The sequence below is a fragment of the Lolium perenne genome, chromosome 7 (assembly GCF_019359855.2).
Source record: "Lolium perenne isolate Kyuss_39 chromosome 7, Kyuss_2.0, whole genome shotgun sequence".
NCBI classification, from domain to species: domain Eukaryota; kingdom Viridiplantae; phylum Streptophyta; class Magnoliopsida; order Poales; family Poaceae; genus Lolium; species Lolium perenne.
The window spans coordinates 67,486,528-67,558,616 of NC_067250.2; the positions used below are offsets into that span (position 1 = coordinate 67,486,528).

General features: G+C 44.1%; 2 protein-coding genes across 2 annotated transcripts; both read left to right on the forward strand.

Annotated features, from left to right (window-relative positions):
- The first annotated feature begins 45,425 nt into the window (after window positions 1-45,425).
- Window positions 45,426-47,353, forward strand: LOC127315961 (probable serine/threonine-protein kinase PBL16). Its single transcript, XM_051346391.1, has 4 exons — window positions 45,426-45,803; window positions 45,907-46,042; window positions 46,287-46,426; window positions 46,655-47,353. Exons 1-4 carry the CDS (start codon window positions 45,426-45,428, stop codon window positions 47,351-47,353), a joined length of 1,353 nt encoding a protein of 450 aa, XP_051202351.1.
- Window positions 47,354-68,853: 21,500 nt separating this feature from the next.
- LOC127317200 (UDP-glycosyltransferase CGT-like) lies at window positions 68,854-70,412 on the forward strand. Its single transcript, XM_051347723.2, has one exon. The coding sequence runs from the start codon at window positions 68,899-68,901 to the stop codon at window positions 70,333-70,335; it is 1,437 nt and encodes a 478-aa protein (XP_051203683.1). The 5' UTR covers window positions 68,854-68,898; the 3' UTR covers window positions 70,336-70,412.
- The last annotated feature ends 1,677 nt before the right edge of the window (window positions 70,413-72,089 follow it).

The following is a 72,089-nucleotide window of genomic DNA, read 5'->3' on the forward strand; positions in this document are numbered from 1 at the left end:
CAACATTTGGAGAATAGCGAGAGTGAAGTTTTTAGGAAAGAAAGAGATGAGCTTGAGGAAATTTTCCTTCGCCAACCTATTCTTAAGCACGATTTATCGGTGGAAGATTTGGGTACAACACCGCCACCAAAGGAAGATCCTGTCTTTGAATTAAAACCTTTGCCTGATAATCTTAAGTATGCTCATATTGATGATAAGAAAATATATCCTGTTATTATTAGTTCTACGCTTACAGAATTTGAAGAAGAAAGACTATTGGAAATATTGAAGAAACACCGAGGTGCTATTGGTTACACTCTTGATGATTTGACGGGGATTTCTCCCTCTATATGCCAACACGCCATTAATATGGAAGAAGATGCGAAGCCTGTTGTTGAACCTCAGCGTCGTCTAATTCCTAAGATGAAGGATGTGGTAAGAAATGAGGTATTACGACTTCTTGAAGCTGGTATTATATATCCTATTGCTGATAGTAGATGGGTTAGTCCTGTGCATTGTGTTCCTAAGAAAGGAGGAATGACTGTTGTGCCTAATGATAATGATGAGCTCATACCTCAAAGAGTAATTGTAGGTTATAGAATGTGCATTGACTTTCGTAAAGTTAATAAAGTTACTAAGAAAGATCATTATCCTTTGCCTTTTATTGATCAAATGTTAGAAAGGTTATCCAAAAATACTCATTTTTGCTTTCTTGATGGTTATTCTGGATTTTCACCAATTGCTGTTAAAGCTAAGGATCAAGAGAAAACCACTTTCACTTGTCCCTATGGAACCTATGCTTATAGACGTATGCCTTTTGGTTTATGTAATGCTCCTGCTACTTTTCAAAGATGCATGTCTGCTATTTTTCATGGTTTTTGCGAGAGTATTGTAGAGGTATTCATGGATGATTTTTCTGTCTATGGGAATTCTTTTGATAATTGTTTGCGGAACCTTGATAAAGTTTTGCAGAGATGTGAAGAAACTAACCTTGTTCTTAATTGGGAGAAATGCCACTTTATGGTTAATGAAGGAATTGTATTGGGACATAAAATTTCCGAGAGAGGTATTGAAGTTGATAGAGCTAAAGTTGAAGCAATTGAGAAGATGCCCTATCCTAGGGATGTTAAAGGTATTCGTAGTGTTCTTGGTCATGCTGGGTTTTATAGGAGGTTTGTTAAAGATTTCTCCAAGATTTCAAAGCCTCTTACTAATCTTCTTCAAAAAGATGTACCTTTTGTTTTTGATGACGATTGTAAGGAAGCTTTTGAAACTCTAAAGAAAGCCCTAACAACTGCTCCTATAGTTGAACCTCCTGATTGGAATTTACCATTTGAAATTATGTGTGATGCTAGTGATTTTGCTGTAGGCACTGTTCTTGGACAGCGAGTAGATAAAAAATTGAATGTTATTCATTATGCTAGTAAAACTCTTGATGCTGCTCAAAGAAATTATGCTACTACTGAAAAAGAATTGTTAGCTGTAGTCTTTGCTTGTGATAAGTTTAGATCTTATATTGTTGATTCAAAAGTTACTATTCATACTGATCATGCTGCAATCAGATACCTTATGCAAAAGAAAGATGCTAAGCCAAGGCTTATTAGATGGGTACTTCTGTTGAAAGAATTTGATTTATATATTGTAGATAGGAAAGGTGCTGATAATCCTATTACTGATAATTTGTCTAGATTGGAAAATATTTCTTATGATCCTGTTCCTGTTAATGATAGTTTTCCAAATGAACAATTGGCTGTAATAAAGGTGAGCTCGCGAGACAGTACTTGGTATGCTGATTATGCTAACTTTATTGTTTCCAAGTACTTGCCTCCAACCTTTTCAGCTCAGCAAAGGAGGAAATTCTTTTATGACTTGAGGCATTATTTCTGGGATGACCCACACTTATATAAAGAAGGAGTGGATGGTATTTTGCGAAGATGTGTTCCCGAATATGAACAACAGGAAATATTGAGTAAATGTCATGGGAGTGCTTATGGTCTCACGCCGGAGAAAGAACCGCGCAAAAGGTTCTACAATCAGGTTTTTATTGGCCAACTCTCTTCAAAGATGCAAGGAAGTTTATTTTATCTTGTGATGAATGCCAAAGGGTTGGTAATATCTCCAGACGCAATGAAATGCCTATGAATTATACTCTTGTTATTGAACCATTCGATTGTTGGGGATTTGACTTCATGGGACCCTTTCCCTCTTCAGAAGGTAACACTCATATACTTGTTGCTGTTGATTATGTTACTAAATGGGTGGAAGCCATACCTACAAAAAGTGCTGATGGTGAGACCTCTTTAAGAATGCTCTTAGATATTATTTTTCCTCGATTTGGAGTTCCTAGATATATTATGACTGATGGAGGTTCTCATTTTATTCATGGTGGTTTTAGAAAAACTCTTGCTAAATATGGCATTAATCATAGAATTGCTTCTGCCTATCATCCTCAAACTAGTGGGCAAGTAGAACTATCAAATAGAGAAATTAAATCTATCTTGCAAAAGACTGTTAATAAAATTAGGAAGAATTGGGCTAGTAAATTGAAGGATGCTTTATGGGCTTATAGAACTGCTTATAAAAACCCCATGGGAATGTCACCTTATAAAATGGTTTATGGAAAAGCTTGTCATTTACCTTTAGAATTAGAGCACAAAGCTTATTGGGCTGTTAGAGAATTAAATAAAGATCCTAAACTTGCCGGTAATAAGAGGTTGTTGCAATTGAGTTCTTTAGATGAATGGAGAAGTGAAGCTTATGAAAATGCTAAACTCTTTAAAGAGAAAGTTAAAAAATGGCATGATAGAAGGATTATCAAAAGAGAATTTAATATTGGGGATAAAGTCCTATTGTATCGGTCTCGTCTCAGATTCTTTGCAGGGAAATTACTCTCGAAATGGGAAGGACCATATGTTGTTGAGGAGGTGTATCGTTCAGGAGCAATTAAAATTAGCTCTCTCCAAGGCAATGCCACGCAAGTGGTGAATGGACAAAGACTCAAGCATTATATCTCAGGTGATTCTTATAATGTTGATGTTGATATTATTCAAGTGGAAACACCGGAGGCTTTTATCAAAGGACAAATTGACAGTCCGGCAGAACTCGACTTTGAATAGGTAACAGTACTGGTAATGAAAAGTACGCAATTTACTTTCCGGACAATATTTTCGCTGTTTTTGGAAAATATGAAAAATTACGAGTTCGAAACGGAGTGGAAAGGACGCACGAGGGCGTGCCACCACAGGCCGGCGCGGCCTGACCTGGGCCCGCGCCGCCCTATGGTGGCACCGCCTCGTCGCCCCTTTCCGACTCTGGTTCGACCTGGTACTTTCCGTTTGTGATAAAAATTTATTCTATATAATCCCCCAGACCCCTGGAGGTCCGTATATCGTTTTCTCGACGTGTTTTGTTTCGAGCTATTTCTGCCAGGATCTATTTTCAATCTAGGAGCACCATGGTCTCCAACAACAAGGACAAGGAGCCTTCGGAGAAATATATCCAAGACCCCGAGTTGAAGGAAGAAGGCAAGGAGGATGAAGAGGAATTCGAGGAAGTTCCGCGAGTACGCCCGTGCGCCACCATTGCAAGTATCGGAGTGGTGTCAAACCCGTTCAACGTCAAGAAGAGTGCACGGATTAGCACTGGAGGAGGAGTTCCACGTCATTACCTAGCTCCAAAGACATCTCCTCCAGGCATCTACAACCCCTTCCGCAATTTAATTTACAATAGTCAAATTGAAAGGACTCCCAAGGCAGCATTGCCTAGCAATTGGGATATAGATCGTTCTAACACTGCAGGAAGGACGAAGCCTGAAGCTGAAGAGTGGGGAAATAACTCCAAGAGTTGGGACTCGCCGTCAGATATAGTTCTTAACCGCGTCGAGCATAATTCAGAGATGATCCGCAATCTCATGTACAAGATTGATGAGCTTCAGGAGCTTGTTGAGAAGCTTGTCAAGAATTCATCACCACCATCGCCAAAGGAGTAATTCATCATCGGTATTGGCATCCCCTTGGTTTGTTCCAATCTTGGGGGAGTGCCGCGGTATCACATCATCACTATCTTTTACTTTTTACTATCAAGTAGTGTCATATCATGAGTAGGGAAGTTATCATATAAGATGGGTTGCAGTGTGGAAGTATCTCTCCTTTAGTTGGTTGTCTATGTATCCCTTGGTGTGAGTTATCGTTATGGAATATTAATGAGAAGTCTTATCATTTACATATTGCACATCCTATTTTAGTTTGCAATTATATTATATGATTGATCTTGATTTTAGTATTGGTAGCACTTTGGGAGCATCGAATAAATCTGTTTGGTTTTGGCAAACTTAGCATTGGTCAGTAGCAACAACACTTTGAAGTTTAAGTAGAAAAGAGAAATACATGTAGTTGTTTCATTGTCTTTCTTCCTTGATTAGCTCATAGCTTATTATTCTGAAGCTAAAATTGTTTGTGCTTACAAGGAAGATGCATGATTATGTCTATCACATGTATATTTGTTTGTTTCCATCAACTCTTATGCTTGCTAATTAACCTTGCTAGCCAAAGACCTGTACTGAGAGGGAATACTTCTCGTGCATCCAAACCTGAACCCAAACCTATGCCATTTGTGTCCACCATATCTACCTATTACATGGTATTGTCTGCCATTCCAAGTAAATACTTCATGTGCTACCTTTAAACAATTCAAAATTTATTACTTCTTATTTGTGTCAATGTTTTATAGCTCATGAGGAAGTATGTGGTGTTTTATCTTTCAGTCTTGTTAGGCAACTTCCATTAATGGACTAGTGGCTTCATCCACTTATCCTATAATTTTGCAAAAAGAGCTGGCAACGGGGTTCCCAGCCCCAATTAATCAACTTTCATTAATAATTCTCTTCACATGTTTTGCTCTGATTCATCAGTAAGCAACTTAATTTTGCAATAGACACTCCTCCATGGTATGAGATTGTTGGAAGGCACCCGAGGATTCGGTTAGCCATGGCTTGTGTAAGCAAAGGTTGGGGGGAGTGTCATCCTTAAATAAACTAAAGTACATGTGTGAACAAAAGAGAAGAGGGATGATCTACCTTGCTGGTAGAGATGACGTCCTTCATGGGAGCCGCTCTTTGGAAGTCTGTTTGGAAAGGGGGTTAGAGTACCCGCTACCAGTCGTTGACAACAACAAACACCTCTCAAATTACTATTTTCATTCTCTTTATATGACTTCAAAACTGGAAAAGCTCTAGCACATGATTTAATCCCTGCTTCCCTCTGCAAAGGGCCTATCTTTTACTTTATGTTGAGTCAGTAAACCTATGTCCCTCCATCTTATGCAAGCATTTGAGTTGTTGTGATCAAACTATCTATATTGTGATTTACTTCATCACGTCTTTTACTCTTCTTTGTTTAGTACAAGTTTTATCTGAATGAATATAACTTTGTAAGCTATCAATGATCATTATGATTGAGTATGCAAGTTTACCATAAGCTTTAATATGAGAGCATTTCTCAATAGATAAGTATAACCTGTTAATTGTTCTCTGACCAAGAACGAAGTTTGCCATCACCAACTATGATTTCTTATGCACCTTTATTTGTGATTACCTTATACTTGTTTCAAGTTGAGTTATATGAGGAATTTGTTTACTAGAATGATTTGTGTGAATGAATATGATGCTTCTTGTCCGTATTCTATTTATCGACTCTTCACTCCATAAACATGTGGTCCTGTTTACCGAGTTCAGTTTCGCTTGGGGACAAGCGAAGTCTAAGCTTGGGGGGAGTTGATACGTCCAATTTGCATCACTATTTTATATCATAATTTGCTGTTATTCATTGATATATTTCATATTGGGACACAATACTTATGTTATTTCATCTATTTTGCATGTTTCATCATTATTGGAGGATCAAGCACCGGAGTCAGGATTCTGCTGGAAAAAGCACCGTCAGAATACAATATTTCGGAAGATCAACTGTGGAAGGAAATTATACCAAAAATCCTATTTTTCAAGATGACGAAGGAAGCCAGAAGGGGGAGCCAGCTGGACCCAAGGTGGGCCCAGACCATAGGGCGGCGCGGCCCATGGCACAGCGCGCCACCTGGTGGTGAGGGGGGCCCACAGCCCCTCTCGCCTCCTTTTCTTCGCGAAACCCTTTGTCCCGAAGACCTAAGCCACAGAGGATACCTCACGAAGAGTTACAGCCGCCTCTGCGGGGCGGAGAACACCAGAGAGAAAAGAGCTCTCCGGCGGCTGGAATCCGCCGGGGAAATTCCCTCCCGAGAGGGGGAAATCGACGCCATCGTCACCGTCATCGAGCTGGACATCATCTCCACCACCATCACCATCATCTTCGTCATCATCACCACCATCTCCACTGCAGCACCTCGTCACCGCTGTAGCAATTTGGGTTTGATCTTGATTGTTTGATAGGGGAAACTCTCCCGGTATTGATTCCTACTTGTTGTTGATGCTATTGAGTGAAACCATTGAACCAAGGTTTATGTTCAGATTGTTATTCATTATCATATCACCTCTGATCACGTTCCATATGATGTCTCGTGAGTAGTTCGTTTAGTTCTTGAGGACATGGGTGAAGTCTAAATGTTAGTAGTGAAGTATGTTGGGTAATATTCAATGTTATGATATTTAAGTTGTGGTGTTATTCTTCTAGTGGTGTCATGTGAACGTCGACTACATGACACTTCACCTTTATGGGCCTAGGGGAATGCATCTTGTACTCGTTTGCTAATTGCGGGGTTGCCGGAGTGACAGAAACCTAAGCCCCCATTGGTATATCGATGCAGGAGGGATAGCAGGATCTCAGAGTTTAAGGCTGTGGTTAGATTTATTCTTAATTACCTTCTTGTAGTTGCGGATGCTTGCAGGGGGTATAATCACAAGTATGTATTAGTCCTAGGAAGGGCGGTACATTAGCATAGGTTCACCCACACAACACTTATCAAAACAATGAAGATTAATCAGCTATATGAAGCGAAAGCACTAGACTAAAATCCCGTGTGTCCTCAAGAACGTTTGGTCATTATAAGTAAACAAACCGGCTTGTCCTTTGTGCTAAAAAGGATTGGGCCACTCGCAGCAATTGCTACTCTCGCACTTTACTTACTCGTACTTTATTCATCTGTTACATTAAAACCCCCTGAATACTTGTTTGTGAGCATCTACAGTGATTCCTACATCGAAACTGCTTGTCAACACCTTCTGCTCCTCGTTGGGTTCGACACTCTTACTTATCGAAGATACTACGATACACCCCCTATACTTGTGGGTCATCAGGATGTACGGTGACCGGTGCCATCCCGACTTCATTAATGGCATGCATTATTTTCTCAACGTGGCTGGGGCAAATAGGCAGTCGAATGGTTTCATCTATTGTCCATGTAGTACTGTAAGAATACGATGGATTACTCTACCTCAAAGACCATTCACGTCCACCTGATGCAGAACGGTTTCATGCCCAGCTATAATTGTTGGACCAAGCACGGAGAAAGAGGGGTTATATTGGAAGACAACGAAGAAGAAGAGGATAGTGAAAACTATCCTATGTTCACTGAAGACGGTGATAGTAAAATGGGGGAAGATGAAGCTGAAGAAGAGCCCATTTTTTATGAGCCGATTTTTGATGACCCCGATGACGATTTAGGTCGGGCCATTCTTGATGCGAAGATAAGCTGCGGAAGTGAAAAGGAGAGGTTGAAGTTGGAGAAAATGTTAGAGGATCACAAGACACTGTTGTACCCAAATTGCAAAGATGGCCAGAAAAAGCTGGGTACCACGCTGGAATTGCTGCAATGGAAGGCAGAGAATGGTACTTCTGACAAGGGGTTTGAAAATTTGCTGAAAATAATAAAGAAGATGCTTCCAGGGGAGAACGTATTGCCCTCTAGTACGTACGAAGCAAAGAAGGTTGTCTGCCCTCTAGGATTAGAGGTGCAGAAGATACATGCATGCATCAATGACTGCATCCTCTACCGCGGGGAGTACGAGAATTTGAATGCATGCCCGGTATGTAGTGCATTGAGGTATAAGATCAGGCGAGATGACCCTGGCGATGTTGAGGGCGAGTCCAACCCCAGGAAGAGGGTTCCTGTGAAGGTGATGTGGTATGCTCCTATAATACCATGGTTGAAACATTTGTTCCAAAATAAAGAGCATGCCAAGTTGTTGCGATGGCACAAAGAGGACCGTAAGAAAGATGTGATGCTGAGACACCCCGCTGACGGGTCGCAGTGGAGAAAAATCGACAGAGAGTTCAAGTCATTTTCAGATGACGCAAGGAACTTAAGATTTGGTCTAAGTACAGATGGCTTTAATCCTTTCGGTGAGCAGAGCTCCAGTCATAGCACCTGGCCAGTGACTCTATGTATCTATAACCTTCCTCCTTGGTTGTGCATGAAGCGGAAGTTCATTATGATGCCAGTGCTCATCCAGGGCCCGAGGCAACCCGGCAACGACATTGATGTGTACCTGAGGCCATTGGTTGAAGAACTTTTACAGTTGTGGCGTGGAGAAGGTGTACCTGTGTGGGATGAGCACGAACAAAAGGAATTTAACCTAAGGGCGTTGTTGTTTGTAACCATCAATGATTGGCCTGCTCTTAGTAACATTTCAGGGCAGTCAAACAAGGGATACAATGCATGCACACACTGTTTAGGTGAGACTGACACTATATATTTGGGAAACAAGAATGTGTACCTGGGGCATCGTCGATTTCTTCCAAAACAACATCACGTAAGAAAGAGAGGAAAGCATTTCGGAGGTGAGGCAGATAACCGAACGAAGCCTACCCGCCTTACTGGGGAAGTTATATATGATATGGTCAAGGATTTAAAAGTGATCTTTGGAAAGGGTCCCGGCGGACAATCTGTTCCGCATGATGTTGACGGACACGTACCCATGTGGAAGAAGAAGTCGATATTTTGGGAGCTACCCTACTGGAAATTCTTAGAGGTTCACTCTGCAATCGACGTGATGCACGTGGCGAAAAATCTTTGCGTGAACCTGCTAAACATCTTGGGCGTGTATGGGAAGACAAAAGATACACCGGATGCACGGCAGGAACAACAAAATATCCACGAAGGAAACAACCTGAATCCAGAGAAGTATCAAGGTCCTGCCAGCTACGCTCTTACGAAAGAGGAGAAGGAGATCTTTTTTGAAGTCCTGAGTAGCATCAAGGTCCCGTCTGGCTTCTCGTCGAATATAAAGGGAATAATAAACATGTCAGAGAAAAAGTTTCAAAACCTAAAGTCTCATGACTGCCACGTGATTATGACACAATTACTTCCGGTTGCATTGAGGGGGCTTCTGCCGGAAAATGTTCGAGTACCCATTGTGAAGCTATGTGCGTTCCTCAATGCAATTTCTCAGAAGGTGATCAATCCACTTACTCTACAAAATTTACAGAAGGATGTGGTCCAATGTCTAGTCAGCTTCGAGTTGGTGTTCCCACCATCCTTCTTCAATATTATGACACATCTCCTAGTTCACCTGGTCGAAGAGATTGGCGTTCTCAGTCCTGTATTTCTACACAACATGTTCCCCTTTGAGAGATTCATGGGAGTCTTAATGACAAGGTATTAACTTGTCAATGTCTACAAGTAGTAGACTAGGGTTTCGTTGGATGTAGAGGGCAAGTAGATCTCGAAGGTTTCAGCCGAAAAGTACTCGACGAAATAGAAACTAGGGTTTGCTCAACAATGATTCGATGCCTTTCTTGGTCCTCGACTCCCCCTTATATATGAGGCGGAGCCGAGGGATTCGTATTGTACAAGTTACAGAGTCCGGGAAGGTTTCTAACTCATCCCGCAAGACTACAAATAACACTTCCTATTACAACTCTAGCTTTCCTTAATAATATCTTTGGGCTTCCGAGTCTTCTTATTCTTCGGGTAGTGGGCCTTTAGTAAATCCCGGGTACTATCTTTGGCAGGCCCATTGGGGATGCCTATGTCAGTAGCCCCCGAGATTTTGCTTGAATCGTAGAGTCAAGGAAAATCTCCACTGTTTATTTTTACTCGACAACTTTAGCTTGTCTATATTTCTTCACATGAATTTCTATATTGTACAGGGATAATGGTAGTTGGGGCTAGTTCATCTGACGGATCAGGTACTAGTTAACTGCTCTAGTGGCAATCCGCAAAAACCTACTTCAAGATCACGTCCCTGGACATGATCTCGGGATACTGGTGTAAACTTCGACAGGTGCCGCTTAAGGTCTTACCATTCTGTCGAGTCCCAGTCAAATTTATCGGGTACCTAACGCGTCCGTTAGGATTTTTCTTCGTATCTGTTGATACGGATAAAAGTAGCAAACCGCCGTCAGAGACGGTGCCACGCCGCACAGAACGGATCTGGGGTCTTACCTTCGCAGTGTTTTGCGGCATTCAGAATTTATTCGCAACTTTTGGCGTTCTGAGAATATATTGTCGAGTGCTTATTCGGCTGTTGGAATAGCACATTTTATCGAGTCAAAAGATGACTTATACTGCTTTCCCGATGGGAGTATATGTAGAGTTATCTTTATAACTCGAAATATGCTCCTTCTTCCTTACTTTACTTTCTTTCTTTCTCTTTTCTTTTTTTTTCCTCTCTTTTCTTTTTTTTTCTCTCTCTTTTCTTTTTCTCTCTCTCTCTTTTATAATTTCATCGGGCACGCGAACAGCGTTCCCGATGGGAGTAGCCCCCGAGGCTACATCCAAGGACTTGTGCTTGGTTGTAGGCTCAACATTTTAGTGCACCATGTCGCTGTATTGTCATTCCTTCTCGAAATTTTCTTCTTTTTATCTCTCGGGTGCACGAACAGCGCTCCCGATGGGAGTAGCCCCCGAGGCTATGAACAAAAGCTTTGCGTTTGATCATAGGCTCCAAAAATTCTATATTGTCATACTCGAATTTTACTTTTTCAAAATAGCCCCCGAGCATTTGGGCAAAAACTTGTATTTGATCAAAGGCTCCCGAAGTATTCAATAACTTTTCTTGTCGCCATTCTTCTTTCATCTTTCTCGTCGCAATTTCCTCTTTGCCTTGTGGGTCCTCTTTTTCTACCACGTTGACACGTCGTGCAAGTGGGGGACACACGTCCTCCGCTTTTTTTGGCGCACGTACCGTAACTCCTCCAATGTTAAAATACTTTTTTACCCTTGTTTCTACGTGGCTATCATCTGCTTCACACTTTTTCCATCCAACGGTCCATCGTTTCGCTGCACCTCTATATAAGATCTCCTTCTTCTTCCTCGAACACTTCCGCTCGCGCCGTTCTTGTGCTCTCCTCTACAAAGCCTCATGCGCTCCACAATTCCCAAAGCTCATCTTTGCCAAGCTGTACTCCTGCGCCATTGTTGATGCCACCGCGTCGTTTGACCAGGCACAGCACTCCGGAATCCTCAATGGCTGCCCTGGATCTGGGAACCGCGGAGTGGGAAAGGTCCAAGATTTCCGCCCAGGACGCCAATCTCTTGAAGAAGCTGGGAATCACTAAGAAGCCCAAAGCGCCGTGCTTCCCCAGTGAAGAAAGCTACCCAACCCCTCCAATGGGGTATCGGGTAAGTTTTGTCGACCACCTCATCCGTGGTCTTTCCGCCCCCATTCATCCTTTTCTCCGCGGACTGCTCTTCATTTACGGTCTGCAACTTCACCATCTGACGCCCAATTCCATCTTTCATATTTCTATTTTTATCACCCTCTGCGAAGCCTTCCTTGGCGTCCAGCCTAACTGGGCGCTATGGAAGCGTATTTTCTTCTGTCGCCGCAATGACTCTCCAAATGTCGCCTATAATATAGGCGGCGTTGTAATCTCCGTTCGCCCCACCGTTGATTACTTCGACGTCAAACTCCCTGACTCAGTTCAAGGGTGGCGCAAGAAGTGGTTGTACATTCAGGAGGAGAACCATGGATGTGCTGAAGACAACATCCCTCCTTTTGATGGTGCCGAGAAAATTCTTCGCCGCCGCTCCTGGGACGCAGAGGCTACCGAAGAAGAAAAAACAGCGACAGAAGCTCTGATGACTCGCATCCATGAGTTGCAAAATACTCGCGGCAGAGAATTATCAGGTATCCAAATCACGGCATATTTTCTTAGAACCAGAGTGCAGCCGCTTCAAGCTCGCAAATACCCTCTCTGGAAATATGCTGGCGACAAGGACGCAGATCGGTTGTCGGCGGATTTGGAGGTCAAGGATTTAGAAAAACTTGTCCGAAAAATATCGTCTCTCAGCAAAAAAGATCATGTCCCTTCTTCTTGTCGTGTAAAACCATTCAGCGCCACCAATCCACTTCCCAAGGTAAACTTTGTTGCCTGATGTGCTATTTCTTTGCTATCTTCCCCCTTTTTTTTATTCCCCTATTTTTTTAACACCTTTCCCTGCTTTTTATATAGAACCATCCAAATCTCGTCTCGCTTCCTCCCCTTCCTGAAGGTGGAGAAGTCGAGGAAAGGGTCATTGTCACCGACGACAACCAAGATGCTCCCTCTTTTGTGAATGAACCCGTGGATTCTATAAAATCTGCGGGATCTTCTGAAAAGGAAGCTGCCTCCGAAGGCACTACATCGGCACAATCTCCTCCCCCTACTGTTTCTCCAAGGCACAAAAGGAAGAGGAATAGTGTCGAAGATTCCGGCACCTCCAAAGCCGAAGAAGTTGGTCCTTCACTTGAAAAGGCAACTTATGATCCATACCTTGGATCCCTCATCAGCTCGTAAGTCATATCTATTTTCTCTTATTTGTGTGTTCGAAGATTTTTGCCTATCTTGCTTTTTATGCTGTCGTCTTTTAATCGCAGTGATGATGAGGAAGAAATACCAACTCTTGATGTGGCTGCTCGAACGAGTACGTCACATACTTTAGTTGTTTCGCAGTGATGATGAGGAAGAAATACCAACTCTTGATGTGGCTGCTCGAACGAGTACGTCACATACTTTAGTTGTTTCGGAGACGCCAGTTGAAGGAGAGGAATCCTCGCCTCCTCAACTAAACATTGGTGCTCCCACTCCACCTTCAAGCCCTCTTGTTCCTTCACCAAAAAGGACAAGGGTAGAAACGATCGTGGAGCCTACCCTCCAATTGGGTAGCTCCTCCAATCCTCTCTTGGATGATGTAAGTTCTTAATTTGCTTGTTAGATACGTCTCAAACGTATCTATAATTTCTTATGTTCCATGCTACATTTATGATGATACTCACATGTTTTATACACATTATATGTCATTATTATGCATTTTCCGGCACTAACCTATTAACGAGATGCCGAAGAGCCAGTTGCTGTTTTCTGCTGTTTTTGGTTTCAGAAATCCTAGTAAGGAAATATTCTCGGAATCAGACGAAATCAAAGCCCAGGTTCCTATTTTTGGACGAAGCTTCCAGAACACCTGAGGGGAAAGGAAGTGGGGCCACGAGGCGCCGCCACAACAGGGCGGCGCAGCCTAGGATTTGGCCGCGCGGCCCTGGCATGTGGGGCCCTCGTTTGGCCCCCCGCGTTGCCCTTCCGCCTACTTAAAGCCTTCGTCGAGAAACCCCCAGTACCGAGAGCCACGATACGAGAAAACATACTGAGACGCCGCCGCCGCCAATCCCATCTCGGGGGATTCTGGAGATCACCTCCGGCACCCTGCCGGAGAGGGGAATCATCTCCTGGAGGACTCTACACCGCCATGGTCACCTCCGGATTGATGAGTGAGTAGTTCACCCCTGGACTATGGGTCCATAGCTGTAGCTAGATGGTCGTCTTCTCCCCATTGTGCTTCATTGTCTGATCTTGTGAGCTGTCTATCATGATCAAGATCATCTATCTGTAATGCTACATGTGTGTTTGTTGGGATCCGATGAATAGAGAATACTATGTTATGTTGATTATCAATCTATCTATGTGTTGTTTATGATCTTGCATGCTCTCCGTTGCTAGTAGAGGCTCTGGCCAAGTCATTGCTTGTAACTCCAAGAGGGAGTATTTATGCTCGATAGTGGGTTCATGTCTCCGTGAATCTGGGGGAGTGACAGCAACCTCTAAGATTATGGATGTGCTGTTGCCACTAGGGATAAAACATTGATGCTATGTTCGAGGATATAGTTATTGATTACATTACGCACCATACTTAATGCAATTGTCTGTTGTTTACAACTTAATACCGGAAGGGGTTCGGATGATAACCTGAAAGTGGACTTTTTAGGCATAGATGCATGCTGGATAGCGGTCTATGTACTTTGTCGTAATGCCCAATTAAATCTCACAATACTCATCATGTCATGTATGTGCATTGTCATGCCCTCTCTATTTGTCAATTGCCCAACTGTAATTTGTTTACCCAATATGCTATTTCTTATGGGAGAGACACCTCTAGTGAACTGTGGACCCCGGTCCATTCTTTTACATCGAATACAATCTACTGCAATACTGTTTTACTGTTCTCTGCAAACAATCATCATCCACACTATACATCTAATCCTTTGTTACAGCAAGCCGGTGAGATTGACAACCTCACTGTTTCGTTGGGGCAAAGTACTTTGGTTGTGTTGTGCAGGTTCCACGTTGGCGCCGGAATCCCTGGTGTTGCGCCGCACTACACTCCGTCACCAACAACCTTCAACGTGCTTCTTGACTCCTACTGGTTCGATTAAACCTTGGTTTCTTACTGAGGGAAAACTTGCTGCTGTACACATCATACCTTCCTCTTGGGGTTCCCAACGGACGAGTGCTTTACCGTCACAAGGAAGCTACGACTCTCACGTCAACAGCTCTTTTTTCTGGCGCCGTTGCCGGGGAGATCAAGACACGCTGCAAGGGGAGTCTCCACAATCCAATCTCTTTACTTTGTTTTTGTCTTGCTTTATTTTATTTACTACCTTGTTTGTTGCATTATATCAAAATACAAAAAAATTAGTTGCTAGTTTTACTTTATTTACTATCTTGTTCTCCATATTAAAAACACAAAAAAATTAGTTACTTGTTTTACTTTACTTAATATCATGCATGTTTTTATTTCACTAGTTAAGCATAATGGAAAACAACAAAAATATGAGAGATCTTTATGAACTTTATCTTGAATTAGGACATGATGTGTTTGAAGAGAGAATTAAAAAACCCATGGAACTTTATATGCATTCTAATGGGAATGTTATTACTATGAATGCTTTGAACACCATTGTTGCTAATGCTATGAAAAATTCTAAGCTTGGGGAAGCTGGCTCTGATGAGCATGATCTTTTTAGTCCCCCAAGAATTGAGGAGAAAATTTTCTTTATTGATTACCATATGCCTCCTATATATGATGATAGCCACTTTGTTGAATTTGCTCCCACTACAACTAATAAAATTGATTATGCTTATGTGGAGAGTAATAATTTTATGCATGAGACTCATGATAAGAATGCTTTATGTGATAGTTATATTGTTGAGTTTGCTCATGATACTACTGAAAGTTATTATGAGAGAGGAAAATATGGTTTTAGAAATTTTCATGTTACTAAAATGCCTCTCTATATGCTGAAATTTTTGAAGCTACACTTGTTTTATCTTCCTATGCTTGTCACTTTGCTCTTCATGAACTTGTTTATTTACAAGATTCCTATGCATAGGAAGCATGTTAGACTTAAATGTGTTTTGAATTTGCCTCTTGATGCTCTCTTTTGCTTCAAATACTATTTCTTGCGAGTGCATCATTAAAACTGCTAAGCCCATCTTAATGGCTATAAAGAAAGCACTTCTTGGGAGATAACCCATGTGTTTATTTTGCTACAGTACTTTTGTTTTATATTTGAGTCTTGGAAGTTGTTTACTACTGTAGCAACCTCTCCTTATCTTAGTTTTATTGTATTGTTGTGCCAAGTAAAGTCTCTAATAAAAGTATGATACTAGATTTGGATTACTGCGCAGAAACAGTTTTCTTTGCTGTCACGAATCTGGGGCTAATTCTCTGTAGGAAACTCAGAAAATTATGCCAATTTACGTGAGTGATCCTCAGATATGTACGCAACTTTCATTAGTTTTAAGTTTTTTCATTTGAGCAAGTCTGGTGCCTGTTAGAAATTCGTCTTTACGAACTGTTCTGTTTTGACAGATTCTGCCTTTAATTTTGCATTGCCTGTTTTGTCATGCTTGATGGATTTATTTATTCCATTGACTTTCAGTAGCTTTGTGCAATGTCCAGAAGTATAAAGAATGATTGTGTCACCTCTGAATATGTGAATTTTAATTGTGCACTAACCCTCTAATGAGTTGCTTTAAGTTTGGTGTGGAGGAAGTTTTCAAGGATCAAGAGAGGAGGATGATATACACCATGATCAAGAAGAGTGAAAGCTCTAAGCTTGGGGATGCCCCGGTGGTTCACCCCAGAATATATCAAGAAGACTCAAGCGTCTAAGCTTGGGGATGCCCAAGGCATCCCCTTCTTCATCGACAACATTATCAGGTTCCTCCCCTGAAACTATATTTTTATTCCGTCACATCTTATGTACTTTGCTTGGAGCGTCTGTTTGTTTTTGTTTTTGTTTTGTTTAAATAAAATGGATCCCACAATTCATTGTATGGGAGAGAGACACGCTCCGCTGTAGCATATGGACAAGTATGTCCTTAGGCTTTACTCATAGTATTCATGGCGAAGTTTCTTCTTCGTTAAATTGTTATATGGTTGGAATTGGAAAATGATATATGTGGTAATTGGTATAACACCTTGAATAATGTGATACTTGGCAATTGTTGTGCTCATGTTTAAGCTCTTGCATCATATACTTTGCACCTATTAATGAAGAAATACATAGAGCATGCTAAAATCTGATTTGCATGTTTGGTTTCTCTAAGGTCTAGATAATTTCTAGTATTGAGTTTGAACAACAAGGAAGACGGTATAGAGTCTTATAATGTTTACAATATGTCTTTTATGTGAGTTTTGCTGTACCGCTTCATCCTTGTGTTTGTTTCAAATAACCTTGCTAGCCTAAACCTTGTATCGAGAGGGAATACTTCTCATGCATCCAAAATCCTTGAGCCAATCACTATGCCATTTGTGTCCACCATACCTACCTACCACATGGTATTTCTCCGCCATTCCAAAGTATATTGCTTGAGTGCTACCTTTAAAATTTCCATTCTTTACCTTTACAATATATAGCTCATGGGACAAATAGCTTAAAAACTATTGTGGTATTGAATATGTACTTATGCACTTTATCTCTTATTAAGTTGCTTGTTGTGCGATAACCATGTTTCTGGGGACGCCATCAATTACTCTTTGTTGAATATCATGTGAGTTGCTATGCATGTCCGTCTTGTCTGAAGTAAGAGAGATCTACCACCTTATGATTAAGCATGCATATTGTTAGAGAAGAACATTGGGCCTCTAACTAAAGCCATGAACCATGGTGGAAGTTTCAGTTTTGGACATATATCCTCAATCTCATATGAGAACATTAATTGTTGCTACATGCTTATGCATTAAAGAGGAGTCCATTATCTGTTGTCTATGTTGTCCCGGTATGGATGTCTAAGTTGAGAATAACCAAAAGCGAGAAATCCAATGCGAGCTTTCTCCTTAGACCTTTGTACAGGCGGCATAGAGGTACCCCATTGTGACACTTGGTTAAAACATGTGTATTGCGATGATCCGGTAGTCGAAGCTAATTAGGACAAGGTGCGGGCACTATTAGTATACTATGCATGAGGCTTGCAACTTGTAGGAGATAACTTACATAACTCATATGCCTTATTACTACCGTTGACAAAATTGTTTCTTGTTTTCAAAATAAAAGCTCTAGCACAAATATAGCAATCGATGCTTTCCTCTTTGAAGGACCATTCTTTTACTTTTATGTTGAGTCAGTTCACCTATCTCTTTCCACCTTAAGAAGCAAACACTTGTGTGAACTGTGCATTGATTCCTACATACTTGCATATTGCACTTGTTATATTACTCTATGTTGACAATATCCATGAGATATACATGTTACAAGTTGAAAGCAACCGCTGAAACTTTATCTTCCTTTGTGTTGCTTCAATACCTTTACTTTGAATTATTGCTTTATGAGTTAACTCTTATGCAAGACTTACTGATGCTTGTCTTTAAGTACTATTGATGAAAAGTCTTTGCTTTATGATTCAGTTGTTTACTCATGTCATTTACCATTGTTTTGATCGCTGCATTCATTACATGTGCTTACAATAGTATGATCAAGATTATGTTGGTAGCATTGTCACTAAGAAATTATCTTTGTTATCGTTTACCTACTCGGGACGAGTAGGAACTAAGCTTGGGGATGCTTGATACGTCTCAAACGTATCTATAATTTCTTATGTTCCATGCTACATTTATGATGATACTCACATGTTTTATACACATTATATGTCATTATTATGCATTTTCCGGCACTAACCTATTAACGAGATGCCGAAGAGCCAGTTGCTGTTTTCTGCTGTTTTTGGTTTCAGAAATCCTAGTAAAGAAATATTCTCGGAATCGGACGAAATCAAAGCCCAGGTTCCTATTTTTGGACGAAGCTTCCAGAACACCTGAGGGGAAAGGAAGTGGGGCCACGAGGCGCCGCCACAACAGGGCGGCGCGGCCTAGGGCTTGTCCGCGCGGCCCTGGCGTGTGGGGCCCTCGTGTGGCCCCCCGCGTTGCCCTTCCACCTACTTAAAGCCTTCGTCGAGAAACCCCCAGTACCGAGAGCCACGATACGAGAAAACATACTGAGACGCCGCCGCCGCCAATCCCATCTCGGGGGATTCTTGAGATCACCTCCAGCACCCTGCCGGAGAGGGGAATCATCTCCCGGAGGACTCTACACCGCCATGGTCACCTCCGGATTGATGAGTGAGTAGTTCACCCCTGGACTATGGGTCCATAGCTATAGCTAGATGGTCGTCTTCTCCCCATTGTGCTTCATTGTCTGATCTTGTGAGCTGCCTATCATGATCAAGATCATCTATCTGTAATGCTACATGTGTGTTTGTTGGGATCCGATGAATAGAGAATACTATGTTTTGTTGATTATCAATCTATCTATGTGTTGTTTATGATCTTGCATGCTCTCCGTTGCTAGTAGAGGCTCTGGCCAAGTCATTGCTTGTAACTCCAAGAGGGAGTATTTATGCTCGATAGTGGGTTCATGTCTCCGTGAATCTGGGGGAGTGACAGCAACCTCTAAGATTATGGATGTGCTGTTGCCACTAGGGATAAAACATTGATGCTATGTTCGAGGATATAGTTATTGATTACATTACGCACCATACTTAATGCAATTGTCTGTTGTTTACAACTTAATACCGGAAGGGGTTCGGATGATAACCTGAAAGTGGACTTTTTAGGCATAGATGCATGCTGGATAGCGGTCTATGTACTTTGTCGTAATGCCCAATTAAATCTCACAATACTCATCATGTCATGTATGTGCATTGTCATGCCCTCTCTATTTGTCAATTGCCCAACTGTAATTTGTTTACCCAATATGCTATTTCTTATGGGAGAGACACCTCTAGTGAACTGTGGACCCCGGTCCATTCTTTTACATCGAATACAATCTCTTTGCAATCTTGTTTCTTGTTCTCTGCAAACAATCATCATCCACACTATACATCTAATCCTTTGTTACAGCAAGCCGGTGAGATTGACAACCTCACTGTTTCGTTGGGGCAAAGTACTTTGGTTGTGTTGTGCAGGTTCCACGTTGGCGCCGGAATCCCTGGTGTTGCGCCGCACTACACTCCGTCACCAACAACCTTCAACGTGCTTCTTGACTCCTACTGGTTCGATTAAACCTTGGTTTCTTACTGAGGGAAAACTTGCTGCTGTACACATCATACCTTCCTCTTGGGGTTCCCAACGGACGAGTGCTTTACCGTCACAAGGAAGCTACGACTCTCACGTCAACAACTATCAATATTTCCTCTTGTTTCCTTCTTTATGCCTTCATATTTTTCCCATACCGACGTTTTCTTTCTTTGTCCTTCTTTGACAGCCTATGGTCAAAGAGCTTGTTCGTATCGGTGCCCAATTTGTTGGGTACCGTGAATATGCCAGCAAGACTGAAGGTAATAACTTTTTCAATGCCCCTGCTTATGACTTCTTGCTCCTGGTTTGTTGCAATTTTGACGATTCTTGACTATTGTGGCAGAGAAACTTGCAGAAGCCAACAAGCTTGTCGACACTCTTGCTCAGAAACTGGAGCAAAGTGAAACGGCTCGCAAGAAGGCTGAACTTGATGCTAGCCAAGCTAAAGCAGAAGCTGAGAAGGCCACGGCAAAAGCTGCTGGTGTCGAAGATCTGCAAAAAAGACTTGATGACGCCGAAACTGCTTTGAATGAACACAAGGCTGCCCAGGCTGCTCGTGAAAAGGCGATCATCAAGCGCTTGAACGCACAGAATCGGCGCTTTGTCGGTAATTTTGTCGATCCCTCTTATCTTTTCTTTGTTAAGCTTGATTTTCCTTTCTTGTTGTCGACCAACGCATATTTTCTGCGGCAGGCAAAACAAACCAAGAATTTGAGCTTGAAGATCCCGATACTGATCCTCTCCTTGACGCACTCTCTTTCCTGGAGTTTCATGGAACCGAAGTTCGCGAAGGCATAGAGCATGCTGACGCGGGATTATCAAAGTTGTTCCCCTACTTCTTCCCAAGGAAAGAGGAGCCTAAAACTTTCCTTGCTCTTGCCAAGGACTTCAATCCGCCAGAAGATCTTGGACTGAAGATGCGCCAGGAGAACATGAAGGTTGCTGTCGAAAGCACTGTTGCCTTGGTCGCGGACAGCCAACAAACTGTTGACTGGATGAAAGTTGGCGACACCGAACAGATAGAACAAACGAAATGGCGTTCTTTGATCAAGGCAGCCAAGCCCAACACGAAGAAAATCCTGGCCTATCTCGGGATCAAGCCATCTTCAACTCCTAGCTCATCAAGGCCGGAGGTCTAGTTGAATGCCTCTTCTTTTTCTTTCTTTGCTTTTGATGATGTCGCCAAAGTAGCTATTGGCGACACTTATCCCGTTATTTCCACTGTAATGCCTTGTAAATATTCTGAAAGATCAATGAAACTCTATCTTGCTTGTTGATTGATGTCAACTTTTTTTTGTTAAATTTCAGTTGGTATTTGATAACTATACTCCGACTCCTGCTCCTTCCGATGTTTTGCCTTCTCCCTCTCGCTCAAGAAAAGTTCTTGCTAATACTGAACCTGTCGAAGATTCCTTGTGTATGGGTTTGCCACAAGAATTGGAAGAACTTCGGCAGCAACTTCAGTATGCGAAGAAACAAACACTTGTGATGATGGAACAGTCTCGCAGGCCTTCTGAAACCGAAAAAATTGCGCTTCGGCAAGCTCAAGAGGCCATGGCTGCTAAGGAAATCGCCGTTTCTGAGGCTGAGAAGGCGACTACCCGAGAAAATTTTATGCTCGAGTTAATGAATGAAGCCAGCGCGGATATGTCGGGTATGCTTATCGCATCTTTTTTATAGTACCACGACACCTTCTGTCTTCTTGCTGCGTCTCTTAAGAACTTCTGCACCATTGCTTGATAGGTTCCTTTCTTGATGCTGCTGCCGAAGAAGAGAGGGTAAATACTAGGACGAACCTCCTTGTTAACCTTTCCCTTGACCATGGTTCTCTGTTCTGGGCTACCCCAGAAAGGACCCGACAGATTGTCAGATTTCAAGATCGCACCTCTCAAACTCGCGACTTCCTTGACTTCTGTACCAGGACCCTGTCTATGGTTTATAACTCCATGTTTCCTCGGAACGTTCAGCCACAAACTCTTCCCGAGCTGATGGGGAGATTTAAGGATCCACACAAGATTCATGGTTTTGTAAAAGCTCAACTAGTAGCTGGCGCCAGGTTTGCCCTTATCATGCTTCAGATCTGCCATTCGAAGCTTGATCTGACCCAAGTCATTGCAAAAGTTCATGAGAAGGTAAAGCGTCGAAGAGTTGGTGTCGACAGAATTAACACGAAGGTTTCGCCTGTAGCCAAAGAAATGATTGAAGATCTTCTTCGGATGGATGCCGACTTTTTTGCAGACGGTCATTATGCTGACTTCCTTGGCGCTGCTCCCGAAGAAGGCAGAATTACCCTTGATAACATATTGAATCATGACTAACTTTTTTTTCTTTGGTAGACAATTCTTCTTTGTAAGTCATGATTGTGACTATATTGTGAAGCAACATCATATGTCTATATTTATCTAGCCCCCGAGTGTTTCGGTGTCTAATTTCTGTATTTGTGTATTGCGAGGTTTGGAACCAAGGCATTTATTCAATATGTAGTTTTGGCGAGTGTCAGCCCCCGAGCTTTTTTGTCGAGTACTATCTTGTATTTTTATTGTCTCGCGAGGTATTTAATACCAAGGCGAAACTATTTCTTTTCGAGGAACTGTATTGAAAATCGTCTGGCCTAGGCCCTTGAGCATGTCGATGAAAAAGATCTATATTGTCAATATCTTCACTATATTGCAGCACCGCGAGCCCGCCTCATTAAAAACCTTTCCCGGCCCCACTCGGTGCCCCGAAAAAGGAAAAGAGTGCGTCTGAAAGCTCGCGGGCGTTTCAGTACATTGTATTTTTACAAGGACTATATTTCGACTCTAGGCGTAGAACCGCCTGAGTTGCGCCACGTTCCAGGGGTTTTGCTCCTCCACCCCTGTCTTCTTGTCCTTTATCTTGTATGCTCCTCCTCCGATTACTTCTGTGATGATGTAAGGTCCAAGCCATGGTGACTCGAGCTTTTCATGACTTTTTTGCGTGAGCCGAAGGACTAAGTCTCCCACCTGAAAGGATCTTGGCCGTAGACGTCGACTATGGTAATTCTTCAAGTCCTGTTGATATTTGGCTACTCGAGAGAGTACTTCATCTCTAGCCTCGTCAAGTGCGTCGACGTCATCCTCTAATGCTTTTCTCGACACCTCTTCGTCATATTCCACGACTCGTGGAGAATCGTGTTCTATCTCAATTGGCAGTACTGCTTCCGCTCCATGGACCAAGAAGAACGGAGTTTCTTGTGTCGCTGTATTTGGTGTTGTTCGTATGCTCCACAACACACTGGGCAGCTCCTCTGGCCAGGTGTGTCGAGCTTTCTCCAATGGTGCTAACAAGCGTTTCTTGATGCCATTGCATATGATGCCATTGGCTTTCTCGACTTGACCATTGGTTTGCGGGTGCGCAACCGATGCAAAGTAGCTTGATACCCACTTCCTCGCAATAATCCTTGAATTCATGGGACGTAAAATTACTGCCATTGTCTGTGACGATGCTGTGCGGCACCCCAAATCTGAAGACGATACTTTTTATGAATTTGACGGCGGAAGCTCCATCCGGTGAATTTATCGGCTTTGCTTCTATCCACTTCGTGAATTTGTCGACAGCCACGAGCATATACTCCTTTCCTCCTGGCCAGGACTTGTGTAGTTTACCCACCATATCGAGTCCCCATTGAGCAAAGGGCCAAGACAATGGTATTGGCATCAGTTCTGCTGCCGGAGAATGAGGTTTTGCGGCAAATCTCTGGCACGCATCACAGGTTCGTACTATCTCTTTTGCATCTTCTATTGCTGTCAACCAATAAAATCCAGCTCGAAAGACTTTGGCAGCAATAGCTCGGCTGCTCGCGTGGTGACCGCAAATTCCCTCGTGTACATCTTTCAGGATCATCCTTCCTTCTTCGGGTGTGACGCACCTTTGTAGTACTCCCGAAATACTTCGTTTGTATAGCTCCCCTTTGACCACAGTAAAAGCTTTCGATCGTCTAATAACTCGCCTTGCTTCCACTGGATCGTCGGGTATTTCCTTCTTCAGGATGTATGATATGTACGCCTGCATCCATGGTATCTGTATCATCATGACCAGGTCCTGATCTTCTTCTTCTTCTTCCTCTAGTACTTCTTTGGTAGCCCCCGAGGGTTTTTTCTCCTTCTTTTTTGGTTTTGTCGACTTCGTAGATCTCTCTACTATCTCTTCCCAAAATACACCTGGCGAAACTGCGAGGCATTGCGACCCGATGTTTGCGAGAACGTCAGCTTCGTCATTGCTCAATCTACTGATGTGATTTACTTCGCATCCATCGAACGACTTCTCGAGCTCGTTGTAGACTTCCTTGTATGCTATCATACTGTCGTTGACTGCGTCGCATTGATTCATGACTTGCTGAGCTACCAACTGCGAGTCGCCAAAGATTTTTAGTCGAGTTGCACCGCAAGCTTTCGCCATCTTCATCCCGTGTATGAGGGCTTCGTATTCTGCCTCATTGTTAGACGCGTTTGGGAACGTCATCCTCAGAACGTACTTCAACTTGTCGCCTTCCGGTGATATTAATATCACGCCTGCGCTAGCTCCTTCCAATCTTTTGGACCTGTCGAAGTTCATGGTCCAAGTTCTCGATAAATCCGGTGGTCCTGTATTTTGCAGCTCCATCCACTCTGCGATGAAGTCTGGTAGAATCTGCGATTTTATTGCTTTCCTCTTTTCATATGTGATGTCCCGAGGGGAAAGTTCTATTCCCCAAAGGGAGACACGACCCGTAGCTTCTGGATTGTTGAGTATATTTGACAAGGGAGCTTCATTGACCACTATGATCGGGTGTGCCGAAAAATAGTGCCGCAATTTCCTTGCTGTTGTGAACACTCCATATGCTAACTTTTGATACTGAGGGTATCTCTGTTTTGAAGGCGATAAAACTTCGCTGACGAAGTATACTGGCCTCTGTACTCCGTGGAGTTTTCCTTCTTCCTCTCTTTCAACGACAAGTACTGTGCTTACCACCTGAGGTGTGGCCGCAATATATAACAACAGAGGTTCCTTCTCTTTCGGTGCCACCAATATTGGAGGTGTCGAAATTTTGCGCTTGAGGTCCTCAAAGGCTCTGTCCGCTTCTTCGTTCCATTGGAACTTCTCCCCCTGCTTGATCAAGGCGTAAAATGGTAACGCCTTTTCTCCTAACCTGGCGACGAATCTGCTTAAAGCTGCGACTCGTCCGGTTAACTGCTGTACTTCTTTCAACTTTGTTGGCTTCCTCATCGTTACGATGGCCTGTATTTTTTCGGGGTTTGCTTCAATCCCTCTTGCTGAAACTAAGAACCCGAGAAGTTCTCCTGCAGGGACGCCAAAAGAGCACTTTGTCGGGTTCAGCTTGAGACAGAACTTATCGAGGTTGTCGAAAGTTTTCTTCAAATCCTCAATTAGCGTGTCACCTTTTTTGGATGTTATGACGACATCGTCGATGTATACTTGTACATTTTTCCCGATCTGTGTTGCTAAGCACTTCTGCATCATCCGCTGATATGTTGCTCCCGCGTTTTTCAAACCGAAGGGCATTGTTCGATAGCAGAACACGCCGTAGGGAGTGATGAACGCTGTTTTCACCTCATCATCTTCTTTCAATCTGATCTGGTTATAACCAGAATAGGCATCCAGAAAGGAAAGACGTTCACATCCTGCCGTGGAGTCGATAATTTGATCGATCCTTGGGAGGAGAAAGTGATCCTTTGGACAATGTTTATTAAGACACGTGAAGTCGATGCACATGCGAAGGACTTTCGTGTTTTTCTTCGGCACCAACACTGGGTTGGCTACCCATGTGGCCTCTGTATGTATTTATTTGATGAAACCTGCCTCTCTGAGTCTGTTAATTTCTGACAGCATAGCCTTGCGGTTTGGTTCCGAAAAACGCCGCAGAGGTTGTTTGATTGGTTTCGCGATTGGGTCCAAGTGTAGGTGGTGCTCGGCAAGTTCCCTGGGTACTCCTGGCATGTCAGCTGGACACCATGCGAAGATTTTCCAGTGCTCACGGAGGAACTCGACGAGCGCGCTTTCCTATGCGAGGTCCATGTTATTTGCAATGGACGTCGTTTTCTTCGGATCTGTCGGGTGAATCTGTACTTCCTTGGAATCCTTTGATGTGTTAAAGGTTGACTCCTTGCTAGGCCTCCCCACATCTGGTAGTACGTCGTAGTCTGTCGTGAGCTTTGACTCCATATATTCTGCTTGCATCCCGAAGGTTTCTGAGAGCCGATGAAAATCCTTATCACATTTATCGGCAAGCGCAAAACTTCCTTTAATTGTGATTGGCCCCTTAGGTCCAGGCATCCTCCACAACAGGTATGTGTAATGTTGTACTGCCATAAACCTAGCGTATGTTGGGCGCCCCAACAGAGCGTGGTATTGTGATGTGAAATCCACGACTTCAAACTCCAGCCTTTCAATCCTATAATTCTCTCGGGTGCCAAACTGAACGTCGAGATTGATCCTCCCCAATGGGTAACTTGGCTTCTCTGGTGTGATGCCATGAAAACGCGTATCCGTTGGTTTGAGGTTTGCCAAGGATATGTTCATCTTCCTTAGTGTATCTGCATACATAAGGTTTAGACTGCTTCCTCCGTCGATGAAAACTCGAGATACGTCGAATCCTGCGATCACTGCTGGCAAAATAAGTGTTGATTGCCCTGGTCGAGGAACTTGCTGCGGGTGATCCGCAATTGTGAAACCAATATCTTGTCCCGACCAATTGAGATACTCGACTGTTGGTGGAGGCATCTTCTCTACCATGAACACCTGCCGCGACATTACTTTCTGAGCTCTATTGGATGGTCTGCCTTTCTGAATCATCGAGACCGCTCCATGGGAGTTGGGATCGACATATGGTGGTGGTGCTGGTGCTGCCGCTATTCTAAGCTGGTGTCGATTTTCTTCCGTAATTGCGGGAGGAGGTGGTAGGTGGATCTCACTCCTAGGTCCTTGGGGATTTCGACTTGCTGCCTGAGCATGGGCTTGCGCGGCAACCCTCATCATCGCTTGAAAATTCCGACAATCTTTCTGTAAATGTCCTGACTGCCTTACCCCATTGCTGTCGACAAAGAAGTGCATCTGACATGGACCGTTCATCATATCCTCGGGGGTCACGAAGGGCCTCTGAAACCTAGGTCCATTGTTTGGCCTGTTATTTCGCGAATCATCTCTGTTGTCACCTCGCTGCTCGTTGCTTCGTTGATAGTTATCTCTATTGTTTCCTCCAGCGCCTGATCGAAACCCAGCCGAAATTTGGCCAGGTGGATCATAACTCGAAAATCGAGAGAATCGTCGCCTGCCCTGATAATTTCGACTGCGGTCCTCCTCTGGTGACCTGTGTCGCTTGTTGTGTACAGCATCTTCGCCATCTGCCCATTTGTTTGCTATCTCCATTAATGCTGATACTGTTTTTGGGTTAGTTCTTCCCAAATCCTCCACGAAATCTCCTCGTCGGACTCCTGCAACAAACGCATCTATGGCTCTCTCGTCAGATATGTTTTCTGCCGAGTTTTTTGATGATGTTCCACCTTTGGATGTACTTCCTCATTGATTCATCATGTTTTTGTCGACACGATCTCAACTCCTCGAGTGTCGCAGGCTTTTTGCAAGTAGACCGGAAATTCTTGATGAATATGTCCTCGAAATCTGTCCAGCTATCGATGGAACCTACAGGAAGCTTCTTTATCCAAGATCTTGCGGCTCCACTCAAGTGCACCTGAATGCTTTGCATTGCCGTTGCCCTTGTGCCGCCAATTAATTTCACTGTCTCGAGGTAATCTACCAGCCAATCCTCAGGATCCTGCAATCCGTCGAATTTCTTGAAATTATCGGGTAGCTTAAACCCTGAGGGCACCCGAGTTTTTCGGACCCTTCTAGTAAAACATGGTAGCCCACACATATCCTCTTCGGCTATGTCTGGAGAGTGTCGATGTTCCCTTCTATGTTGTCGTGCCCTGTCTACCCTTGCCTGAGTTTCTGCGTCCCTTGCTTCGCCTGTTCTTTCGGGAGCTGCTGCTGCAACCGCAGGTCGTGGACTATTTTGCCTTGCTGATCCTTCGGGAGGCGTCGATGCGAACGCTGTTCCCATGGCTCCAACACCTGCCATGGCCATGTTATACAATGCTTCCCTTGGATCTCCAGGAGGTGGCCTAGATGCGGGGATAAAGGCTTGTGTCGCCATATACCCAGCTTCCGGTGTTTTGGGAATGATGTTTCCTCTCGTATCTATCCACATAAAGGACATGTCGAGGTTTTGAACTAGATTCTCTCTTTCTGCTTCAGGTATGTTTTGCAACCTTGACCTTGCCCTGTTCCGAGCTTCTCTGTGGCTATCTCCCGAAGTTCCTGAATGTCGACTGAGGTCTGCCCTTCGCTTGCTTGACGCGGAAGCTGCCTCCTTTCTTCTGTTCAGATCAGCTGTTTGTTTTTCCAATTCCCTTCCAGCTCGAGCGAGTCTATATTGGTGTGCCTGCAATTCCTCAACCGTGGCGGTTGTCGCCATTGGTTCTGAACCATCCATAGCTCTTGCGGCTCTGTCCCATGCTGCTTGTGGCAATTGAACTCTCATACGTGGTGTAGGCCCGACGTATTTGTTGTCTAATCCTCGCCTTAAGTCAGAGGGATCGACGTATGGATTTCCCAGATCGTCGAAAGCCTCCGACGTTTCATCCTGATCACGACTTGCTTCTCCAATGGCGTAGATTTGATGATATTTTGAATTCTGCGCCTTGCTGGATTCGGTGACACCATCATAGAGATTGGTGAAGACCTTTCCAATGGTGATAGATTTGTCGATGAAATCGAAGCTGTCAACGCTTTCGGAATCGCTGCTTATATAGGAGTCCGCAGACGACTCGAAAGACATGTCGCTGAAGCTCTTGGCGAGTTTTTCGCTTGCCTTGGTGCTGACGAAGCGTGGCGAAGATGTTCCTTCGTCGCCTGACTCGACCGATGATGCCAAGCTTGAAGATTCAGTATGTTCCACAGAAAACCTCGGGAAGGTCAGAATTTCGAGACGATAACTTCCTTCCTTCCCGACGCGAAAGTGGAACCTTCCGAACGTCATCTCCATGGGCTCCTCCAGATATGTATATGCATCCAAACGGGAGGGCGGGTGAGGTACAAAATCAACGAGACCAGTTTCGATCTGTTTACCTTTGTCCATGATGTTGCTTGCTGCCGATGAAGTCGACGATCCTGAACGTGCCATCGAGATCAGCTCCTTGTCGCCTCTAAATCCCACAGACGGCGCCAATTGACAAGGTATTAACTTGTCAATGTCTACAAGTAGTAGACTAGGGTTTCGTTGGATGTAGAGGGCAAGTAGATCTCGAAGGTTTCAGCCGAAAAGTACTCGACGAAATAGAAACTAGGGTTTGCTCAACAATGATACGATGCCTTTCTTGGTCCTCGACTCCCCCTTATATATGAGGCGGAGCCGAGGGATTCGTATTGTACAAGTTACAGAGTCCGGGAAGGTTTCTAACTCATCCCGCAAGACTACAAATAACACTTCCTATTACAACTCTAGCTTTCCTTAATAATATCTTTGGGCTTCCGAGTCTTGTTATTCTTCGGGTAGTGGGCCTTCAGTAAATCCCGGGTACTATCTTTGGCAGGCCCATTGGGGATGCCTATGTCACTTAAAGAAGTACGTTCACAACCGTGCTAGGCCAGAAGGAAGCATCTCCAAGGGCTATGGAACAGAGGAGGTCATTGAGTTTTGTGTTGACTTTATTCCTGACCTTAAGCCGATCGGTGTTCCTGAATCACGCTATGAGGGGAGACTGCGTGGAAAAGGCACGCTAGGAAAGAAAGCAACGTGTATGGACGGACATTCTTTCACTCAAGCACACTACACAGTTCTACATAACTCCATCTTGGTGGCTCCGTACAAAGAGGAACACAAGGATATCTTACGCTCTAAATACCCGGAGCAACGTGAAGATTGGATTGATGGAGAACACATGAAGACTTTCGGCGGTTGGTTGCAAACACGTCTCATGAATGTCACCGATGACGAGCAGCTGTACTTGTTGGCCAAGCAACCATCTTCTACTATATCGACTTTTCAAGGGTACGAGATTAATGGGAACACATTTTACACTTTCGCCCAAGACAAAAAGAGCACCAACCAAAACAGTGGTGTCCGCTTTGATGCAGAAGATGGCAATGGGAACAAGGTCACATATTATGGGTACATAGAGGAGATATGGGAACTTGACTATGGACCTAATTTCAAGGTCCCTTTGTTCCGGTGCAAATGGTTCAACCTGAAAGACGGGGTACAGGTAGACCCGCAGTACGGAATGACTACAGTGGATTTCAAGAATCTAGGGTACGACACCGAACCATTCGTCCTAGCCAGTGAAGTGGCTCAGGTTTTTTATGTGAAGGACATGTCTAGCAAACCAAAAAAAAAAAGAAAGGCAAGAGGACACATCATACAATGAGCCAAAGCGGCACATAGTTCTTTCAGGAAAAAGAAACATCGTGGGAGTAGAGGACAAGACAGACATGTCAGAAGATTATAATAAGTTTGATGATATTCCACCCTTCAAGGTAAAAAATGACCCAAGCATCATCTTAAACAATGAAGATTGTCCATGGTTGCGTCGCAGTCAGAAGAAAGGTAAACAGACGAAGAAAACTCAGAAGACTAGCTAGATAGGGATCATAACTTGTGTATCTCAATATGAAAATCACTTTTGTGTAATGATGTTACTGTATGTAAGATATTAACAATGGAGATGGTTGGCTTGTTTTACTAGTTAAGTAGCTTTCACGGGCTTGCAGGGAAATTTTTCCGAGGCGGAACTTCCGAATATGCCATATATAGGGCATGTGCACCAAGGGCATATTCGAGAAGTTCCACCACAGGAGATTTCCCAAACCTTTCCCCAACATTGTTAGAGGAGATGGAGTCTTTGACGGGCTTGCAGGGAAATTTTTCCGAGGCGGAACTTCCGAAGATGCCATAGGGCGTGTGCACCAAGGGCATCTTCGACAAGTTCCGCCACGGGAGATTTCCCAACCCTTTCCCCAACATTATTAGAGGAGATGGAGTCTTTGACGGGCTTGCAGGGAAATTTTTCCGAGGCGGAACTTCCGAAGATGCCATAGGGCGTGTGCACCAAGGGCATCTTCAACAAGTTCCGCCACGGGAGATTTCCCAACCCTTTCCTCCATCCATGGTGATGAAACTCTCCATCCATGTTGGCTTGTTGAGCTGCTTGCCATGGCGCATCGATGCTCCTTTTATAGGCACGGCGCCGCTTCTACATTGTCTTCTTCCTCCGACAGGGCGTCGTGCACTACATGCTTTATCTCATCGAGCATGGCGTCCTTATCCTGCCAACAGCTTTAGTACCGGTTGCACCCACCAGCCGGTACTAAAGGTAACCCACGCGTCCTTATCCCACCGACAGTTTTGTTACATGACAGAAAAATCACCTTTAGTACCGGTTGCACCCACCAGCCGGTACTAAAGGTTACCCACGCGTCCTTATCCCACCGACAGTTTTGTTACATGACAGAAAAACCACCTTTAGTACCGGTTGCACCCACCAGCCGGTACTAAAGGTTTGTCGCGCCATTGCGTTCCCGCCTATTTTCTTCCCGCGCTTTCCACCGGTTCCTGCCTCTGTCTTCCCGCCATTTTTTCACTATATATATGTAGGCTTGGCCTCCATTTACATATCACATCTAGACTCATATCTGCAAACCTCATCATTCTCTCCCATGGCTTCCATCGTATCTCTAACCCCCCGGGAGGCGGAGGCGCTTTGCGCCTCGAACTACCCCTGCCCGCCGGGGTACCGCGTCCCGACCGGCTGGTTGCTAAGCGTCGGAGGCGTACCGGTCCCTCCAGTCCCTCTAGGTGTGGCGCGCAAGATGGCCATCACGAACCACTACTACTTCGAGCTGACGCCAGAGCAGCGCAGGAATCCCCAGTGGCATCCCGACTACAGCCCGACTTGGGAAAGCTTCTTCATCAATCGGCGTGAGAGGGCGCTTGCCAGGCACGAGGAGGGCGGCCCGCCTCCTTCGAACTTCAACGAGGCCGGCCATCGGCTGTGGTGGCGCGGCCGGACTCTCCAGGGCGTCATGGCCTACCGTGGCCCTGATACGTCTCCGACGTATCGATAATTTCTTATGTTCCATGCTACTTTATTGATGATATCTACATGTTTTATACATACTTTATGTCATATTTATGCATTTTCTGGAACTAACCTATTGACGAGATGCCGCAGTGCCAGTTCCTGTTTTCTGCTGTTTTTGGTTTCAGAAATCCTAGTAAAGAAATATTCTCGGAATTGGACGAAATCAACGCCCAGGTTCCTATTTTGCCCGGAAGCATCCAGAACACCCGAGAACCGCCAGAGGGGAGCCCTGGTGGGCCCACACCTATGCCCGGCGCGGCCAGAGGGGGGGGCCGCGCCGCCTGGTTGTGTGGGCCCCCCAGAAGCCTTCTGACGCCTCCCTTCCGCCTATTTAAAGCCTCCGTCGCGAAAACCCTGAAACGTTCGACGAAACCCGCAGAAACCTTCTGTAGCCGCCGCCATCGCGAAGCCAAGATCTGGGGGACAGGAGTCTCTGTTCCGGCACGCTGCCGGAGCAGGGAAGTGCCTCGGAAGGCTTCTCCATCGACATCACCGCCATCTCCATCAACGCTGTTGTCTCCCATGAGGAGGGAGTAGTTCTCCATCGAGGCTAAGGGCTGTACCGGTAGCTATGTGGTTCATCTCTCTCCTATGTACTTCAATACAATAATCTCATGAGCTGCCTTACATGATTGAGATTCATATGATGATGCTTGTAATCTAGATGTCATTATGCTAGTCAAGTGGATTTTACTTATGTGATCTCCGGAGACTCCTTGTCCCACGTGTGTAAAGGTGACAGTGTGTGCACCGTGTGGGTCTCTTAGGCTATATTTCACAGAATACTTATTCACTGTTATGAATGGCATAGTGAAGTGCTTATTTATATCTCTTTATGATTGCAATGTGTTTGTATCACAATTTATCTATGTGCTACTCTAGTGATGTTATTAAAGTTGTTTTATTCCTCCTGCACGGTGTAATGGTGACAGTGTGTGCATCCGTGTTAGTACTTGGCGTATGCTATGATTATGATCTCTTGTAGATTATGAAGTTAACTATTGCTATGATAGTATTGATTTGATCTATTCCTCCTTTCTTAGCATGAAGGTGACAGTGCGCATGCTATGTTAGTACTTGGTTTACTCTTATTGATCTTTCATGCACTCTAAGGTTATTTAAATATGAACATTGAATTGTGGAGCTTGTTAACTCCGGCATTGAGGGTTCGTGTAATCCTACGCAATATGTTCATCATCCAACAAGAGTGTAGAGTATGCATTTATCTATTCTGTTATGTGATCAATGTTGAGAGTGTCCACTAGTGAAAGTCTAATCCCTAGGCCTTGTTCCTAAATACTGCTATCGCTGCTTGTTTACTGTTTTACTGCGTTACTACTGCTGCGTTACTACTGCTTGTTTACTGTCCTGGGCAAAGCACTTTTCTGGTGTCGTTGCCACTGCTCATATATATTCATACCACCTGTATTTCACTATCTCTTCGCCGAACTAGTACACCTATTAGGTGTGTTGGGGACACAAGAGACTTCTTGCTTTGTGGTTGCAGGGTTGCATGAGAGGGATATCTTTGACCTCTTCCTCCCTGAGTTCGATAAACCTTGGGTGATCCACTTAAGGGAAAACTTGCTGCTGTTCTACAAACCTCTGCTCTTGGAGGCCCAACACTGTCTACAAGAATAGAAGCTCCCGTAGACATCAAGCTATTTTCTGGCGCCGTTGCCGGGGAGGAAAGGTAAAAGGCACTCATACTTCGGTTCCAGGTAACAGTACTTTTCTGGCGCCATTGTGTTTGTGCTCGAAGCTATTTCCTTTAGATCCTGCAATTGCAACTTTTTGTTTCTTGTTTACACTAGTTTGGCATAATGGACAACAATGAGCTTCTCATTCTATTTCCTGATTTAAAACATGGATGGTTTGATCCGGAAATTAAAAAAACCATGGAACATATTAGCATGAACACATTGAACACTATTGTTGCTAATGATATGGAAAATTCTAAGCTTGGGGAAGCTGGTTTTGATGAGCATGATCTTTTTAGTCCCCCAAGCATTGAGGAGAAAATTTACTTTGATGATACTTTACCTCCTATTTATGATGATTATAATGATAGTAGTCTTTTGGTTCCACCTGTTATGGAGGATAAATTTGATTATGATTACAATATGCCTCCTATATTTGATTATGAGAATAATGATGATAGCTACTTTGTTTAATTTGCTCCCACTACAACTAATAAAATTGATTATGCCTATGTGGAGAGTAATAATTTTATGCATGAGACTCATGACAAGAATGTTTCATTTGATAGTTATATTGTTGAATTTGCTCATGATGCTACTGAAAGTTATTATGAGAGAGGAAAATATGGTTGTAGAAATTTTCATGTTACTAAAACACCTCTCTATGTGCTGAAATTTTTTAAGTTACACTTGTTTTATCTTCCTGATCTTGTCACTTTGCTCTTCATGAATTTATTTGTGTACAAGATCCCTTTTCATAGGAAGCATGTTAGGCTTAAAGTTGTTTTGAATTTGCCTCTTGATGCTCTCTTTTGCTCCAAATACTATTTCTTGCGAGTGCATCATTAAAACTGCTGAGCCCATCTTAATGGCTATAAAGAAAAGAACTTCTTGGGAGATAACCCATGTGTTATTTTGCTACAGTACTTTGTTTTATATTTGTGTCTTGGAAGTTTTTTACTACTGTAGCAACCTCTCCTTATCTTAGTTTTGTGATTTGTTGTGCCAAGTGAAGCCTCTAATCGAAGGTTGATACTAGATTTGGATTTCTGCGCAGAAACAGATTTCTATCTGTCACGAATCTGGGTTTTTTTCTCTGTAAGTAACTCAGAAAAATATGCCAATTTACGTGCGTGTTCCTCAGATATGTAAGCAACTTTCATTAGTTTTGAGTTTTCTGATTTGAGCAACGGAAGTATTTATTAAAAATTCGTCTTTACGGACTGTTCTGTTTTGACAGATTCTGCCTTTTATTTCGCATTGCTTCTTTCGCTGTGTTGGGTGGATTTGTTTGTTCCATTACCTTCCAGTAGCTTTGAGCAATGTCCAGAAGTGTTAAGAATGATTGTGTCACCTCTGAACATGTGAGTTTTTGATTATGTACTAACCCTTCTAATGAAGTTTATGAGAAGTTTGGTGTGAAGGAAGTTTTTAAGGGTCAAGAGAGGAGGATGATATACTATGATCAAGAAGAGTGAAAGCTCTAAGCTTGGGGATGCCCCCGTGGTTCATCCCTGCATATTTCAAGAAGACTCAAGCGTCTAAGCTTGGGGATGCCCAAGGCATCCTCTTCTTCATCGACAAATTATCAGGTTCCTTCTCTTGAAACTATATTTTTATTCGGTCACATCTTATGTGCTTTACTTGGAGCGTCTGTGTGCTTTTATTTTTGTTTGTGTTTGAATAAATTGGATTACATCATGCTTGTGTGGGAGAGAGACACGCTCCGCTGTTGCATATGAACACATGTGTTCTTAGCTTTACTTTTAGTGTTCATGGCGAAGGTTGAAACTGCTTCGTTAAATTGTTATATGGTTGGAATTGGAAAATGCTACATGTAGTAATTGGTAAAATGTCTTGGATAATGTGATACTTGGCAATTGTTGTGCTCATGTTTAAGCAATTGCATCATATACTTTGCACCTATTAATGAAGAAATACATAGAGCATGCTAAAATTTGGTTTGCATAATTGGTCTCTCTAAGGTCTAGATAATTTCTAGTATTGAGTTTGAACAACAAGGAAGACGGTGTAAAGTCTTATAATGTTTACAATATGTCTTTTATGGGAGTCTTACTGTACCGCTTCATCCTTGTGTTTGTTTCAAATAACCTTGCTAGCCTAAGCCTTGTATCAAGAGGGAATACTTCTCATGCATCCAAAATCCTTGAGCCAACCACTATGCCATTTGTGTCCACCATACCTACCTACTACATGGTATTTCTCCGCCATTCCAAAGTAAATTGCTTGAGTGCTACCTTTAAAATTTCCATTCTTTATCTTTGCAATATATAGCTCATGGGACAAATGGCTTAAAAACTATCGTGGTATTGAATATGTACTTATGCATCTTATCTCTTATAAGTTGCTTGTTGAGCGATAACCATGTTCCTGGGGACGCCATCAACTATTTCTTTGTTGAATATCATGTGAGTTGCTATGCATGTTCGTCTTGTCTGAAGTAAGAGTGATTTATCATGATCAAATGGTTTGAGTATGCATATTGTTAGAGAAGAACATTGGGCCGCTAACTAAAGCCATGATCCATGGTGGAAGTTTCAGTTGTGGACAACAAACCTCAATCTCTTATGAGAATATTATATGTTGTTGAATGCTTATGCATTAAAGAGGAGTCCATTATCTGTTGTCTATGTTGTCCCGGTATGGATGTCTAAGTTGAGAATAATCAAAAGCGAGAAATCCAATGCGAGCTTTCTCCTTAGACCTTTGTACAGGCGGCATAGAGGTACCCCTTTGTGACACTTGGTTGAAACATGTGCTATGCAATGATAATCCATGTAAATCCAAGCTAATTAGGACAAGGTGCGGGCACTATTAGTATACTATGCATGAGGCTTGCAACTTGTAGGATATAACTTACATAACTCATATGCTTTATTACTACCGTTGACAAAATTGTTTCTTGTTTTCAAAATAAAAGCTCTAGCACAAATATAGCAATCGATGCTTTCCTCTTTGAAGGACCTTTCTTCTACTTTTATGTTGAGTCAGTTCACCTATCTCTCTCCACCTTAAGAAGCAAACACTTGTGTGAACTGTGCATTGATTCCTACATACTTGCATATTGCACTTGTTATATTGCTTTGCATTGACAACTATCCATGAGATATACATGTTATGAGTTGAAAGCAACCGCTGAAACTTCATCTTCCTTTGTGTTGCTTCAATACCTTTACTTTGAATTATTGCTTTATGAGTTAACTCTTATGCAAGACTTATTGATGCTTGTCTTGAAGTACTATTCATGAAAAGTCTTTGTTTTATGATTCAGTTGTTCACTCATGTCATTACCATTGTTTTGATCGCTGCATTCATTACATATGCTTACAATATTATGATCAAGGTTATGATGGCATGTCACTTCAGAAATTATCTTTGTTATCGTTTACCTGCTCGGGACGAGCAGGAACTAAGCTTGGGGATGCTGATACGTCTCCGACGTATCGATAATTTCTTATGTTCCATGCTACTTTATTGATGATATCTACATGTTTTATACATACTTTATGTCATATTTATGCATTTTCTGGAACTAACCTATTGACGAGATGCCGCAGTGCCAGTTCCTGTTTTCTGTTGTTTTTGGTTTCAGAAATCCTAGTAAAGAAATATTCTCGGAATTGGACGAAATCAACGCCCAGGTTCCTATTTTGCCCGGAAGCATCCAGAACACCCGAGAACCGCCAGAGGGGAGCCCTGGTGGGCCCACACCTGTGCTCGGCGTGGCCAGAGGGGGGGGCCGCGCCGCCTGGTTGTGTGGGCCCCCAGAAGCCTTCTGACGCCTCCCTTCCGCCTATTTAAAGCCTCCGTCGCGAAAACCCTGAAACGTTCGACGAAACCCGCAGAAACCTTCTGTAGCCGCCGCCATCGCGAAGCCAAGATCTGGGGGACAGGAGTCTCTGTTCCGGCACGCTGCCGGAGCAGGGAAGTGCCCCCGGAAGGCTTCTCCATCGACATCACCGCCATCTCCATCAACGTTGCTGTCTCCCATGAGGAGGGAGTAGTTCTCCATCGAGGCTAAGGGCTGTACCGGTAGCTATGTGGTTCATCTCTCTCCTATGTACTTCAATACAATAATCTCATGAGCTGCCTTACATGATTGAGATTCATATGATGATGCTTGTAATCTAGATGTCATTATGCTAGTCAAGTGGATTTTACTTATGTGATCTCCGGAGACTCCTTGTCCCACGTGTGTAAAGGTGACAGTGTGTGCACCGTGTGGGTCTCTTAGGCTATATTTCACAGAATACTTATTCACTGTTATGAATGGCATAGTGAAGTGCTTATTTATATCTCTTTATGATTGCAATGTGTTTGTATCACAATTTATCTATGTGCTACTCTAGTGATGTTATTAAAGTAGTTTTATTCCTCCTGCACGGTGTAATGGTGACAGTGTGTGCATCCGTGTTAGTACTTGGCGTATGCTATGATTATGATCACTTGTAGATTATGAAGTTAACTATTGCTATGACAGTATTGATTTGATCTATTCCTCCTTTCTTAGCATGAAGGTGACAGTGCGCATGCTATGTTAGTACTTGGTTTACTCTTATTGATCTTTCATGCACTCTAAGGTTATTTAAATATGAACATTGAATTGTGGAGCTTGTTAACTCCGGCATTGAGGGTTCGTGTAATCCTACGCAATGTGTTCATCATCCAACAAGAGTGTAGAGTATGCATTTATCTATTCTGTTATGTGATCAATGTTGAGAGTGTCCACTAGTGAAAGTCTAATCCCTAGGCCTTGTTCCTAAATACTGCTATCGCTGCTTGTTTCTTGTTTTCTTTGCGTTACTACTGCTGCGTTACTCTTGCTTGTTTCTTGTCCTGGGCAAAGCACTTTTCTGGTGTCGTTGCCACTGCTCATATATATTCATACCACCTGTATTTCACTATCTCTTCGCCGAACTAGTACACCTATTAGGTGTGTTGGGGACACAAGAGACTTCTTGCTTTGTGGTTGCAGGGTTGCATGAGAGGGATATCTTTGACCTCTTCCTCCCTGAGTTCGATAAACCTTGGGTGATCCACTTAAGGGAAAACTTGCTGCTGTTCTACAAACCTCTGCTCTTGGAGGCCCAACACTGTCTACAAGAATAGAAGCTCCCGTAGACATCAGGCCCCCGCCTGCGCTACCCTCAGTCCCAGCCCACGCGTGCTCTCCCGCCGAGGTTCGACTACCGCGACCCCGATGCCAGCGACGATGATGACGGCGACTACGACGACTACAGTGGCGAGTACTATAGGGCTAGGCACGAGTATGACTGAATGACTCCAACAGTCAAATCTGGCCATGTATCTTAATTTTCAGTTGAGCTATGTACTTTTAATTCGAGTTCAATCGTAATAAAATTTTATTCCCGCCCCTTTCTTTCCCACCTTTTTTCTCCCACGCGCGGCGTCGTGGCGGGAAAGTTTCCCGCGCGACGTCGTACGTGGCGGGAAACTTTCCCGCGCGGACGACGGGAGTAAAGAAAAGATATAGAAAAAAATAGAAAAGAAATAGAAAAAAGATATTGGAAAATAAAAAATAGAAAAATAAGAAATAAAAAATAAAAAAGAAAAGGAACATAAAAGAAAAAGAAAAAGAAAAGAAAAAGAAATAGCAAATAAGAAATAGAAAATAAGAATTAAAAATGAAAATAAAATAAAATAAACATACAAGAAAAGAAAAAAGAAAAGAAAAATAAACAGAAAAGAAAAAAAGAAACAGAAAAAAAAAGAAACAGAAAAGAAAAAAGAAATAGAAAAGAAACAACAAAACAAAAAAGAAAACAAAAAAACCTTTGGTACCGGTTGGTACCACCAACCGGTACGAGAATTCGTACCGGTTGGTGGTACCAACCGGTACCAAAGGTCCTCCCCTGCACTTAACTTAGGCGCGCGTGGCCAAGACGCCCACAGACGCCCACAAACGCCAAGCCGTCGCGCCGTCGCCCGCAGCTCCACGCGCCGTCGCCGTCGCCATCGCCCGCAGCTCCACGCGCTGCCGCCGTCGCCATCGCCCGCAGCTCCCGCGCCACGCCAAGCCGCCGTCGCCCGCGCCGTTGCTGGAGCTCCACGCGCCGCCGCCGTTGCCCGCAGGTGAGCGCTCCTAACCCTCCCCTTGTCGGCCCTCCGGTAGCGCCTCGCCGGGAGGAGCCCGCAGCTCCACGCGCCACTGCCTCCCTCGCCTCGCCTCCCTGGCCGCCGCGCGCCTCGCCGGGAGGAGCCCGCGCACGCATGCACTACCGGCATGGCGCTCGCTGCCTCCCTCCCCTCGCGTACCCGCCACCCGTTCGACTAAATGCCAACGAGGAAGGAGACGCCCAGTACTGGCGGCGTCGAAGGGCGTGCGTGCGGCCGCCGCCGTGGGCGGCTAGGTGGAGCTCGCCGGGGCATCTCCACGCCGTGCGCCCTGCCCGCGTGCCCCTGGTCTGCCGTGCGCCCGCCCGTGTTCCCCTGCCGTGCGCCCCGCCCGCGTGCCCCTGCCCTGCAGGAGACGCGCCCAATACTGGCAGCGTCGGAGGGCATGCGTGTGCCCCTGCCCTATAGGTCGATGAGGATGCCGCTGGCCGACACAAACGCCGCCCGCTGCCGCGTCGATCTTTGTGGCGTGCAGAGCAACCACGACGGCCATCTGCAGCCTTTAGAGTGTGAGAGAATTGGGAGAGACAAGAGAGCGCCGTCCCCTAACCGTCCCCTAGTCGGCACGTACTGTAGAGATGGAGAGAAATAGAGAAGGGCGACAGGAGGAGGGGCGCCGAGTCCGTGGCGGTGCCGCCGCAACATTGATGAGGAGCGCCGAGTAGAGGTGGAGAGAAATAGAGAAGAGCGAGAGGAGGAGGGGCGCCGAGTACGTGGCGGTGCCGCCGCGACATCGATGAGGAGTGCCGAGTAGAGGTGGAGAGAAATAGAGAAGAGCGAGAGGAGGAGGGGCACCGAGTCCGTGGCGGTGCCGCCGCGACATCGATGAGGAGCGCCGAGTAGAGATGGAGAGAAATAGAGAAGAGCGAGAGGAGGAGTGCCGAGTGTTAGGGTTAGGGTTATTGCTTTCTTCATTTCAATCTGTTATGATCATGATATGATGAATGAAATAATTGCTTTCTTAATTTTGTAGTGACATTGAGGTATGGCGGACGGCACCTTCGTCCGAGATGAAGAGGGGGAAGAAGCGGTGCAGAAATTGATCTATGAGAGTGCCCGTGGTACGGAACCCGATGGAGATGAGAACGAGTTCCAAGACTTTCTGAATGATTTCGGCGAGGGACTTGAGTCTGAACAAGTTAGAAGAGACAACGAAGTGTCCATAACAAACTCGGGCGAGGTGTATATTTATGTATCAATTAGTCTATGTTCATCGATCCCTAGATGCATTCATTTATTTGTATTGCACTTATTAACGAATAACTTTTTCTTTTAGCGTTCTGCATCATCGAGCAAGTCTGTTAAAACAAAACGAGGCCCGATGAGAGTGTTAAAGGGCGAGGGCAGGTTAGCCCTCACGGCATTTAAGGCTAATGGTGAACCGGAGCATCCCAAAGAGTACTGCCGCAAATTTACAAATCAAGCCGGAGTTCTTGTTAGGGACCATGTACCGATCAGCATTCAAGAGTGGAATAAGCCGAAGAAAGCGGGGACTGAAGCTAGTTATGTCAGCGAGACGATGAAAAAATTTCTTTGGGACAGTCTACTGACACGATTCAGCCTACCGGAAGACATGACGGAAGGCCAGAAGAATAAATTCAGGGAATGGACATGGAAGAAGATGGCCATACAATTCCAGACCTGGAAGAAAAATTTATGGGACAAATATAAGAATGAAGATCCAGTATTCGATGATAATCTAGTGAAGATAAAAGATCACTGGCCCGCATTTAAGGCGTATAAGCAATCGTCTACTTTTGTGTCCCTATCGGTCACAAATACAAAAAATGCTTCAAAGAAGAAACTTTGGCATCATTTGGGGTCAGGTGGCTACAAGACTGCCATTCCGAAGTGGACAACGTTTGAAAATAAACTGATGGATGCAGGAATCACTCCACAGACATGGGACTGGCCTGAACGGTCCAAGTTGTGGTTGTTTGCGCATGGGGCAGGGTTGGACCCAAAGACAGGGTTGATCGTTGCGCAGGGAAAATGGAAGGAAAAAAATTGAGGCAATCGTACCGAAGCTTGTAGATGCAATTGAAAAGGTCAGAAAGGGAGAGTACATTCCCGATAGAGAGAATGACGAGCTAACAATCGCTCTGGGGAACCCTGAACACGTTGGACGGGTACGAGCTCGCCCAGGTCTCACCATGAAGGAAGCGTGGCCGGACAGCACTGACACTTATAGAAGCCGTTCGCGAAAGAATAAGAAGGACGCCGACACGTTAACAGAATTGTTAACTAGGGTGGAGGCGCTTGAGAAAAATCAGAGGGTACCTGATCAGCCGATGTTTTTTACAGGATCCACAAGCCGATGCTGCCCCATCTCAGCGAAGAAGCAGTGTCGGTTCCTCGCATCTTGACGGATGTGGAGGAAGCTACCCCGTGGATTATGTCACGGAGAAGACAAATTGCGCGCTACATATGTTATTCAGGACCGCGTCCGTTAAGGTGGCGGTCGGCTATGTGTACCCAAGTGAAGATGGAGCAATGCACCATCATATGCCCATTCCACCTGGTTGTGTTTGTGTCGGGGTGGATGAAGTTGTTCCAGGTTTTGAAACAGTGGAGCTTGATATTCCTAGAGGTGAAGATGAGAGGACACTGGCCGATGTCAAGCACGGTTTCGCCCTATGGCCGAAGAAGTACGTCGTCCTTTTGCAAAGGCCACCGACTCCTCCACATGAGCAGCAAATGCCATCGACTCCTCCTGGTAGCAGTCCTCGTGAGCAGCAAAGTCCACACCTACCTGAGAGGGACCCCAGCGTGAGTCCACCATCTCGAGATCCTCCGTGTAAGACAGCGCCCGTTAAGCGGAACGGTACGCCGCCTAGGAAGAGATCTAGAAAGGAGAAACCACATCCGCCCATTGAGAAGTTACCTTGGGAAAAAAGTGAAGAGGAAAACAGGGAAACCGTTCAGTCCGAGCTGAAAGCCTTTTTTGCACCAAAAGTGCCAGAGATACCTTTTGAGAAGACACTAGATCCGGTGAAAGTTGTGCGTACCGTTGAGAATCTATATGACCCTGTACCATCGCCGCCATCTGACTATAGGCATTCTATTGAAAGGTCGTATGACAACATGATCGAGGCGACAAAACCCGTTCAATCGGGTGTCAAGGAGTTAAAAGGGATACACCAAGTCTACCAGCTCGGACAACAACCCGTTCAATCGGCCCCCCATCTCGTGGTGTATGACGAGAAGGCCGTTCAAAGTTCTCGACAATACACCGATTACCCCTTAGCTGAAGTACAATATAAATATGTTCAAGGGAAAGATTTGGTCGAGAATCTCAGGAAGCTACCAACAAGAATGCGTAACTTGCATACGTGGTACCAACTTGCCACAAAGGGAGGGATCGAGACTATCATGGTGCGATTTAAGGAAGAGCACTACTTCCAAGAATACTCTGTGAGCGTTGACTTCTGCGACCTTTTCCAGTTATACAATCTTCGGGCCCTCGACAAATCTATCATCAGTTGCTATTGTCTGTAAGTGATTTATTTATAGAATTTGAGAAGTCTTTAGCTCAGCTCCTTCATTATCTGCAAATTATAATCTTTTGTGCGCTATGTTATGCAGATCGAAGATGCTTGAATGCAAAAGGGATGAAATCACGGACATTGGGTTCATTGACCCGGACACAATGCATGTCAGGACCATAGAAGAACCCCTCTATAACAGGGATACACCGGAGACTTTGCTAAGGTTTTTGAAGCGACAACGTGACAAAAAGATAATACTTTGGCCTTACAACTTCCAGTGAGTGTTACTCTCTTATAACACATTCTATTTTGCTCACCATATGTTAAAATATTAACTGATGACTTATATATATGACACTACATATTTAAACTTGCGTAGGTTTCACTTTATTCTTATCGTCATTAAAATGTACGAAGGAGAAGTTGAAGTCTTTGACTCACTAACCAAAGAGTCTATACTATACAAGTCTTGTTTTCTTATGCTCAAAAGGTAATTCAAATTCTTATCGGTTTTTTTGTGAATTTCCTGATATCAACTGATTGATAAATCTTTTGTGCATTTTCTTTTGTCGGGCAGCGTATGGGAAACTTTCATCAAGGAAGATCAGTCCTTTCAATGGGCACCGAAGCTGATATGGCGTGCGAACAAAGTAAGTAGTAGTTACCTAGGTCCACACACCTTTATCATACTTGATTATTGTTTGACTGAATTATATTCTTGTACAGAAATAAGCGAAACAACCACAGGGGACTGATCTATGTGGATACTACGTTTGCGAGTACATCCACAGAATTGTCAGCGAGAGAGCGAATAATGAAAGAAATAAAGAGGTACGAAAACAATATTCACAAATTTATTTTGTTACCATAAGTTGTGCTGAGTTTCATGTATTCATTTGTATCTTATTCTTTTACAGTTGAGAAGAAAGCGGGAGAAGATCTCAATCGAGGAGCGCTTCAAAGCAATTGGCGAGGAATTGTCGGGATTTTTCCTTCGGGAAGTCATACCACCATCCGGAGAGTTCCACTATGCATAAAGATCTTCTCCCGCTCCTCGATTGCTTTGTGTATATATAGTTCGACTCGGAGTGTACTACTATGGTACATGTAATAGATAGTATGCCTCGGAGAGTACCACTACGCATGAAGATCGATCTTCACGCATGTATTACTTTATTATGGTGCATCGACTTGATATGCATCGAAGAGTACTACTTATGCAATTACACGTGTGTTATATTATATGCACCAACTTGATATGCATCACCTTGATCTTCATGTACTACGTAAACCCAAATGCGTTTCTGGTGCATCGACGTGATACGAAACGCTCTGATACCCCTAAACCCCTCCTAAAACCCTAAACCCTGAATTCTCTGCCGCGGCAGAGATTTCTGCATTTTCTCTGCCGCGGCAGGATTTCTGCATTTTCTCTGCCGCGGCAGACAACCTTTGGTACCGGTTTGTAATACAAACCGGTACCAACGCTCCGTCGCCGTGCGCTCTCCTGGGCGCCCACGTGGAGGCGCCATTAATACCGGTTCGTAAGGAACCGGTACGAAAGGGGGGGCTTTTGTACCGGATCTTTTATACCGGTTAAGAAACCGGTGCAAATGGAGCCAACGAGAGGAAGGAACAGGAGGTAGTATAATAAAGCCAGAGCAAATCCACGGCAGTAGTATCCCACAAAACCACGTCTACTAAAACAGAATTTAACCTACGTAGTCTAGCTAACTAGCTAGGAGTTATCAGTTTAACGATTCACTGCTAGCAGCCTAGCCTGCCTCCATCAGCTCACCTACGGCCTACGTAACTATTGTTTTTACCAAAAAAGCAAAACCGTAGTGGATGCTGGCTTATTTGAAACCGTGGATACCCACAAGGTTTCTGCCAGAAAAACACAACGTGGAACATAAACAACCTAGGGTTTCACCAGTACGATCTCTTCCCCTGTCGCCCCATCCCATCCATCAAATCAGCCGTTGTTTTGTGCTACGTCAGGGTCGTTGATGAAAAATCACATCCATTTGTTTCGATCGAACGTCAGACTCGTCGAAAGCCCATCCATGCATATATTAATGTGGGCACGTTGCAGCCACTTGCTTGGCGCCAATGTCATCGAATATAAAGGCGCAGTCACTGCAGCCACTTCGTCAAATTATTCAAGCGAAGTTGTAACCATGGCTGGGAGGTTCTGGAAGCCTTTCTCCCGCTGCGTCGTCGGCGGCGTCGGGGTGGCTAACTACGACGACGACTTGAGCACATCACGGCGGCGGCTCGTGCCAGCACGGCAGCGGAAGAGCAGCTCCCCGAGGATGTCTTCCACGAGCCTGAGCTTGTCGCCGGAGGAGCTGTTGTGGACGCTGACGCTCTCCGGATCGACCCTGCATGCCTTCACCTACGCCGAGCTCCGTGTGGCGACGGGGAACTTCTCCCAAGCTAAGTTCCTCGGCCGCGGCGGCTTCGGCCCAGTCTACAAGGGCACCGTCGACGGCGACGCAGCTGCCGTCAAGTGCCTCGACCTGGACTGCGACACGCAGGGCCACAGGGAGTGGCTGGTGAGTGCGCGCGGTCCCATTCATTTCATTCCCGGCGATGTCATGAGAACTGGATGCTTTGCTTTCCTGCCGGACTGTGATATAGTAACATGATCGGTTGCAGACTGAGGTGTTTTTTCTTGGGCAACTGAGGCACGATAACCTGGTGAAGCTGATCGGGTACTGCTACGAGGGCGAGCACCGGATGCTGGTCTATGAGTTCATGGCCGCCGGGAGCTTGGAGAGCCACCTCTTCGAAAGTGAGCACCTCTTCTGCTTTCTGCTCTCCATTATTGTACAGTACCACTCTTTAAAATTTACCTTGGAGTAGTTTTTCTCACTCCGAGCATCCACTGCTCTTTCGCTTTCTGGTGCTGATTCCTGCTTTATGTTTTTATTCTTTTTTTGTGCGAGGGACAAACTTCTTTTTCACGATGCTTACAAGTCTAGGTGAACGTGGATGAGGAAGCTTAACTGACCAATAATTCTATGTATATCTTTCAGGTATCATTAGTGGCTCTCTACCGTGGATGACAAGGATGAAGATCGCCTTCGGTGCAGCCAAGGGCCTTGCCTTCCTCCATAACGCCGACACACCGGTGATCTACCGTGACTTTAAGGCCTCAAACATCTTACTCGACATGGTAAGCCAAACATGATGAATATACTACTTTTTGGTTGTTTCTGGTCTAATCTCACAGTCCACCTAATGCAGATGTATGCCCACCGCCGTTGTCAAGCTAATACACATTCACAATTCATTATGCTACTGCAAATATCTATGTTTTCATATATCTAGTTCCAAAATATCTTATATAATCTGATCTCACTTCAGAATCATGTGTTAATCGTATTTCCTTTCGTGATATCAGGATTACAACACCAAGTTGTCCGACTTCGGGTTGGCCAAGGATGGACCCACAAGCGATGAGACTCACGTGACCACACGTATTATGGGGACACATGGGTACGCAGCGCCAGAGTACATCATGACGGGTCACTTGACTTCTAAGAGTGATGTTTATAGCTTTGGGGTAGTTTTGGTCGAGCTCCTATCTGGGCGTCGATCTGTGGACCATGCACGCCGTCCAAGGGAGAAGCACCTTGTGGACTGGTCCAGGCCATATCTCAAGCATTATGATAGGCTATACAAGGTCATGGACCCAACTCTCGAGTGTCATTTTTCATGCAAAGGAGCAGAGGTGGCCGCAATAGTGGCATACAAATGTCTCAGCCAAAATCCAGATTCCAGACCAACCATGAAGCAGGTGGTCAAGGCCCTAGAGCCCATTCTTGGCATGGAAGACTTCTATATTGAGAGTCCATTTGTGTTCACAGTTATTGTAGACAAGGAAAAGGTGGTGGACATGAAGTTGGATATCAAGGAGAAGCAAATCCTCCATCACCAAAACCATCGTGACCGACACCGACAAAATTATCCCAAATCGGTAATCCACAGCGGCAATGTGCTCCGCGGACAAGATGGTCTCACTGTTGGGTACACAGATGCACATCGGCGACAAAAAAGGTCGTCAAGATACCACCGTGTAGGACTAGGGGTAGTGACTTGAGTAGGACACAACGTTACATATTTTAATATTATAGCATTTGATATGATGTCACATATTTCAATATTATAGCAATGTGATATGATAGCGAGAGTGGGTGTCGGATAAAATAGGGATGCAAAACGTTACATAGTTGTTGCAATCCTTGAAATAAGTTGATGATGGTCGTGTTTTAGTTGCAATCACCGCCACTGAGTTGCAGCTGGATCAGGAATATTGCTGCACTCCTTGGACAAGTTGTTGCAGGTGGTTTTTAGTTGTTGTTTTCCCTCAATAGGTTGCATTTGGTGCAGGCTATAGTTGTTGCCACTTTTTACATAAGTTGTCGTCACTCTGATGTATAGGTAAGCAACTTCACAGATGAGATATGCAACTTAGCACTAGGCTATAAAACTTAGCAATAATTGGTATGGGTCTTAGCACACCTTAGATAAGTTGCTACAGGTGGTGTTTTAATTGCAATCATCCCTCACTAGGTTGCACCTAGAGAAATTTTAGCTGTTACACTTGATGGCTCCCAAGTGCAGGCGATCAATTGTAGTACTTTTCAATAAAGTAAGGTTGTCGAACCCACGAGAAACTGAAGGTATTAATTAGCAAAAATAACAAGAAAGCAGAAATAATAAAGTAACGTTTTGGTGTTTTAGGTATATAGTTTGCAATAGAAATAAGTGCGGAAAGTAAATAGCAAATAAGTAAATACTCTCGATGAGAGAAAAGCACAATACTCTATGCAGTAAGAGAACAAGCTCAAGTGTGTGTGTTTATATGAGACAAAAGTTTCCAAAGGCGGCATGGATTCACTAGCATCTGAGTTCTAAACAACATGGTAAATATCTTGTCAACCTTTATTCAATTAGGGGCGGAGCCTTAGTTAGGTGCAACCATAAGCATGTGCAAATACACCCCTTATGTTGGGTCCTAGAGCCATTTTCATGTGCAAGTATAGGAATCATTAATACATAAATGTCCCATCATAGCCACAAGATTTAGGGTCCCCGACATAAACCTGTCTAATGCAACTCATAGTGTTGGAAGACAGTTTCTGTCATTCTGACCCCTCCAACACTAATGTATTACATCAAAGTGCAGCCCTATGAGCCCATATAGGTGAAGTAATATGCAGTCTACGTTTGCATAAAACCATCATAGAACAAAATAAAAGATAGAAAACTTGACCAAATACTCATTGCACATCATATAGAATCATAGTCAGATCATCCTACGCCCTCAGGAACGTGGGGAACTACTCACAGGTGACAAACATGATATGGACCAGAGGCATAATGGTTCCAACACAATCTGAATATATAATCTCCCCACCAAATAATGATAAAGTACCAATCACGAACATGCAATAGCACTAAAAACAATATCCGGGGTTCAATTCAACATAAACTATGAGGGGGATGATGTCGATCTCGTAGATGGAGATGGTGGTGATGATGGTGCTAGTGGAGATGTTGATGGAGATGCATCCTCCCAAGCCAAGGAGGAGTGGGGATGTCGATGGCATCGTTTTCCCCTTCACCGGAGGCACCGGTGCAGCAGTATCTGCCCTCTCCCGGAATACGAGAGGACTTTCGCCTCCGCCGACGCCTCAATAATTCTCGGGAAAATATGGCTTCGATTTTTTGGTTGAAACGAAGCGTATGGGATAAAAGGGGAACCGAAACAATGCCCAATGTGCGAACGGGCATGGGTGGCGCGGCCGGATAGTTTGGCCGCGCCACCTGGTGCCGTTGCACCCCGTGGCCCCACTCGCGTGATTCTTTCGCTCCCTGCCTTCTTTCGGGTGAAAAACTGATCAGGTAATTTCCCTCGAATTTTTGCGATCCAGAAAGTTCTGAAACAAATAAAATACGAAAAAGGAGGTTTTCTACCTCCTAGGACTTAAATACCAAAGAAGGGGCATTTGTAGGAAAGTCCCGAAAATCATCTAAAAATGCATAAATAACAATGCATGAAGGCAAATAAAAATGAAAACTAACCCTATATGTAGCAATAATGATGATGCAAAATACATGTATCAACACTCCTTAAAATAAGTTGTCGATTGTAGGGTTTTAATTACAGTTATTACCAATTGTTGAACCCAGAATAGACAATGTTATTGCACTCATTAAAAAGTAATTGTTAATATGTCACGTCTTCTGCAGGGCGAGTCGCAAGGGAGGGGTATATCACTGCTTACATGTCAAGACGTAAGGGATGGGTAGAGCGCCACTGACCTGTCGAGTACATAGTTTCCAAGTTTCTAACCTGTCGAGTCAAGGATTGACAACTTAGTTTCTATTTTTTTCTCTAATGTAGTGTTGACATACTCATGTGGAAGCAACAACATCGTCTGCAAACAATAATACTATCTGCAAAATGCAACTTAGTACATGTGTCAAGCAACAATTAACTCTCCAAAATATAACTTAGCAAATGTGCGGAAAACAGTTTACTATGCTTAAAATGAAACTTAACTAATGTGTGAAATAGTAACACTATTTGAAAAATGCAACTAAGCATACGTGCGAGTCGACAATTTAATATGCAAAATACAACTGAAGAAAATACGTGAAGAGAAAATGCAACTAAAATCATGTGTGAAACAAGAATACCTCACTTAAAATACAACTTAGGAGTCAAATATTAGGCACTTAAAGGTTTTCCATATTTCCATGCTCACAAAAGCCCACTAGTATGTTTTTTATAACATTGTATATATTTTAAGATTTTTTTTTTGAATTTTAAATACGTTAATATTTTAAATTTCATAAATAATTTATAAATATTTTCCCAAATTGTAGTTGTTATGCTTAATTGACCTACAAAGTTTCAAATCCATATATCATATAATTTGAGTTACTCCCTTCGTTCCTAAAAAAACCTTCTCAACTTTATCTAGATACGGAAGTATATAAACATGTTTTAGCTATATATTCATCTGTATCTAGAAAAAGTTATGAAGTTTTTTTTAGGAAGGGAGGGAGTATACGAAAAGAAAACACACAAAAAAGTGAGGGTGTGGAGCACATGGGACTTTACTTCCTCCTTTATCAAACTGAGTTCGTTAAAATTCTTCCTTGTTTCCGCCGTGACCACATGGGACTTTACTCTCCTGTATTTGATTACCTTGCTTATACCAGCTACACTCTTGATGCCATTCACCAAAAAGATCGAATCGGTGGTGTTTTGCTGCCATACCGGTTCGTCCAACGTGTGCCGGATCGGTCGTGCCAGCGTCGTCTGATGAGCATCCGAGGGCTAGCAATCAAATACCTTCCATGTGTCGGGTCCGCCTCTATTGCATGCAGAGTCAAGTCCATATCATGATGGAGCCCACCGCTGTTGTATGTCTTGATAACTAGTGCATGCCCCGTCGTTTCATGAATGGAGTAGGACGGTGCTGAGCCTGACCGGAGGGTCAGATGGCTAGCTGGGGCAGGAGTGCCTTCGGCTACCTAGCGACCCGGGTTCGAGTCTCGAACACCGCGGTTTGCTGCTTATAGCTCCCCTAGCTCCCCTATAAGAATATACCCTGGGTGCTCACCCATGGGTCTCGTTTTTTTTGGAGTAGGACGGTGCTCTCTCTCATTGCTCACATGGTGGAACCCACCAAGAAAACTTCTCTTTGTTATGTGCACACCATTTTGCACACGTAGAAATGTCTCAGTGAGAAATACAAGTTTGAATTAATAGTTTTCTTACGTAACACCATTTGCAACAATTTTATGTGCGTCAATAAAACTAATGAAAAAAGTTTGCAACCCCCCGGGCACACTTTTCTAGCTGCAACTTTTTTTGTTGTAGATTAATTTACAACAAAAAATATCATCTATTACAACAAAAACCACAAGGCAATTACAACCAAAATCTTGTGTTTCCAATAAATAAAAAAGTGGTTAAGCAACAATTTTTTTGCTGAAAATTCATTTACAATAAAAATCACAAACTGAACAAAAATTAAAAACATCTGAGGCCATGTGTTTACAACATTTTAGAATCCAAGAACAACACAATTTGTAGCAAACACACAGAAAACATTGCAATATATCACACGTACTTTCACAACAAAACACATACCAGCATGTTACAATTTTAACAAACGTATCCAACATCGAAAATTTCACGAAAAACTTTAGATGCAACATCGTCCATGGTGGACCACATATTGTCATTTAGTGTCGCCGACCATGGATCCAACTCATCGGATCCCTTCGACTCTAGATAAGCTGGCCCTGGATCTGTTTCCGCTGGTTTCTCATCTTCACGGGCTCACAACAACAACAAAGACACGTATGTAGCCTTACAACGAAATGCTCACAACAAAATGAAAAAAATGATCCAGCATCAATGATGGTCCATTGAAGCACAAGTGGTGGATGCTCGTAGCGCCTTCCTGATGCATGTAGAGTCACATGTATGCGGTCTCGCAGAGTTATCGTTGAACCTTTGAAGCGGCAGTGTCAGCTTGCACCATCTAATTTTGGCGGCAACAGCACCTTGCAGCTGGCGACGCATCAGCTTTTAGCCAAACGACGGCCAAAGAAGCACAAACCTAAATACATCTAAAGACTAAAGATACTAACAACTTCAAATGTAGTTGCGTGTGCACATAGCAAATGATCAACATGCAAGTGTATGAATGAGTAGCACAAAAAAGGTAACAGCTACGGCCACTAGCCTAGAGTTGTTTTTCCATGCATTGTCCTGCCCTCCTGCTATTCCATGCACGGTGGTGTTTTCATGCATGCAAGAGCAGAGCCAAAGCTGTAGGGTCAGCTCACGGAAAGATTTGCTCCGCGAGAAGAAAACTAGCTAGGCGGGAAAAAGCAGTCGCGGGTGCTAGGGGCGGTCTACACGCGATCGGTCGGCTGATTTGAAGCGTTTTCCTATTTAAAAGTATTGAAACAGTTTGGAGCTGGTCTTAGAGCATGTCTAAAGATGCCGATGACAATAGGACAGCGCAAAAAAATACTTCATTTTTGTACGCGAGAAGGCAAAAATGATTCTCCGGTAGATGCTCTAAAATACAACGCACTGTAAATTTTGTTGGCCATGCCCGAAAAAGCTCTATCAAACGATGCATATTTGCGATACCTGCTATGACGCACTCCAAAATTCCACCAAAGCGCGCGAACGACAACTACCATAGTGTTATGTTGACCGAAGCAAGGTAGAAGGGGTCCCTTCCCATAAAAAATCTCTATCTAGATCAGGATGAGAAACTACCGGTGTAGAATTGGAATACTACATTCATATGTGTAAATATGTCACATGTTACTGGGAAATTCTAATAGGAAACCTAGGATAAAGATTCGATTCCCGAGAAAATCAGAAAATTCCATTTTTGCCCACCGTCGGATACATACTCCATCCTGTTGTCCTCCGTGCGCTCGTTGCAGTTGACACCTCTATCGCGTCCGCATAACCGCACCATCGTCCTCCGCACGCTCACCGCGGTTGCTGCCTCTATCACATCCACAGAACCGTCACACATCCACCTCCCCGCCTGTCCCCCCTCCCAGAGTCGCCATCCCTCCTCTTGGTGCTACCTCGATGCCACTATCACGCTCTTCCTCCTCCGCGTCATGTCACACGAGTCATGCCTCGCCTACGCCGGAAATAAATCCTATACGACCCACTGCTCTCGAGATCAGGTAGTAGACCACGTCCTACATCTTACACGTAGCAAATTATATTGCGATCTGGGACCACGGAGGCTGGTTGTTTTTAGATGAGTGGTATCAGATTTGGTCCATCACCGGATCGCACGAGTATGGGTCGTATAGGATTTATTTCTGCCTACGCCTCCTGCCCCAACATCGTATCCTACACCACCCTCATGTGCGCGTTCTGTACCCAGGGCCGGCCCTGATGGGTGGGCAGGGTGTGCGGCCGCCCAGGGCCCCAAAAATCTGGGGGCCCAATCCTAGATATATATACAGAGCCTATCTAACTATGTTTAGCTGAAAGAAAAAACATGTGGCCTGACCAGAGAACCTTGACGCGAACATGTTAGACTAAAAGTCTAAATAATAACGCCAGAACCGATCCCTGGGGAGTAGATGATTAGTTAGCTACTTTCGTACTTCGCTTCGTATTCCACGCAGCCTTGATTGAGAGTAGTTCACGAACTTTTCTTCACCTCGCACTTCGTGGTCGGCAGGGATCGATCTCCCGCTACTCGTGTTCTCTTCCTACGCCAATCAGCGATCTTCCGGCAGGGATCGATCTTCCGAATGATCTCTTGAAGATCATCTCTCGCATTAATCACCCCATAGACGTAGCGAGCGGTGCACTGCGCACAACGAAGACTATTCGACGAACTGACCATAAAAAATTCAGAATTAGAGGAAAATTATTTGGAAATAAAAGAGTGTGTTACATGAGCAGTCGTGAACGGTTACCGATAGCGGACGGCAATGGGATCGTTGAGAAAGGGTCCATCTGGTCACACTAAAAGGAAAAGAGCAAAAGAGGTGGCTACAAGAAAATTTTAAGGTAATATATACAAATTAGTAGATATGCTATTGTGTTTGGATGTATTTAAATGTTATTTGCAAAACATTTTTTACGTATATATTCATTATTGCTATCGTGGTGTCTATATTAAGGCCCGAAATTTTATTCTCGCCCAGGGCCCTCAAAATCTCAGGACCGGCGCTGACTGTACCAACTGCCAGAGAAGGAGGACTTGACTAGCGCACGGAGCAAGTCGTCGAGGATGAGGACCAGGTCCGATCTGCGTGTCATCAACGGGACGCGCGCGTCCAGCCCGATTGCTTTTCCCAAATTCTTTGTACAGTGTTCCTTCTAAAGTCACAGACATGTTTGTTGCAAAAAAAATGTTGCAAAGTCGTGTTTGTGGTGTCGTCGTATTGGACATCTGAAAAAGCAACCGCTGGCTGTGTCCCAACTATACGACATCTAGAATAGCCGTGGCCGGTTTCATGCCAGAAACATGAAACGTGGCGCCGTAAAATCAGAAAGTGGTGCCAAAAAAATAAGGCATTGGTTGGAGATCACTAGTAGAAAATAGGTCTTTGGTCAGGCACCTTTGGTCCCTGGGCCGGGACCCAAGGCCTGGCCATGTGCCCTGTAAACGATACAGCGTACAACACCTATAGGTTCCGGCTCATTAGGATCCAAACGTCCCGGCTCGTATCCCAAACCGGGACTAAAGGGTTTTGCGTCACGCGGCGTCTGCAGTACCCCCTTAGTCCCGGCGCGTATCCCAAACCGGGACTTAAAGTCAAACGCCTCGTTTCCCGTGGAAGCCGATCGCGCGTCGCCGTTATTGGTCGGCGTCGAAATCGAGTGTCGGCGTGGAATCCGAGCCACCGGCGCCGGCGCCGGCGCGGCCAGCCACGGGAATTGATCACCGGTGGCTGGCCCTGTTCATCTTCCTCTTCCAATGCTTTATATGCTCCACCATTCTTCACCATTACCACACACACACTCTCCATCCTCCTCTCCTCATCCACCATTGCAAAAGCTCTCTCCCCTCTTCGTCGATGGAGCACCTCGTGCGCGACCCGGCTCTTCGGACTCGGGTGTACCACCTCAAGGCCAAAGGGGATGACGTTCAAGGTCACGGTCGCGCTCCGTGCAAGAAGGGTGGAGAAGTGGATCCGCGGCGTGAAGAGGGACTTTCTCGACGCTGCAACGACCAAGTGCATCGGCTTGGACTGCGAGTTCACCGACTCTTGCGTGGGTAATCAGCACGCCGCCGTCCTTCAACTCTCGGTGGCGTCCGAGACGTTAGTGTTCTAGATTATTTATGCTGATGAAGTGCCACAAGTGTTCAAGGATTTCTTGCAGGACGAGAACATCAGATTCTGCGGCGCCGCTATCGGCAATGATGTGAAAATGCTAAGTCCCTACGGCATTCATATCACTTCTGCGTAAGACCTCTAGAAGGTAGTCCCGAACCCCACCAACAAGCCCATTCTGAATCTATATGATTTGGCAAACTATACCATTGGGACAAACCTTGAGAAGAAGAAGAAGTACAACAAGAAGAAGATGGACGTCGCTGCGCAAGAAAAAGAAGATGAGCTCATTTTTGGATGGGCCAGTGATGACCCACAAGTATAGGGGGTGTATCGTAGTACTTTCGATAAATAAGAGTGTCGAACCCAACGAGGAGCAGAAGGTGTTGACAAACAGTTTCGATGAAGTATTCACTGTAAATGCTCATAGACAAGTATTCAGGGGGTTTTGATATAGCAGATAAATAAAATACAAGTAAGTAAAATGCGAGAGTAATAATTGCAGCGGGTGGTCCAATCCTTTTTAGCACAAAGGACAAGCAGGTTTGTTTACTTATGTTGACCAAACGTTCTTGAGGACACACGGGAATTTAGTCTAATGCTTTCGCTTCATATAGTTGATTAATCTTCATTGTTTTGATAAGTGTTGTGGGTGAACCTATGCTAATGCACCGCCCTTCCTAGGACTAATACATACTTTTGATTATACCCCTTGCAAGCATCCGCAAATACAAGAAAGTAATTAAGATAAATCTAACCACAGCCTTAAACTCTGATATCCTGCTATCCCTCCTGCATCGATATACCAACGGGAGTTCAGGTTGCTGTCACTCCGGCAACCCCACAATTAGCAAACGAATACAAGATGCATTCCCCTAGGCCCATAAAGGTGAAGTATCATGTAGTCGACGTTCACATGACACCACTAGAAGAATAACACCACAACTTAAATATCAAACCATTAAATATTACTCAACATAGTTCATTACTAACATTTAGACTTCACCCATGTCCTCAAGAACTAAACGGACTACTCACGAGACATCATATGGAATATGATCAGAGGTGATATGATGATTAATAACAATCTGAACATAAACCTTGGTTCAATGGTTTCACTCAATAGCATCAATAACAAGGAGTAATCAATACCGGGAGAGTTTCCCCTATGGAATAATCAAGATTCAACCCTAGATGTTACAGCGGAGACGAGGTGCAGCGGTGGAGATGACGGTGACGATGGTGGAGATGATGGTGATGATGATCCTATTGAAGTCCAGCTCGATGACGGTGACGATGGCGACGATTTCCCCCTCCGGGAGGGAATTTCCCCGGCGGATTTCAGCCTGCCGGATAGCTCTTTTCTCTCTAGTGTTTTCCGCCCCGCAGAGGCGGCTGTGTCTATTCGCGATGCCTCCCAGCACCTTAGGTTTTCGGGTAGATGAAGTACGCGAAGGAGAGACGGCCGAGGGGGGCTATGGGCCCCCTCCCCACAAGGCGGCGCGGCCAGGGTGGAGCCCGCGCCGGCCTATGGGGGGCCCATGGCGGCCCTCCTCGGCCTCCCCTTTTGGCTGGCTCCGTCTTCTGCGAAAATAAGATCTTCGGTATATTTTCCTTCAATTGTTGATCTTCAGAAATACTGTATCCTGACGGTGCTTTTTCCAGCAGAATCCTGACTCCGGTGAGTGATTCTCCAATAATCATGAAACATGCAAAATAGGTGAAATAACATAAGTATCATCTCTAAATATGAAATATATCAAAGAATAACAGTAAATTGTGATACAAAATAGTGATGCAAAATGGACGTATCAAATCCCCTCAAGCTTAGACCTCGCTCGTCCCCAAGCGAAGCTGAACTCGGTAAACAAGACCACATGTTTATGCAGTGAAGAGTCGATAAATGAAATACGGACAAGAAGCATCACATTAATTCACACAAGACATTCTAGTGAACAACTTCCTCATATAATTCAACTTGAGACAAGTAGAGGGAAATCACAAATAAAGGTGCATAGGAAATCATAATTGGTGATGGCAAACTTCGTTCTTGGTCAAAGAACAATTAACAGATTGTACTTATCTTTCGGGTAAAGCCTTTATATTAGAGCTTATATGGCAAAACTTACATGCTCAATCATAATAATCTCCTCATAATCATTGATAACCTTCAAATCCATATTCATTCGGATAAAACTTGTACTAAACAAGGAAGAATAAAAGGTATGATTAAGTAGATCACAATATAAATGGTTGGATCATAACAACTCAATTGCTTGCTTAAGATAGAGGGAAATAGGTTTCCTGACTCAACATAAAAGCAAAAGATATGCCCTTCGCAGAGGGAAGTAGGGATTGAATCATGTGCTAGAGCTTTTTAAGTTTGAAATCATATAGAGAGCATAAAAGTAAAGTTTTGAGAGGTGGTTGTTGTTGTCAACGAATGATAGTGGGTACTCTAACCCCCTTGCCAAACAGACTTTCAAAGAGCGGCTCCCATGAAGGACGTTATCTCTACTAGCAAGGTAGATCATCCCTCTTCTCTTTTGTTTACATATGTACTTTAGTTTATTTAGGGATGACACTCCTCCCAACCTTTGCTTTCACAAGCCATGGCTAACCGAATCCTCGGGTGCCTTCCAACATTTCACATACCATGGAAGAGTGTCTATTGCAAAATTAAGTTGCTTACTGAAGAATCAGGGCAAAACATGTGAAGAGAATTATTAATGAAAGTTAATTAATTGGGGTTGGGAACCCCGTTGATAGCTCTTTTTGCGAAATTATTGGATAAACGGACATAGCCACTAGTCCATTGGTGAAAGTTCTGCTCAACAAGATTGAAAGATACAACACCACATACTTCCTCATGAGCTATAAAACATTGACACAAATAAGGGGTAATAATTTTTGAATTGTTTAAAGGTAGCACATGAAGTATTTACTTGAAATGGCAGGGAAATACCACATAGTAGGCAGTTATGGTGGACACTGATGGCATAGGTTTGGTTTAAGGGTTAGGATGCACGAGAAGCATTCCCTCTCAGTACAGGTCTTTGGCTAGCAAGGTTGGTTAGCAAGCATAAGAGTTGAGGGAAACAAACAAATATACGTGTGATAGAAACAATCATGCATCTTTCTTGTAAGCACAAATAATTTTAACTTCAGAATACTAAGCTCATTAGCTAACAAGAATGAAATAACATATCTACATGTATTTCCTCTTTCTACTTAAACCTCAAAGTGTTGTTGCTATTGACCAATGCTAAGTTTGCCAAAACCAAATAGATTTGCTCAATGCTCCCAAAGTGATACCAATACTAACAACAAGATCAATCATATAACAGAAACTGCAAACTAAAATAAGGTGTGCAATATGTAAATGATAAAACTTCTCATTAATATTCCATAACGATAACTCACACCAAGGGATACATAGATAACCAACTAAAAGAGAGATACTTCCATACTGCAACCATCTTATATGATAACTTCCCTACTCATGATATGACACTACTTAATAGTAAAAAGGTAAAAGATAGTGATGATGTGATACCGCGGCACTCCCCCCAAGCTTGGAACAAACCAAGGGGGTGCCAATACCAATGATGAATTACTCCTTCGGTGGCGGTGATGATGAATTCTTGATAAGCTTCTTAACAAGCTCCTTTAGCTCATCAATCTCGTAAGTGAGGTTGCGGATCATCTCCGAGTTGTGCTCTACGCGGTTAAGAAGTATATCAGAAGGTGAGTCCCAACTCTTAGAGTTGTTTCCCCACTCCTTAGCTTCAGGTTTCATCCCTCCTGCAGTGTTTGAACGATCCATATCCCAACTGCTAGGCAATACTGCCTTGGGAATCCTTTCAATTTGACTATTATGAATTAGAGTGTGGAAGGGGTTGTCGATGCCTGGAGGAGATGTCCTTGGAGCTAGGAAGCGACGTGGAACTTTTCCTCCAGTGCTAATTCGTGCGTTCTTCTTGGAGTTGAAAGGATTTGACACAACCCAAATACTTGCAACGGTGGCACGCGGGTATACACGCGAGTCTTCCTCCACTTCTCCTTCATCTTCACTCTCAACTTCTTCTTTCAACTCGGGATCTTGAATATCTTCCTCCGAAAGCCCCTTGCCCTTGTTGTTAGAGACCATGGTGCTTCTAGATCAAAAACAGATCCTGGCAGAAAACAGCTCGAAACAAAACACGACGAGAAAATGATATACGGACCTCCAGGGGTCCGGGGCATTATATAGCAAAAAACATTACGACAGAAGGAAAGTACCAGGTCGAACCGGAGTGGGAGAGGGACTCCGAGGGGCTGTCCTCATAGGGCGGCGCGGCCAGGGTGGGGCCCGCGACGGCCTATGGGGGCACGCCCTCGTGCGTCTCCTCCACTCCGTTTCGATCTCGTAATTTTTCATATTTTCCAAAAATAGCAAAAACATTGTTCGGAAAGTTAAACGTGGACTTTTTATTACCAGAACTGTTACCTATTCGAAATCGAACTCTGCAGAACTATCAATTTGATCTTTGATGAAAGCTTCGGGAGTCACCACTCGAATAACATCAACATCTTCATTATAAGAATCTCCAGAAATATAATGCTTGAGTCTTTGTCCGTTCACCACTTGTGTGGCATCACCGTTCAGAGAACCAATTTTAATTGCCCCCGAACGATACACCTCCACAATGACATATGGTCCTTCCCATTTTGAGAGTAATTTCCTTGCAAAAAATCTAAGACGAGACCGATACAATAGGACTTTATCTCCAACATTAAATTCTCTTTTGATAATTCTTCTATCGTGCCATTTCTTAACTTTCTCCTTAAAAAGTTTAGCATTTTCATAAGCTTCATTTCTCCATTCATCTAGAGAACTCAATTGTAGCAATCTTTTCTTACCGACGAGTTTAGGATCTTTATTAAGTTCTCTTACAGCCTAATAAGCTTTGTGCTCTAGTTCTAGAGGTAAATGACAAGCTTTTCCATAAACCATTTTATAAGGAGACATACCCATAGGATTTTTATAAGCAGTTCTATAAGCCCATAGTGCTTCCTTCAACTTACTAGCCCAATTTTTTCTAGATTTATTAACAGTCTTTTGCAAAATAGATTTAATTTCTCTATTTGATAATTCTACTTGCCCACTAGTTTGAGGATGATAAACGGAAGCAATCCTATGATTAATACCATATTTAGCAAGAGTTTTTCTAAAACCACCATGAATAAAATGAGAACCTCCATCACTCATAAGATATCTAGGAACTCCAAATCTAGGGAAAATAATATCTAAAAGCATTCTTAAAGAGGTCTCACCATCAACACTTTTTGTGGGTATGGCTTCCACCCATTTAGTAACATAATCAACAACGACAAGTATATGAGTGTTACCTTCTGAAGAAGGGAAAGGACCCATGAAATCAAATCCCCAACAATCAAATGGCTCAATAACAAGAGTATAATTCATAGGCATTTCATTGCGTCTGGAGATATTACCAACTCTTTGACATTCATCACAAGATAAAATAAAATTTCTTGCATCTTTAAAGAGAGTTGGCCAATAAAAACCTGACTGTAGAACCTTTTGCGCGGTTCTATCTCCGGCGTGATGTCCTCCATAAACACTACCATGACACTTACTCAATATCTCTTGTTGTTCATATTCGGGAACACATCTTCACATAATACCATCCACTCCTTCTTTATATAAGTGTGGGTCATCCCAAAAATAATGCCTCAAGTCATAAAAGAATTTCCTCCTTTCCTGAGCTGAAAAGGTTGGAGGCAAGTACTTGGAAACAATAAAGTTAGCATAATCAGCATACCAAGAACTATCTCGCGAGCTCACCTTTATTACAGCCAATTGTTCATTTGGAAAACTATCATTAACAGGAACAGGATCATAAGCAATATTTTCCAATCTAGATAAATTATCAGCAACAGGATTATCAGCACCTTTCCTATCTATAATATGCAAATCAAATTCTTGCAAAAGAAGCACCCATCTAATAAGCCTTGGCTTAGCATCTTTCTTTTCCATAAGGTACCTAATTGCAGCATCATCAGTATGAATCGTGACTTTTGAATCAACAATATAAGGTCTAAACTTGTCACAAGCAAAAACTACAGCTAATAATTCTTTTTCAGTTGTAGCATAATTTCTTTGAGCAGCATCAAGAGTTTTACTAGCATAATGAATAACATTCAATTTTTTATCTACTCGATGTCCAAGAACAGCACCTACAGCAAAATCACTAGCATCACACATAATTTCAAAAGGTAAATTCCAATCAGGAGGTTCAACTACGGGAGCAGTTGTTAAGGCTTTCTTTAGAGTTTCAAAAGCTTCCTTACAATCATCGTCAAAAACAAAAGGTACATCTGTTTGAAGAAGATTAGTAAGAGGCTTTGAAATCTTAGAGAAATCTTTAATAAATCTCCTATAAAAACCAGCATGACCAAGAACACTACGAATACCTTTAACATCCCTAGGATAGGGCATCTTCTCAATTGCTTCAACTTTAGCTCTATCAACTTCAATACCTCTCTCAGAAATTTTATGTCCCAATACAATTCCTTCATTAACCATAAAGTGGCATTTCTCCCAATTAAGAACAAGGTTAGTTTCTTCACATCTCTGCAAAACTTTATCAAGGTTTCGCAGGCAATTATCAAAAGAATTACCATAGACAGAAAAGTCGTCCATGAATACCTCTACATTCTTTTCACAAAAGCCATGAAAAATAGCAGACGTGCATCTTTCAAAAGTAGCAGGAGCATTACATAAACCAAAAGGCATACGCCTATAAGCATAAGTTCCATAGGGACAAGTGAAAGTGGTTTTCTCTTGATCTTTAGTTTTAACAGCAATTTGTGAAAACCTAGAATAACCATCAAGAAAGCAAAAATGAGTATTTTTAGATAACCTTTCTAACATTTGATCAATAAAAGGTAAAGGGTAATGATCTTTCTTAGTAACTTTATTAACTTTTCGATAATCAATGCACATTCTATACCCTACAACTACTCTTTGAGGGATGAGCTCATCATTATCATTAGGTACAACAGTTATGCCTCCTTTCTTAGGAACACAATGCACATGACTAACCCATCTACTATCAGCAATAGGATATATAATACCAGCTTCAAGAAGTTTTAATACCTCATTCCTTACCACATCCTTCATCTTAGGAATTAGACGACGCTGATGTTCAACAACAGGCTTTGCATCATCTTCCATGTTGATGGCATGTTGGCAAATAGAAGGAGAAATCCCCTTCAAGTCATCCAGAGTGTAGCCAATAGCTCCTCGGTGTTTCTTCAATATTTCCAATAACCTTTCTTCCTCAAAATCTGAAAGCTTAGAACTAATAATAACAGGATATATTTTCTTATCATCAATATGAGCATACTTAAGATTATCAGGCAATGGTTTTAAATCAAAAACAGGATCTTCCTTTGGTGGTGGTGTTGTACCTAGATCTTCAACCGGTAAGTCATGTTTAAGAATAGGTTGACGAAGGAAAATTTCATCAAGCTCATTCCTTTCTTCCCTAAAGACTTCACTCTCACTATCCTCCATATGTTGCTGCAAAGGATCATTAAGAGCAAGAGCAATAGATGCACACTGTTCAACTCTAAAATCATTATTAGGCAATTCAGCTTTATAAGGAGTCTTGGCAAACTTAGAGAAATTAAACTCATAAGATTCACTAGAAAATTTAGTTACAATTTTCTCCTTCTTGCAATCTATAACAGCTCCACAAGTATTTAGAAAAGGTCTACCAAAAATGATAGGACAAGACTTACTAGCAGCAGAACCAAGTACCAAAAAGTCAGCAGGATATTTAATCTTACCACATAGAACTTCCACATCTCGAACAATACCAATAGGAGAGATAGTTTCTCTATGAGCTAGCCGAATAACCACATCAATATCTTCAAGTTCACAAGAACCAATTTCATGCATGATTTCTGTGTAAAGCTCATAAGGAATGGCACTAATACTTGCACCAATATCGCATAAACCATAATAACAATGATCACCAATTCTAACAGAGAGCATAGGAACACTGGCTTTCCTAGACTTATTAGGATGTGAAACATTATTAGAAGCATCTTCACAGAAAATGATATGACCATCTTCTACATTTTCAGTCACAAGATCTTTAACTATTGCAATAGCAGGTTCAACCTTCATTTGCTCTTCAGGTTCTATAGGTTTCTTTACACTTTTATTAACCACACTAGTTATAACAGAATACTCCTTCATTTTAGCAGGAAAAGGAGTTTTTTCAATATAAGCTTCAGGAAGAATATGATCAACATTTTTAATTTCAACACATTTACCTATAGGTGAATCAGTTTTATCTTTGTAAGGTTCATGATACTTATTAAAATTCTTCCTAGGCAATTCAAAATGAGAGGCAAAAGCTTTATAAAAATTTGCAACAACTTGAGAGTCAAGACCATAAGTAGCACTCATATTACGAAATTTATCAGTATCCATAAAATTTTCAATGCATTCATAATCATAATTTATACCCGACTCTCTATCTTTATCGTTCTCCCATCCTTCACTATTCTCCTGAATCCGATCAAGAAGGTCCCATTTAAACTCTTCTTTGTTGCGTGTAAATGATCCAGAACAAGTAGTATCCAGCAAGGTCTTAACTTGAAAAGAAAGTCTTGCATAGAAATTATCAATGATAATATTACCAGGAAGCTCATGAATGGGGCATTTGAGCATTAAAGACTTCAATCTCCCCCATGCTTGGGCAATACTCTCTCCATCATGAGGCCAGAAATTATATATGCGGTTTCGGTCTTTGTGAATTTCACTTGGAGGATAGAATTTAGAATAAAATAGAGGCACAATATCCTTCCAATCAAGAAAATCCCCATTCTTCAGCAATTTGTACCAATGCGCCGCTTTACCAGACATCGATATAGAGAATAGTTTCTTCCTAACTTCATCCATAGCAATACCTGCACACTTGAATAACCCGCATAATTCATGTAAAAACAGTAAATGATCTCCAGGATGGACAGTTCCATCCCCTTCATAGCGGTTATCCACAACACGTTCAATAATTTTTATAGGTATTTTATATGGAACCTCTTTCTCACCTGGCGCTTCATTCACTACCTTTGCAGTAGTAGTAGATTTTCCAAATAGGAATTCAAGAGAAGATCTCTCCATAATGAATTATAGCAGCAGGCAGAAATAAAATCAACACGTACAGTAAAAGTTTCTCTTACCAAATCCACTTACCAATAGTGCTTCACTCCCCGGCAACGGAGCCAGAAAATAGTCTTGATGACCCACAAGTATAGGGGGTGTATCGTAGTACTTTCGATAAATAAGAGTGTCGAACCCAACGAGGAGCAGAAGGTGTTGACAAGCAATTTCGATGAAGGATTCACTGTAAATGCTCACAGACAAGTATTCAGGGGGTTTTGGTATAGCAGATAAATAAAATACAACTAAGTAAAATGCGAGAGTAATAATTGCAGCGAGTGGCCCAATCCTTTTTAGCACAAAGGATAAGCCGGTTTGTTTACTTATGATGACCAAACGTTCTTGAGGACACACGGGAATTTAGTCTAATGATTTCGCTTCATATAGTTGATTAATCTTCATTGTTTTGATAAGTGTTGTGTGGGTGAACCTATGCTAATGCACCGCCCTTCCTAGGACTAATACATACTTGTGATTATACCCCTTGCAAGCATCCACAAATACAAGAAAGTAATTAAGATAAATCTAACCACAGCCTTAAACTCTGAGATCCTGCTATCCCTCCTGCATCGATATACCAACGGGGGTTCAGGTTGCTGTCACTCCAGCAACCCCACAATTAGCAAACGAATACAAGATGCATTCCCCTAGGCCCATAAAGGTGAAGTATCATGTAGTCGACGTTCACATGACACCACTAGAAGAATAACACCACAACTTAAATATCAAACCATTAAATATTACTCAACATAGTTCATTTACTAACATTTAGACTTCACCCATGTCCGCAAGAACTACACGGACTACTCACGAGACATCATATGGAACATGATCAGAGGTGATATGATGATGAATAACAATCTGAATATATACCTTGGTTCAATGATTTCACTCAATAGCATCAATAACAAGGAGTAATCAATACCGGGAGAGTTTCCCCTATGGAATAATCAAGATTCAACCCTAGATGTTACAGCGGAGACGAGGTGCAGCGGTGGAGATGACGGTGACGGTGGTGGAGATGATGGTGATGATGATCCCAATGAAGTCCAGCTCGATGACGGTGACGATGGCGACGATTTCCCCCTCCGGGAGGGAATTTCCTCGGCGGATTTCAGCCTGCCGGAGAGCTATTTTCTCTCTGGTGTTTTCCGCCCCGCAGAGGCGGCTGTGTCTATTCGCGATGCCTCCCAGCACCTTAGGTTTTCGGGTAGATGAAGTACGCGAAGGAGAGACGGCCGAGGGGGGCAGTGGGCCCCCTCCCCACAAGGCGGCGCGGCTAGGGTGGAGCCCGCGCCGGCCTATGGGGGGGCATGGCGGCCCTCCTCGGCCTCCCCTTTTGGCTGGCTCCGTCTTCTGCGAAAATAAGATCTTCGGTATATTTTCCGTCAATTGTTGATCTTCAGAAATACTATATCCTGACGGTGCTTTTTCCAGCAGAATCCTGACTCCGATGAGTGATTCTCCAATAATCATGAAACATGCAAAAAAGGTGAAATAACATAAGTATCATCTCTAATTATGAAATATATCAATGAATAACAGTAAATTATGATACAAAATAGTGATGCAAAATGGACGTATCAGCCAGTTATCCATTGAGCTACGAGCAAGTGCACTATGCAGTTCTAGACGCTCGCCTGGGCTTCGAGATTGCTAGGAGGCATTGGATGCTAGTTGGCTACAATAGCCTTGTTGATCGTCTCAATATTTAGAGATGATGAGTAGTGGTGGTCTTCTATATTTTATATTTGGATGAGCTATGAATCATTTCAATATATATGAACTATGTGTCTTTCATATATATGAACTATGTGTCTTTCAATATATATGAACTATGCGTCTTTCATATATATGAACTATATATGTGTGTTTCAATATATATGAACTATGTGTCTTTCATATATATATAAACTATATGTCTCTTTCAATATATATGAACTATGTGTCTTTCAATATATTCACTCTATGCTGCCTCCTCCACGTCCACATTATATGAATCATATATTATTTTGTCAAATTCCATTTTATAGGTTTCAAGATATTAATTATTTGTCCATATTATATGAATAATGCATATATTATTTGATAATAATAATAATAAATCAATAAAAACATAATTATTTCATATTCAAATCACTCACATTTTTCTAATAACAAAGCATATATTATTTTTCTAATTCCGGTTTATAGATTTCAATATATTAATTATTTGGCCATATTATACGAATAATGCATATATTATTTGATAATAATAATAATAATTAATGAATAAAAACATGATTATTTCATATTCAAATCACTCACATTTTTCTAATAATAAAGCATATATTATTTGTCCAATTCCCCTTTATAGATTTCAAGATATTAATTATTTGGCCATATTATATGAATAATGCATATATTATTTGATAATAATAATAATAATAAATGAATAAAAACATGATTATTTCATATTCAAATCACTCACATTTTTCTAATAATAAAGCATATATTATTTGTCCAATTCCGATTTATAGATTTCAAGATATTAATTATTTGGCCATATTATATGAATAATGCATATATTATTTGATAATAATAATAATAAATGAATAAAAACATTATTATTTCATATTCAAATCACTCACATTTTTCTAATAATAAAGCATATATTATTTGTCCAATTCCGGTTTATAGATTTCAAGATATTAATTATTTTGCCATATTATATGAATAATGCATATATTATTTGATAATAAAAATAATAAATAAATAAAAATAATAAATAAATAAAAACATAATTATTTCATATTCAAATCACTCACATTTTTCTAATAATAAATCGTATATTATTTGTCCAATTCCAGTTTATAGATTTCAAGATATTAATTATTTTGCCATATTATATGAATAATGCATATATTATTTGATAATAATAATAATAAATAAATAAAAACATAATTACTTCATATTCAAATCACTCACATTTTTCTAATAATAAATCATATATTATTTGTCCAATTCCGGTTTATAGATTTCAAGATATTAATTATTTGGCCATATTATATGAATGATAATATATTATTTGATAATAATAAGAATAAATGAATAAAAACATAATTATTTCATATTCAAATCACTCACATTTTTCTAATAATAAATCATATATTATTTGTCCAATTCCGGTTTACCGATTGTTTTTGGTTTCAAAATATACAGAAATGTGACACAATGGTATAAGAGTTAATATGATTGATATGGTAGTATTTACAACAAGGTACAATGACATTCGCGGGAGCGCAGCAGGAAAGAACCGAGGAGTTAAGGGTTCTGAGGGTGGAGTAGTGTGCAGATGGGTGACCGACCGAGAAGTGATGACCAAGTCTACAAGTTGACTACAGATTAAGTGTAATTAATATTAAAAATGGTAAAAGTGAGTGAGTAACTAGTCAAACAAAAAAAAGTAGAAAAGAAAAAATAAAATAGGAAAACGAAATTAGGAAAATAAAATAAGAAAAATGAAAAACATTATTCTTGAAAATAATATTTAGTCACGGTTGGATTACGAGCCGGGACTAAAGATTCTCCAGCCCAAACCCTATATCGCGGCCACGTGGAGGACCATTTATCCTGGCTGGTAACTCTTCGCCTTTAGTCCCGCATGTATAGTCTGGATTAGTAAACCGGGACTAGAGCCCCGTTACGGACCGCGACTAAATACCCTGTCTCCACTAGTGCATGGTCTTCGTGAATTGAGAGTGAGTGAGCTCACAATCTTCTCAAGCGGTAGCTTCATCGATTCAACACGTGCTGGTGGATTCGTAGTCAGAGATTCAAGTGATGTGGCTGTTTTGAGGACAAATTAAGTTGGTGGAGAATGTGATGTTCTTCATACAACAAAAATGTCTATATCCCGTGCACGGGACATCCCGTGCACGTGGTTGTCCTTTGATTCACTTTGATTTCTGCTTTTAGATTCGTGTTGTGTAACATTAAGTTTCGTTATGTTTCGAGAATTTGAAACATGGGGATTCGCGACGAAAGCTACTTTATATATCTATGAAATTTATACTTAGATTCGTATTTAAACAAGGTTTCCAATGATATAATTTTTGTAACATATATTTTATATTTTATTAACTAAAATAATGGTCAAAGTAAATTTTTGAACTAAGTGCGCGCTTGTTAAACCGGTTCAGAGGGAGTAATGTTTTCACGGGTTCCGTGCACGGGACAATCGCTGCTCTACTTCATAGAGAAGTTGTTGCATTTCATGGTGCAGGCAAATATCACGGTATGTTTGAGCAGAGACAAGTCCGGCGCTGCATGACTGAACCTTCCATTTCCATCAACATCATCACTCGGCACTGGGCACTAGGTACAAGACATTGAGAGTTCGTGTTTGAATTTGCAGCTGCTTAATGAGCCGCTTTCTTGGATCCCACTGCACTTTCAGATAAATTCTAATCAAGCCACCTCTGCGCAGTGTTCAGATTTCAGAATCAGAAGTACTAGCAAACCGGCAACCGGCGCCCACAGGATTCACCAGGCGTTCGACCATGGCCTCCAGGTCCGTCCGGGCGCCGCGCATCGTCCTCCTCCCGAGCGCCGGCATGGGCCACCTGGCCCCCTTCGGCCGCCTCGCCGCCGCCCTCTCGTCCTCCGCCCACGCCTGCGACGTCTCCCTCGTCACCTTCCTCCCCACCGTCTCCTCCGCCGAGTCCGCGCACCTCGACTCCCTCTTCGCCGCGCTCCCGGCCGTTCGCCGCCTGGACCTCCGCCTCCCGCCGCTCGACGACGCTCCCGACCTCTCCGGCGCCGACCCGTTCTACGCGCACTACGAGGCCGCCCGCCGCGCCACGCCGCTGCTCCTGCCTCCGCTGCTCGCCGCCGCGGGAGCGGACGCGCTCGTCGCTGACATCTCCCTGGCCTCCGTCGCCGTCCCCTTGGCCCGCGAGCTCCACCTCCCGTGCTACGTCTTCTTCACTGCCTCCGCCACCATGTTCTCCTTCTACGCCTACTTCCCCACCTACCTCGACGCCGCTGGCAATGGCGACGCAGACGTCCCCGGCGTGGGACGCGTCCCGAGGTCCTCCTTCCCGCAGGCGCTGCACGACCGGGGCAACATCTTCACGCAGCAGTTCCTCGCCAACGGCCGGAGCCTCCCGAGAGCGGACGGCCTCCTCGTCAACACGTTCGACGCCCTGGAGCCGGAGGCCGTGGCCGCGCTGCGGAGTGGCACGGTCGTCCCCGGGATCCCGCCGGTGTTCACTGTTGGGCCGCTCACCCCGGTGACCTTTCTTGCGACAAAAGAACCGTCAGCGCCCGCTGATTACACGGCGTGGCTGGACGCGCAGCCGGGGCGGTCGGTGGTGTACGTGAGCTTCGGCAGCCGGAAGGCGCTGGCCCCGGAGCAGCTCGGCGAGCTCGCCGGCGGGCTGGAGGCGAGCGGCTGCCGGTTCCTGTGGGTGGTGAAGGGCGCCGTGGTGGACAGAGACGACGGCGCGGACCTCGGGGAGCTGCTCGGCGAAGGGTTCCTGGAGCGCGTGCGGGGGCGGGGCATGGTGACCAAGGCGTGGGTAGAGCAAGGGGATGTCCTGAAGCACCCGGCGGTGGGGGCGTTCCTCAGCCACTGCGGGTGGAACTCGCTGACGGAGGCGGTGGCGAGCGGCGTGCCGGTGCTGGCGTGGCCGAGGTTCGCCGACCAGCGGGTGAACGCGGGCGTGGTGGCGCGGGCCGGCGCTGGCGCGTGGGCGGAGGCGTGGAGCTGGGAAGGGGAGGATGGGGTGGTGAAGGCGGAGGAGATCGCGGAGACGGTGAGGTCGATGATGGCGGACGAGACGCTGAGGACAAAGCCGGCGACGGTGCGGGATGCCGCGGCGAGGGCCGTGGCCGGCGGCGGGACCAGCTACCGGAGCTTGGCTGAGCTCGTGCGACGGTGTGCTACAGGAAGCAGCCATGAGCATCTGGAGGAGCAGAGCACAGATGCAGAGTAACTGAGCAGAACCCTATCTTTCCTCTCTATCGCCCAAGGCCCTGTGTAAACTTCACTAAAAAAACAAATTGTGAGCGATCTTCCTACTATTCACCCATGCATTAGTCCATGGGCTTTCTTTCACTTTTTTTTTCCTGATAAAGGCTTTCTTTCACCTTGTGCTTTGGCCTGCGAGAAGCAAAAGAAAGGGAAGTAGTTTTTAGTTGGGCTTAGTTTTCTTTCACCTTGGCGGGTCCGGGAAGGACGGGCGCGGAGGGTCCCCGGCGGTGGTGTAGACGGGGGATGGCGCCGGTGCGGCCGAGTGGATCGGCGGGGCCTCCGTCGCGGTCACCCATGCCGGGAGTCGGGAGGGCGATGGCGGGAACTGGACCCGCTGGATGGGCACCCCCTGGGGCAGCGAGGCGGGGCCCGGCCGGGGGCCGGCGGCCAGGACGCCCATGGTGGCGGCGGTGAGGCCGGGGCGGAGTGGGCGCTCCCTCGGCCGGGGAGGGTCGGCGCGGCCGGGTATGCGGCGAGGGTGGCGACAGATCGGCGTAGTCATCCCTGCGCACCGATGAGGTACAGTGCGGATGCCCTGGACGGCGGTGGCGAGGTCGCGGATGGCCGTCGGCGCCTCCTCGCCGCGAGAGGAGGGGCGGCGCCGGCGACATCTGCTGTAGCCGCGGCGCCCGTGGAGGGCGGCGCGATGCGCGGCGCGGCGGAGGAGGCCGGCGGCGTCTCGGAGGCGGCGGCGGAGGTGGCGGTGATCCGGCCCGAAGACATGATCGTAGATGTCTCTCGATACCAAATTGGTAGGAACTAGGGTTCTACCGAGGCGAGGGCGTAGATTGTAGGGGTGGAAGTGCGGAGAGCGAGAGGAGGAAGGCGGCGCCGGCGCAGGGCGCCGTTGCGAGCTCGCGGTGTCGGCGGCTAGGGCTTGGGCGGCGCGGACGGAGAAGGCCGACTCCTTCCGGGAGTCGGCAATAATGATATCGATTATTGCTTGATTGATTTTAGAACCCTAGTTCCTACCAATTTGGTATCGAGAGACATCTACGATCATGTCTTCGGGCCGAGATCACCGCCACCTCCGCCGCCGCCTCCGAGACGCCGCCGGCCTCCTCCGCCGCACAAGAATCGCCCGCACTCCACGGGCGCCGCGCGCTTCGGCAGATGTCGCCGGCGCCGCCCCTCCTCTCGCAGCAGAGCTGTCGACGGCCATCCGCGACCTCGCCACCGCCGTCTGTGGCATCCGCTCGTACCTCATCGTCGGTACGCGAGGATGACTACGCCGGTCTGTCGCCACCCTCGCCGCATACCCGGCCGCGCCGACAGCCCTCCCCGGCCAGGGAGCGCCCACTCCGCCCCGGCCTCACCGCCGCCACCATGGGCGTCTGCCGCCGGCCCCCGGCCCGGGCCCCGCCTCGCTCCCGGGGGTGCCCATCCGGCGGGTCCAGTTCCCGCCATCGCCCTCCCGACTCCCGGCATGGGTGACCGCGACGGAGCCCCCGCCGATCCACTCGGCCGCACCGGCGCCATCCCCGTCTACACCACCGCTGGGACCCTCCGCGCCCGTCCTTCCCGGACCCGCCGCCCGCCCGCCGCCGAGCCGTCCGCTGGTCGCGCGGAGTACCCCGCCCTGTGGCACCACCGGCCTCGCTCCCCCACGCCACGCCAAGCTGAATTCGCCACATACGACGGCGTCGAGACCCCCTCAATCGGCTCAACGGTGCGAGCAGCTTCTTCCGGGGACAGCGTACCACGGCCGGACCGGAC

Coding starts and splice junctions, on each gene's coding strand:
- LOC127317200 (XM_051347723.2), top strand. CDS start 68,899: ATGGCCTCCAGGTCCGTCCGGGCGCCGCGCATCGTCCTCCTCCCGAGC.
- LOC127315961 (XM_051346391.1), top strand. CDS start 45,426: ATGGCTGGGAGGTTCTGGAAGCCTTTCTCCCGCTGCGTCGTCGGCGGC. Junction 45,804..45,906: donor AGGGCCACAGGGAGTGGCTG/GTGAGTGCGCGC, acceptor GATCGGTTGCAG/ACTGAGGTGTTTTTTCTTGG. Junction 46,043..46,286: donor GGAGAGCCACCTCTTCGAAA/GTGAGCACCTCT, acceptor TATATCTTTCAG/GTATCATTAGTGGCTCTCTA.